Here is a 51152-nt window from a genome sequence, read left to right as displayed (position 1 = left end):
TGGGCAGCAGGAAAGCAGTCAGCAAAGATTGAGGATTATGGAGCAATAAGAGAGGGAGTAATCTGCTGGAGAAAACGGAATGAAATGGGATTATTGGTAAGAAAGGCCATGTGAGATGGGGTGGAGGAGATAGTGGAAAAATGCTATAATAATATGAGAACTGGAAGCAATCTCTTAACAAATGGCCTTATTAAGAGGGTGAGATGTGGGGGAACAAAGGAAAGTTTAAATCAATGTGTGGAGTGGGATCATCACTTGAAAAGGGAAGTGTAAAAGAACCATCTTGTCATAGCTGAAATCATGTAACAGATTTGTAGTGGGCCTAATCAACACGGTTTTGTGGTATTCTCCAGCTTTTTTTTTTCCAGCAGCATGAGGAGCAAAGGAAGTAGGGGGTAGGAGTAATCCAAGGTAGAAGCTTCACAGGGCAAGATCAACTGCAGAATAAGGGAACAAGGGACCCAAGAGGACAGTGTAGAGTTAAACGGCTTCACCAAGGGGTCAAGAGGGAATGTAGGCAATGATGTCTTGGAAGAGTGGAGGGATTAGAGCAGGGGTCCCCAAACTATGGCCCATGGGCCACATGTGGCCCCCTGAGGCCATTTATCTGGCCCCCACTGCACTTCTGGAAGGGGCACCTTTCATTGGTGGTCAGTAAGAGGAGCACTGTATATGGTGGTGCTGCAAAGCGCAGTGTTGCTCACGTACAGTACTATTTCTAGTGATATGTGACATAACCCTTTGCATGGCGCCTTGTTCTGAGAGTAACTGAATGAGAACAAGGAGCCATGCAAAGGGGCAAAGGATTATGGGGCTGCACCGTGGAAGATGTTGGTTGGCATAGTGATCCGCAATCTGGGGGAGGGGATGCTGCCCTATGTATACTGATGCCTGGTATAGTGGTGGCAGTGATGGGCCTGTGCAAGGTGTGACAGGCCCATCACAGCCAGTGCCACAGCTTCCGCTATCCCAGACAGCGGTATACAGATTTGTTCAGTTTTTTTTTTTTTAATAGTCCAGCCCTCTAATGGCCTGAGAGACAGTGAACTGGCTCCCTGTGTAAAAAGTTTGGGAACCCCTGGGTTAGAGTTTGTGGTGAAGATCAGAAACAGGGTTTGGAGGGAGGCAGCTGGGTGGCTCAGTGGATTGAAAGCCAGGTCTAGAGATGGGAGGTCCTAGGTTCAAATGTGATCTCAGATATTTCCTAGCTGACCCTTGGTAGGTCACTTAACCCCCATTGCCAAACCCTTCTGCCTTGGAACCAATCAGTTCTATGTGGGAAGGTAAGGGTTAAAAGAGAAACAAACAAAAACCAAACAGGGTTCAGGATTGTAAGGAAGAGAAAAAGGTATATTAACAGATTGACTCCCTCCTTTTCAAACCACTTTTTTTTCACTTAGTGTTTACCTTGTGTTCAGCATCATGTTTTATTCAGGGATGTTTTATTTTCCCAATTAAATGTAGTAATTTTCAATGTTTTCTGAAATTATAAGGTCTGAATTGTCTCCTTCCTTTCCTTCCCACTCCCCTTTCTGAGGTGGTAAGCAATTTGATCTGGGTTACATATGGTGTTATGCAAAACATAATTCCATATTGGTCATTGTTTTTCAAATCATTTTAATCCATCACCAAATGCTGACAAGTGAAGTTTATGGATTAGCTTTCCATTCTAATTTGAATTTGGCATTCTTTTCCTTTGAAAAATATCCCATCCACCTTTCCAGACTGGAATTATAGGTTCCACCCCCAGAGCCAAATTTAAGTTAATATACACCAATGTGAGGGTGAGAAGTGATGATGAGTGTTAGTGAAATCTATAGTGTTAATAAGGAACAAAACAGTGGAACAAATCAGCAGCTGGTTCTTTATTTAGAAAGCAAGAATGGGAAAGATGAGATGAGAAAAGACCAAAGGCTGGAGAACTGGATATAATGGCAAGTGGAGCTTTGGGGAAGGCTGTTATGCTGTAAGTCGACATGTTTGAGGGAGTAGGGTCATTCTAGAACCCCCCACCCCTTTTTTTTTTCCCTGCCCTCTCACAGCCAGACCTGAAATTTTCCAGATTTCCCCAGGGAAGTACTACAAAATGGCACTCCATAATCGTTCTCATCTAATTTTAGGGTTCCTGAAGTCATTCATTTGACACAGCCTTGACTTCCAGAGTTGGGTAACTCTCTGGTCTCAAGCATATGGCATTTGGGGTAACAGGACCCTGGAATCAGTTTCATATTCTCTAGCAACAGGACACTCCTGGAGACATCAGCCACAGTCAAAAGGCCCTTTTCCTGGTGTTACTCTGGGGGCCTTGCTAAGGTCCATGACAACAGGAAGCCTGTCCTCCTGGGGAGGGAAGGAGAGAGTATTCTTTCAGAATCCCTTTCATCCCTACCACATCCAACCCCTGGCTTTTGGGTCCCATCTCCATGGAGTGGCAGAGAGTCACCATGATCTTTCTTAAATGATTTCTGTCACCTTAGGGCTGGCAACTAGAGCAGCGGTAGTCAGCCTCTCGGGCAGCCCGGTAGCTGCAACCTGCACAGGCCACATGGAACCATGCATCACAACCATCGCACTGGACCCAGGCCACTGTCTCTTCCTGGGGTGGGGTGCAGCTGGGGGCTGCACAGGGCTCCCCTCCCCCAGCCGGAGGGGGAGCTACAGTCTGAGGCAGCAGGTACTTCCGGGGACGGCCTCGGCGCTTTCTGAAAGAGGGTTCAGTAGAAAGAAACAAAGACCTGAGTCACTGAAAATCCTGGACAAGGGAAGACAGAAGTACACTCCTATCCTTGGAAATAAGTTTAAAGTCCAATGTGAGTCAGGGTAGCAGACAATATAGAAAGTATCTGAAGGATCTCTTCTCCTCTTCTCTTCCCTGCACCCCATTTTTGAGTAGGGTATGTGTGGTATGGTAGAAAGAATGCTGAACTTAGCAGGCAAGAGGTCTGAGATGGTGGAAGCTGGGTGGCTCAATGGATAGAGCCTAGAGGGGTCAAATCTGGCCTCAGATATTTTCTAGCTATATGAGCCGGGGTGTGTCACTTAACACCCATTGCTTAGCCTTTGCTGCTCTTCTGTCTTGGAGCCAATACACAATATTGTAAGGTTAAAAAAACACCCTGGGTGAGTCACTTAACCCCCATTGCCTAGCCCTAACCACTCTTCTCTCTTGGAACCAATACACAGTATTGATTGATTCTAAAATGGAAGGTAGGGGTTTAAAAATATTCTAACTCTGATACTTATTAGCTGTATGACCAAAGGCAAATCCTAGGATAAAAGATTTTGAACTTGTAAAGGCATCAAACTCCCTCATCTTTCATAGGAGGAAAATGATGCCCAGACAGGCTGTGACTTGCCTGGGGTGATACAGCTAGCAAGTGGCAAAAGCAGAAAATTCAAACTCAGGTTCTCTGACTCCACATTCAATGCTCTTGCCGCTGAACAACACTGCCTCTTTATGAAAAAGATACAGAAAGCACAGGTTATCATTTAACTTGAGATTCAGTTTCCTCACCTGTAAAATAGGAAGAATCTGTGTTACTTCAGTCATCTACCTCAGTAAACATTTTATAAATCTTCAAGTAGTATATATACTCTTTCTTTCCCATGTTCACCATTCTTTTCTTCCTTCTCATCATTGTTCTTATTCCCTTAATATTTTTTTTTAATTTTAATTTATTTTCTTTAATAACTAATTTCCACATAAATTTTCTGAAGTTATATGATCCATATTGTCTCCTTCCCTTCTTCCCTCCCACTTTTTGTTTTTTAAAGTCACTACTTTCTGTCTCAGTATCAATTCTAAGACAGAAGAAGAACAGCAAGGGCAAGGCAATGGGGGTTAACTGACTCACCTAGTTTAACACACATAGGAAGTGTCTGAGGTCATATTTGAACCCAGGACCTCCTGTCTCCTGGCTTGGCTTTCTAGCCTCTCTGATACCTAGCTGCCCCTCACACCAATACTTTTCCTTATGGTCCCTACCAAGCTTCTGTTTCTTCCTCTTGTAGAACATAGAAATCTTAGCAATCTGCAGAATCAAATGGTGAATGTCTTATTTGGGCTGGAGTTGTCTTGTTTATGTATGTATATGTGTATAAAGGTAGGTTCCAGAGAACAGAGATGTAGGGGAAGAGGGGGTCAGCCCTAGGTTCTCTGAATCAGCAGGGAGGGTCTCCCCACTTACCCATTGGGAGTGACTGGAGTCTTCATTCCTCGAGGTTTCTTCCTGCTCTCAGCCTGAATTCTGGGAGGGCTCTCTTCAGCTCCCCCCTCATCTTCCAGCTCAGCCAGCACCTTGTGTGCTGACTTCCGGCGGTTCCGAGGGGCTGGAGGTGGGGTAGGAAGAGCAGCCCCTGCCTCCCTAAGGGCCACAGGAAGGGTCAGGCCTTGACCTCCACCCCTAACCCTGGAGAAAGTGAGGGGCTGAGGCTGGAGTTTGCTGAGGCTGCCAATAGAGCTGAGAATCAGGGTAGCCTTGGGAGCAGGGGAGAGGGTGCTGAGGGGACGCTGAGGGGCCCCAAGAGGGGGCAGCATGGGCCAAAAGCCACCTCCGCCTCCTGATTCCCCCCCAGCTCTAGGGATAGTGATAGCAGCAAAGTCCTGGGGGCGTACTCGGACACGCTGGAACATGAAGTAGAATTCGGGAGGGCTGGCTCCCACAGGCCCCTTAGGGCCAAAGGTTAGGAGGTCACCGTCACTCAGTTCCAGTTGGTGACCCCTGGGGAGCCTGATATTGTTGACCAAGGTACCTGCAAGTAGTGGAGGGAGATAGAGACAGATGGAAATAGAGAGAAGGGAGAAACAGATGAAGAGAAGAAAGGCAGAGAAAGCAAGACAAAGATAACAGTTAAAAAATCAGGCAGAATAGCCAGATTTCCTAGAAATCAAGAGGGTTAGGGAAACACATCACCCAGATTATAACCTTAAAATTTCTGAAGACAGGGACTGTTGCTTTATAAACTGTTAAAGGTAAAAGGGGCTTGTCCAGGGTTCCATAACATAGCAAGTATGAAACAAGATGGAATTTGAATCTAGATCTTGACTTTATCAAGCAATGAATTCACAGGCCTAAGGGATGCATTTCTCCCTAGTTCTCTATCCTTTTTTTTTTTAATTTAAATTTATTTTAACATTTCGCCCCCCTCAGTTTCCTATTCTGGCTGGTCCCTGATGAACTGGAGGGATTGGCTCCCCTAATCCTCTCCTGCTTACCATTCCTGGGGGGGTTTCCTAACAAAGTTGGCACTGAATGAAAAGGGTTAAGAATGCTTCTCCTGTCTTTCCTTCCAGCCCCCCAAATCCTTACTTTCTGTCCAAGAAACAACTCTTAAGACAGTAAGTCAAGGGCTGAGCAAATGAGGTTAAGTGATTTGTCCAGGGTTGCACAGCTAGGAAGTGTCTGAGGCCAGATTTGAATCTAGGACCTCCTGACTCCAGGCCTTGTCACCTTACTTCACCCTCAGTCCTTTTTAAATCATACTCTGAAAAGACTTACTCTTCACTGTCAATATGAAACCAATCTGACAAGTTAGAAGCCTAGACTTCTTGGGATAGTCTTGGTTTGGGGGGATATTTCTTTTCTCCCACCAATATGGACCTTAGGGCTTCTCCCAGACTTTTGAGGCACAGAAATACCTCCTTTGTTTCCCTTGGATCAAACATTGAAAAATCCTTTTAAGTCAAAAGAAATCTTTTGGGCTACTAGGTGGCTTAGAGGTTAGAGCACTGGGATTTAGAAGCAGGAAGATCTAAATTCAAATCCAGCCTCAGACACTTCCTAGCTGTGTGATCCTGGGTAAGTCGATTAACCTGTTTGCCTAAATACATTGGGGAAAGAAAAAGCAAATCATTCCAGTATCTCTACCAAGAAAACCCCATGGACTTCTCCATGGGGTCACATAGAGTTGGAAACCACTGAATAGCTGAACAACATGGTCTGGCCAGAGTAACAGAAAAATATGAAGGTTTTGAGAACTAATACATTACTATGTATAATTGGAGGGAGCACATCCATCTTGAAGATGTTGTCTTCAAAAGCCCCCATATTAATTTAAAAAATTAAACAACCCTTACTTTCTACCTTAGTATCAAATCTCAAACAGAAGAGCAGCAAAGGCTAGGTAATTGGGGTTAAATAACTTACCAGGATCACACAACTAGGAAATGTCTGAAACCAGATTAGAACCTAGCTCCTCCTGACTCCATATCCACAATTCTACCTAGCTGCCCCTCACTTCCCATTTTCCATTTAATTCCATTGTCCATTTCTTGAGAATGTGCTACAGCTTGCTTCTTTGCCTTTTTCTGTCTCTTCTACAACTGTTTGTTGTAGAAGATTGTTCCACAATATTATCTTTATCTTATGTCCAGTGCCTGAGGCCCGGTTTTCTGCTTTCCAAAGTGTGAATGCTAAATAATCTGCTAAAATAGAGGTGGTGTCTGTGGAATCTGAAGAGTGAGCTCTAGTTCCACTTTGACATTTACTGGCTATGTGATCCTGGGCAAAATAGTTAGTACCCAATTTCTTCCTTTATATAAGGGGGAATAACAATACCCTTACCTAGTAAGACTTCCCTGTAACAAAGATACTAATACACTATATATCAGAGGATTAAACAACTTTAAAATGACATAGAAACACAAATTGTCACTTAACCTGAATCTCAGGACTTTGCAAAAAAAAAACCTGCTTTTACTACCTCTCTTACATAATTATTGTAAAGATCAGATGACATAGGTTAAATGAAATAATTTTGTAATAACAATACTATTAATATGGAACTAATCACAACTAAACAACTAATTTGCTCTGATAATGCTTCCATCCTTATGAGATACACACACACATATATGCTCATGTGCATACAAACACATATCGGATACTTACATAACCCTAACAAAAACCAGGTACCTTTTGGAGAAAACCAAAGGCCTTTTAGTTAACCCAAAGGAAGAAGAATTTTAATGGCAATGACAAACAAAAGGGGGAGCTATTTTTGGTTAGGCCAAGGTCCTGTGGTACTTCTCCAATTATACCACACCTATTCATACCTATTCTGCCTAAAAACGGAGCCAGCCATGTCTAGGCTCACCATAGCTACTGCAGTCTTCCAGGCTGACTCTCCAGTCGTCACCTTGGCCTTCAGCATGCAGCTTGGCATGGACCGGGGAGATGAGGATAGGCTCACACTGAGGCCGAAGGGCCACATCACACAGATCAGCCCTGAGGCCCAAGTGGTAGGTACAGCCAGCCCCAGTTGGGGGGTGAAAAGTATAGAGATCTCCACCCCTCCCAACCCCCATGCGAAGCAGCTGGAAGCAGGGCAACATGGAGGGAGGGGTTTCCCTATGGACCCCCTACTAAAGGCAGGGAATTCATAGCCCTTTCTACACTTGAGCAATTAAAAATCCTAGAGATGTTTTGCTGTAAACTTGGGGTACAATTCTTGTGCAATTTAAATCTAGAGGTACATTTTCGGTGTAATCCAAATTTGGAAGGTATTCAGCCTGTGCAATGAAACCATAAGATGAATAATGTAAACTGAGGGGGACAACAACTTGGCCTTGAAAAAAAGATTAAATTGTCATCCCCTGTGCAATGCAAAACTAGGGAATGTGCATCATGCTAAATTAAGGATAGGCTCACAATCTGTTCAACTAATACCTGGAGTACACTTAGCTTGTGCAATGCAACGTAAAAGGGTAGTGAACTGAGGGGGTAATGGAGCCAGTTTCCACCACGGTTCAATATTAATTAATCATTCAGTGCAATTGGGGACCAGGTGGCCCTTCCCTTCAAGGGGTTTCTTCCAATTCTTCCAGCGCCCCCCACCCCCACCCCCGCCAACTTTCCTAGCCAAATACCTCACTCGTGTCAGGGGAATTAAGAATTTTTCAAGGTGACGTGACTGCGACCCCGAAGTTGCGGGCTATCTGAGGTTCTCTCTTTCTGGAATAAAGCGAAGCCAGGTCCCTTACCTCCCTCCCCTATGGAGTGCAAAGCAGACCTCGGGTCCTACTGCTTCCGAAGCAATGCAAACGCGGGTCCCCCCAGCCCCGGCAGCCCAATTTCGGATCGAGCACTGCCGGACAATTTCAGCGTGCCGCGCCCCACCCCCAGGCAAAGCAAACCTAGGCGGAGGCAGTGACCCCGGGTCCCTCTACGGGACCCCTACCCCACCCTACCCCCGCTCCACGTTCCGGCAGCAATTTGACAGTGCTGGCAAAAGCAAAGGGTCCCAGCAAGAACCCGGCTTGGAGTGGGGCGGGGCCTCCGAGGACAGGCGCGCGTCCAACACCTTCGCAAACTCCCTGGGCCGAATTCCGCGCGCCTCAAAGGCCCCGCCCCCTCCCAACGCCATTCCCCATTGGATCGCCTTCATTCTATTGCCATCGCTTCATTGGGTAGTGATCCGGGAAGCCACGAAAAAGACCCAATGGGACCACCTTCCTTGCTTTCCGATTGGTCATCGAATTTTCCCGGGTTTCAGGGAGAGGAGATAGGGGTTCGGTGGAGAGGCGGTACCTGTAAGGGCGCGGGGATCGTTCGAGGCCCTGGATTGGCTAACTGTATGAATGCCATGACGCTTGCGTGTCCTGCTCTACCCTTCCCTCCCCTCAACCCAGATAAGGTATATGGGTCCGAGATCCCGCCGGCTGGCCCGCTTTGCGCAGGCGCAGTCAATGCGTGGATGCAGTGGGGTGGGGGCGGGAGAGGCGGGGCTAAAGGGGGAGGGGAGGGGAGGGTCTCGCGCTGGGTGAGGGGGGCGCGAGAGTGCGTCAGTTGAGGGGTGGGAAGGGGCGGTGAGGGGTAGGGGAACGTGGGCAACCAGGGAGCTGAGGGTATAGGGGCAGGGCAAAGAAGGTGCTGGAGGTCAGGGGCCGAGGGGCGAGGGGGCCGAAGAGGGCCGAATCAGGGACTGGGACACGAAGGTCCCGGGGAAGGGGAAGCAGGAGGGAGGAGGGGTCAGGCGGTTTTACTGGGGAAGCAGGGGCGCTGAGGGGCAGAAAGGGACCAGGGGTCGAGGGAGGCAGTTTAGGAGGGAGGGCAGAGGAGCTGCAGTTGTGCTAAGATCGTAACAAAATTTATTTAGGGGAAGCAGGGAGCCAAGGACGGGAAGCAAAGTGGGTGACAGGGAGAGGCCCGAGGGGGTGAAGGGGAGAGAGGGGGAGGACGAAGGGAATGGATGGCAAGGGAACGAAGAAACAACTGTGGGAAAGTGAGAGTATCAGGGTGAGATGAAAGACCAAGTTCCAGCGAAGGGCCTAGAGATGAGCAAAAGAATAAAGATGAGCAAAGGCCTGTTAGACTTCCTGCTTACCCAGGAAGATGGTTCCGAAAGTTGCTATTCTGTTAAGGGTAACTCAGGATCTCTGCATCTTACAGACTTCGTCTGGTGCCAAGCAGTATGCGTACTCTTTGATAGGGAGGGGGAATCAGTGATGGGAATAATTGGGTGGGAAGGGAATTTCCCCAGGACCACACTCCAGTCCAGTAGAGCTATTTCCCTAGCCCTTTACCTCCATATGTGCTTATTTAACTTCAAATCACAGAACCAATTAAGAGAAACTAAAGCTCTAAAGGGAGAGAAAGGCACTGTCCAAAGTCTTAGGAATGCCACCTGGACCCCAAGTGGCATTAATCTCAGATCCTGCTTCCCTTAGTAAATTATTTTTTACCCCATAGTTTTATACTATGGATTTTCTTATAAAAGCTAGCTACTTCTCCTTTCATAGATGTCCCAGTTTGTCACACTTCCAAAAGTGATTAGATTAGAGTGGGGAGTGGGGTGGAGGAAGGGAAGAAACAATTAGGTGGACCTTATCTAAGTTATCTAAAGAATTGGATATATTATCATAGGATATTTCCCAGGGATTGATTGGAAGCTTGGGAAATGAATTGGTGTTTGAGGTATTTTCCTTGCCCCATAGGAGAGAATGGATGGTCGGAGAAGGAACCTGGAACCTCCATCAACTTTTGGAATGCTTCAGTCTTCAGGTAAAAGGGATAGGACTGAACTATGAAATTGGAGATTGCATACCCTTGATGCCTAAATCTTCAATACTGACCCATCTCTTCTTACTCAGGTCTTGGTGGGCTCATTCCTCCATCTCATTTTCAAACACGGCCCCTTCCAGGCATGTCCAGGATGACCTCAGTCCAGTCTCCACCTTTGCCCCTTATCTTGCCTTCATCCCATCATAGTAACCATAATCATAGATGGGAGAATCATAGACTACAGATTCTGAGGCAACAAGATGGAGCAGGTGATAGTGAGGAGCCCAAAAGAAGAGGCAGGTAGGAACCTTGTCATTCTAGTTTTTGCCTGTAATTGCTTCCTATTCCTTACTGTTATTCATTCTTTTAAAAAATATATGTTATAGAGGCAGCCAGGTATCTCAGTGGGTAGAGAGATGGGAGGTTCCAGTTCAAAGCTCCTCAACTTCCTAGTTGTGTGACTGGGCAAATCACTTAAACCCCTATTGTCTAGCCCTTACCACTCTTCTGCCTTAGAATATAGTATTGGTTCTAAGATGGAAGGAATAGGTTTTTTGAAAAAGTATGTTTAAATTAATTTTGTTGCTGCCTTTTTCTTTTTTTAAACCATTACCTTCTGTCTTGGAATCAATACTAAGGGCTAGGCAATGGGGGTTAAGTGACTTGCCCAGGATCACACAGCTAGGAAGTGTCTGAGGCCAGACTTGAACCTAGGACCTCCCTCTCTAGGCCTGGCTTTCAATCCACTGAGCCACCCAGCTTCCCCCCCCCCCCCATGCCTTTTTCTTCTACATATCATTTCATTATCCAAATATACCCTTCTCTCAATTCACTGAGCCACCTAGTTGCACCCAGTGCCTTTAATGTCCTAATAAAATTATTGGCTTTGGAGTAGAGTTTAAGCAAGTCATCTCGATCCTGTCTATTAGGGTTTTATTCCTGGGTTATCCAAGGACTTTGTTAGAAGACATGGATTCTAAAACAACCTTGTGATAAGATTAGGTTTCCAAAGGACTGAAACCATGTCTTTTATTTTTATCACCTTTCCTCAGAATTTTTTTGGATAGTTTATACAGTAAACCTCAGTAAATTATTATTAACTCGTCCCTATTCTCTCCACCTTAGGACAAGAGGATCTATTTCCTCCTCTGCCCCTACCTCAGGCTCTTCATTCTCTCCAGATAGAATTCAGGAAACTGAGTATCTCTTCCCTTTTCCACCTCAAGCAAAACTATTCATAATGTCCACAACTACTTGTGAACGAACCATCAGATATCCTTAATAGCCATTATCTATATTCATGAGGCATAGCATATACCATTTTCTATTCCAGCACCTTGCTGAGTACCCTGCAAATAAAAGGTGCTAAATTAATATTTGTTGGCCATGATCTCTTCAAAGCAAAGTGTAAAATGTTACTGTTTCCATCGTTTGCATCCTCTTTTGTGTCTGATTGACTTCCAATTTCTCCAAAGGCCCCCATGTCCCTTCCTTGTCCTTATAGAACAGAGTAGGCCTCATAACTACCCAGATGGGAACAGAGAGCCTCACTTATCCATCTCCTCATATAAGATCAAAGATGCCATATCTTAACCTATAATTTCACCCAAAGGTCTCTGGATCATGTGGGGCCACAGCACATGAGATCTCAGACTGAGATAATCTCTCAGCACCTGGAAGAGATGCGAAGACTGGAGATGGAGAGCCAGGCCTTGCGGGTGGCATCAGCCCATCAGAAGGCCCAATTGGCAACCCAGGCTGAGGAACTGGAAGTCTTAGGACAGGCAGAACAGGCTATGCGGGTTGAAGTAGAAGAGCTTCGTACTGCCTTGGCTGGGGCAGAGCTCATCCGTCAGAAATTGGAAGAAGCAAACAAACGAGAACTAGAAGAGACTCAGAAGCTTCACAAAGAGCAGGTGAATTGGAATAAAATAATATTAGGGGCTAATTGGGATTTGCCTTAGTTTTACATTGTATTAGTTTGAGATAAACATTTTAGCAAAGACCCTTTGCTATTAGATTAAAATACTAATCTGCTTGGTCAGGAAAATATTGAGAATCCAGTGTGAGGGAGAACCTGGAGGAATCAGGCTGGTGAAGTTTAGGACAGGGCATTTGGTATTCATCTTCCTCTCTTATTTCTCAGAATTCAGATATCCCACTTCTCTCTCAGAATTTTAATTTATTTCTTAGGACTCAAGTATTCTGCCTATTTTTCCTCTTGGAACCCAAATATATGTCAAAATAGGCCCTAAATACCATCTGTCTAGAATATTACAGTAGACTTCTAATAGGTTTTCCAACCAGCACTGACTACAATTCATCTGTCACTTCCCTATTAAGATTCCTTATGATCAAGTCACCCTTCTGCTTAAAATCCTTCAGTAGTTCCCTGTTGCCTAAAGTTAAAACTCCTTAGGCTTGCTTTCAAGATTGTCCAAAAATCTGATCCTACCTGAACTTTCTGGTTTTATTTCATATTACCACTTTCCATGCACTCTTTCATACATATATGGACCCTCTTTCATACATATATTCTTACCCACCTTTTTGTTGTTGTACATGATTGTACCATGTGCCTTTCTAGAGGGCCTCCTTGCCTATTGAATTCCTGTCCATTCTTTAAAAACTAGATAAAATGGCTTTTTTTCAAGAAACCAGCAAAACCCTATAAACCAGTGATGGTGAATCTTTTTTTTTTTAACCCTTACCTTCTGTCTTGGAGTCAATACTGTGTATTGGCTCCAAGGCAGAAGAGTGGAAAGGACTAGGTAATGGGGGTCAAGTGACTTGCCCAGGGTCACACAGCTGGGAAGTGTCTGAGGCCAGATTTGAACCTAGGACCTCCCATCTCTAGGCCTGGCTCTCAATCCACTGAGCTACCCAGCTGCCCCCGATGGTGAATCTTTTAGAGATGGAGTGCCAGACCTAATACTGTATCCCATCCCACTCCTCCAGAGACTGAGTGCTGTGCCTCTCTTCCCCCACCAAGTGCTGGGCACACCCTGCTGCCTCCTTACCCTACACAGGGGAGGGAGAAAGCTCTCCCATTGGGCTGCTGGGTAGAGGAGTTGGAGATGTGAAAAAGTGTCATCAGGCACAGTGGAAAGGGGGAAGGGAGCAACTCTGCCCAAGTCCCTCTGTCTTTCTAGTAATGAACTCTGGGAGTGGGGGGTGGGGAGGCAGGTCATGTGCCCACAGAGAGCTCTGTGTGTGCCATAAACCTGTGTCATAGGTTTGCCATCACTGTCATAAACCCATAACATTTCTGATTTCTTTCATACTATAACACTTAGTTTACACTTCCTTGATACCTTGATCAGATGTTATTTTTTTACTATAGGCATTTGCATATGTGTCATATTCCTCTCCTGGACCATAAGCCTGATGAGGTTAGGGGCATTTCCTTAATCTGAATTTTGTATCTGCCCCAATGCCTATGACAGTGCTTTAAGTTCAATAGACATTTAATGTGTGCTTGTCAGGTATTAAATTAATTGAAGTAAGACAGTGGAGGAGAGAAAAGTAAGGGCTTAGGAAGAAAAGGGAGGTAGGAAAAGAAGACAAGTAGACTAAAAAGTTTGAAGAAACGAGAACTTTTAGAAGGCAGGTAAGAAGCTTCTTCTTACTCAGACCTTACTCTGTCATTCTTTTCTCTTGAGATCTCCCACATGACAGCAGCTCACCAGGAAGTTCTTAATACTCTGGCCAACAAGGCCCATGAGTTGGAGGAGAAACTGAAGGCCATGGAATCTAAGAGGGAAGAAGATACTAAGGAGTTGACCCTTGTCCAGAGAGAGGCCACGATGTTAAGGGAGGAATTAAGGTGAAGACAAATTGATTCAATAAAAGAAGTCAGTAGCTGTGTGGGAAGAGCAAGTTTTGGGGGTCTTTCACTTATAGTTTTTACCTTCTTACTCTCATCCACCAATCTTAGTAAAGCCCATGCGGAGCTTGAGACCCAGATGGCCCTTGTTGAGCAGCTTAGGAGGTATATAGGGGATCAGTTCCCCTCAGAGAACAAGAACCTGATATGGGAACAGGAGCGGAAGCAGCTGCTAGAGACTGTGCAGGTGAGAGATAAGAGGAAGGGGAGAGAGGGATAGGGATATGAGTTGGGAGATTAGAGGTGGATACAGAGATTCTTTTGGAGGTTATGAATGTAACTTCTGAGGGAGAAAAACTTTTGGCAGAGAAAGGGACATTTTCTTGTATATGGGGAAGGAAGAGTAGGCACATTCTAGAATAAATGTAGAGATGCTACTGTAGGTGAGAATATCCTTTCTCCCTGGTCAGCATTTGCAGGAGGATCGAGACACCTTATGTGCCACTTTGGAGTTGCTACAAGTTCGAGTGCAGAGCCTCCAAGACATACTTGCCCTACAGGAAGAGGAGCTGGGTCAGAAGGTAAGCTTGGCTTCCTAGAGTTCAAATATCTTGGCTCTAAGAGTCTCTCCTGGGACTTGGGTATTCTCTACCATCCCAGCTCCTCTTGGATTCCCCTTCTCCTCACTTTTCCCAGTGTTCCTTCTTATTTTGTGAATTTTTACTCTTATTTTGATCTCTTTTTTGCTTAAGATAGAGCAGAAGTAGTAAGGAATATTTACCTTACTTCCATGGAAGCCCTGACCTTATGTTTTGTCCCTACCTTCAAGGTCCAGCCCACAGACCCCCTTCAATCTGAGGAAGCCAAGAAGGCTCAGGCCATGTTGAGCCGGTGGAGGGAAAAAGTATTTGCCTTGATGGTCCAGCTGAAAGCCCAGGAGTTGGAACATACTCAACATACCCAAAAACTGAAAGGAAAGGTAACACTTCTTTCCAAAATGCACGCGCGCGCGTGCGCACACACACACACACACACACACACACACACACACCCCACACACACACAATCACAATCATACTTTATAGGTATATAAACCATTGACCAGGGCAATGTGACATGCTTCAAAAGGAGAGGAATGAGGTGAAACAAGGAAGATAATATATTTTACACTGGAGGCAGAGTAGAAGGAAGCAGTACAGCTAAGCTGTAAAACTTCTCCAAACAGACCTAGAGAGTGTATCAGACCAAATCCTGATGGAGAAATCCAGAAAAAATCACTAGTCATTTGACTTGACCAGGCTGATGAGAGAGATAAGACTACTGCTGACACTAGGGATAGAATTGGGCTAGGAATATATTATATGTGAAGTGCTCCAAGGGGAGACTATAGACCACGCAAGAGGAAGTCTTATATCCTTACCAGGGCACAAGGACAGTTATAGTATTGCCCATTATTTAATTCTGGCTCATAAATGTAGAGTGCACTGAGAAGAAGACCTATGCCTTGTGGTGGCATTCCTAGGTATGGAAGGCTTGGGTAGAAAAGAAGTTTAAAAACAAGAAGCAAAGGTATGCCTTAGACTCTAGAAACAGCTTTTTTTTCATTTCTAGCATCTATCCTAGCCTGCAGAGGAACAATCAGGATAAGAATCTCAGATCTAAGGGGAGTCTATACTTCTGTCACTTTAAATCTTTAAATCAATAAAGCTGTCTATTTGTTTGATAGCTGAGTCTAGCGGGAAGTTACTGTTGTTCAGACCCAATGCTAAGGCAAGGACTTTAAAACTTTGGATTTGTAAGGCAGCAATTGCCCTGGATCAGATCCCTTTGGGAGTACTGAAAGCTCCAGTCTGTCTCTGAGATCTGGAATAACATAATAGTTATTCCAAGAGAGCAGGACTAGCCCATGCCTTCTCTTGAAGTATCATAGAACCCTGCTCTAACATCAAGTCTAAAGTTAGGAGGTAGCCTGGAAGAATGAGCAAACAAAAAAAGGATCCCACCATAAAGAGCTATTATTATGGTGGCAAGGAATCTTAAGACACAAATCCAGAAGAGAATAACTTCAAAAATCTATAAGTAAAGCCTTAGAGCAAAACATTGCTTTGTTACAAACTCAACTGAAATTCCTGGTTGAGATGAAGCAAGAGTTTTTTTTTTAAGTTAAAAATGTTTTTATAAGTAAAATTAGAATGCTTGAGGAAAAAAAATTGATAAGCAAGTTATGAAAGAAAGAATTGAAAAAACCCAGCTTAGTGTGAGAGGTACAAAACCTTGTCCAAACAATAATTTCCCTGAAAATTAGAATGGACCAAATAGAAGGCAATGACTCCATGAGGCAGCAAGAAATATTAAAGTCAAAAGACTGAAAAAGAAAAAAATAGAAGGTATCTCATAACAACTGGAAAACAGATTGAGGTGAAAAATTTGAGAATCTTTGGGTTTTGAATGCCATGACCAAAAAAAGAACACCAGATGTTATATTAAAAGAAATCTTTAAACTGTCCATATTGCTTTGAATCAGAGAGTAAAGAGGAAATAGAAAAAAAAATCATAGTTGCCTCCTGCAAGAAACCTCAAAATGAAAACTCTGGAACATCATAACAAAATCCAGACCTTTTGTATCAAAGAAAAAAATACTAAAAGGTGCAGAAAGAATTCAAGTGCCAGGGAGCCACAATTGGGATTACACATGGTTTAGCAGCCACCACTATAAAGAGTGCAGGACTTGGGACACCATATTCCAGAAGGCACAGGAAATGGGCTTGTAGCCTAGAATAATTTACCAGCCATCTGAGTATAATACTACAGGATGAAAAAAAATCAATCTTTAATGAAATAGAGAATTTCCAACTATTCTTGGTAAAAAGACTGGAGCTGAAGTTCAAACTTAAGAGTTAAGAGGACCAAAGAAAAGATAAAAATGAGTGAGCAATTATAAAAGACTAAACAGGGATAATGTAACATTTAAATATGGAGAGATTATAGATGTGGGCCCTCTGAATCCTGTTGTCATTAGCGGACATAGAACAGTGATTAGAAAGCCCAGCAGTGGCTCTGTTCTCTCTTGGTAACATTAAAAGAATAATGAAAAGAGGAATACACCAAGTGAGGGTAGGAAGGAAAAAGAAATGTTGGCGGGGGCAGCTGGGTAGCTCAGTGGATTGAGAGTCAAGCCTAGAGACGGGAGGTCCTAGGTTCAAATCTGGCCTCAGACACTTCCCAGCTGTGTGACCCTGGGCAAGTCACTTGACCCCCATTGCCTAGCCCTTACCTTCTGCCTTGGAGCCAATACACAGTATTGACTTCAAGAAGGAAGGTATGGGTTAGGAAAAAAAAAGAAATGTTGGGAAAAATTAGCTTACATAATCAGTATGTGTAAGTAGATAGCTCTGCAAACAGGGACATTTAAATCTCTTATCTGAACTAGTTGAAAGAAAAATACACATAGAATGTGTTCAGAAATACATTTTATCCAACATTGAAAGAAGAGGGGGAGGGAGATTAAAGAGAAAGTAGATTGAAGGATTAATTTTAATCAAAACTAATGATGTTAAAAAATATAGCTCTTTTTGAGGTGGAAAAGAATGAAAATCTGAAGGAGTGCCTAGAACCCGGACAATTATGCTATATAAATGTGATAGAAGTGTTGAGGAGAAGATAGTTTCATAGAAACCTTGTTTGAAAGTTTGTGTGAACTAAAGCAGAGTGAAATAAATAGAATCAGGAGAAAAAATGTGTATAATGGCAGTAATATGGTAAAGGCAAACAACTTTGAAAAAATTAGGACCTCTTAGCATAATAATTGACCATGATTCCAGAGGACTAATGATGAAATGTATTACTCAACTTCTGTTAGAGAGGTAGAGAACTCAAGAGTTCAGAACGAGACATTTTTTGGTCAGGACCAATGTAGAGATTTGTTTTGATTGACTAGACATTTTTATAATGGTTTTGTTTTTCTTTAGTCCTCAATTGGTGGGAGGATGATAAAGCAGTTTTTTGCTGATTAAAAAATATATTTAAACATATATGTATATATATTAAAGGAAATCAGGAGGCTTTGGAATATACCCTGACTTTTGAGAACTTCTCAGGAGGAACTTTGTTGTAGTAGATTTAGAGTCAGATGATTGAAATTTGCTTTGGCTAACGATTACTCTAGATCACTGATTCTCGAGTTTTTTGGTCTCAGGACCTCATTACATTACACATTTTTTGAGGATTCTTTCCAAAAAGCTTGGGTGGTATCTAGCATTATTTACCTTAGAAATTAAAACACCTTAGTATTATTATTAAAATAGTTTTAACCTCAAGCAACCCTTGACAGAGTTTTGAGAACCCACAGAAACCACACTTTGAAAATTGATCATTGTTACTTTTTTTAAACCCTTACCTTATGCCTTAGAATCAATCAGTTCTAAGACAGAAGAGTGGTAAGGGCTAGGTAATGGGGGTAAGTGACTCACTCAGAGTCACATAGCTAGGAAGTATTTAAGGCTAGATTTGAACCCAGGTCCTTCTGACTCCAGGCTCATGATGTCATTGTTATGAACAGTTCATGGCTATTTAGTACTTTAAGATTATTAAAGTGCTTTTTGAGATGACCTGAGGTTCCTTTTTAACTTTTTGGTTCTGTGTGTAAAGATTAAAATTAATATTCAATACTCCAAGTATTATTTTAATAGTATTTATTAAAATTGACTTAGAGCAAAGAGGAATTGAAAAAAAACTCCAGCAAGCATCCAAAATGCTCCCTCCTTACCACTGTAAGATTTAAAATAAGTTGTAGCCTTAAACTGTGGCATTTAAAAGTGTGGAGAGACAAGGAAAAACATTATGACTGCTCAAAATATGTTTTACTACAGTGTCTTGGTTTTAAATCAAATATAAGGTGGTCGCCAGGGAAATATTCCCAATTATTCAAATACCCAAGTCAACTGGGTTTTATAGAGATTTTAATTAACACAAATGTGGAATTAATGAAAAAAGAGAAAGAGAGAAAAAGGAAATAAGTATGAAGGGCCTTAAGCCAACATGGCCTAGACCTGAGTCTTAAGAGAGAGAGATCAGTCAGTCAGTCTTTTAACACTCACCACAAGGTCTGTCTAAGCAAGGGTTCTAGTGACACCAGGCCAGCTCCATCTCAGTTGACTTCACCAGAGAGCCTTCCAGCCAGAGACTGTTACAAAGGGCCTCTCTCCAGAGCCTCCAGAGGGACAGAGTCCCCTTAGAGGAGCTCCAGCGAGACCTCCTTAGAGATTGTCCTCCAAGAGCTTCCCTTCTCCAGAGCCTCTCTCAAGAGATTCTTCCTAAGCGGTCCTCATCAGAGATCCTCCAAAAGGAATTCTCCAAAAGGATATCTCCTCAAGAGATTCTGCTTTTTCTTGTATAGGGGCTTTTCTCCCATGTCACCTCCCCTAAGTCCCTACATCTACCAATCACTGTAGATGTTTTCCAAAAGACAGCCCATTTTGAATTCACAGCTGAGTAGATTAATCTCTTTAGTAAATCAGAAAAAAAATGCTGCTGTGTCACTAATTTCTTTAAGAGAAAACCTCTGAGTAAGTTTTCACTTTTTAGGTCTAAGTAGTTTACAAGTTGCCCCACCTTTATAGGCACTTAGCATCCCATTGTATCAATTCATGGCTCAGAGAACTCCTTTCCTTTATAAGTATGGTTTTCAAGTACTTTCATTGTTTAGCAAGGAGTTTTCTGCCCTAAAGCATTCTTTTTTTTTTTTTAATTTTAAATCCTTACCTTCCATCTTGGAGTCAATACTGTGTATTGGCTCCAAGGCAGAAGAGTGGTAAGGGCTAGGCAATGGGGGTCAAGTGACTTGCCCAGGGTCACACAGCTAGGAAGTGGCTGAGGCCGGATTTGAACCTAGGACCTCCCATCTCTAGGCCTGGTTCTCAATCCACTGAGCTACCCAGCTGCCCACCCTAAAGCATTCTTAAGTACGGTGGAATACAGATCCTCCCATAGCAAGGAGTTTTCACATTCAAGTAGAGTTCTCACTATCTGGTAGGGAATTATTTCAAGTAGGGAATTGGAGGATTCCTCAATGTGGAGTAAAATTTTTAACATTCATATGTCTGTGAAATTTTAAGGTTTACACCACTCAAACCAGCCAGAGACACCCTGTGGGCCCCATCCACCTAAGGAAATGCACAGACAGGAAAAGGAAAAGGGGATTGGGGGAAATGTAGTCTCTAGAGTTCAAGATTCTAAATCAATACATTTCTCCCTATGATCCTTTGGGAGACCAGTCTCCCCAGTGGATCATGAAAACATAACTAACTTATAACTTGAACTAGAGGTATATACAAATATTACAGTTTTTAAAGGAAAATGACAATAAATTGGAGATAAGAGGAAAATAAAAGGGAAAAGGAACAAAACCAATAATAGGTGCATTGACAAAAAGCCAATTTGGGGGCAGTCCCCTTTGGCATAAGAATGTACACCTTCTGAACATAAAAAAAATGTGCTAGAGCCAGGTTGGACTGGTTGGCAAGAACCTATTTTTAAATTTTTAGTGTGAACACTTTATACATCAAGATTTGATTTATTGCTTTGCTGATTGTTTCAACTTAAAGTGACAGAGAAAATGTTTATGGTAGATTAAATTTAAAGTAGATCATGCAAAAAAAAATGTATACACACACATACACCTGCATATATTTGGCCTACTTTCTGTTTCTTGGAAGAGGACACAACATATGCTTCTCTGTCTTTTCACTTACAGCCTCATATACATGGAATACACACCTTTCCCCTTCTTACCTATGCTTCTGGGTTTCCTTCAAGCCTTAGTTTATTTCTATCTTTTGCCAAAGGCCTACTCCTCATCTTCCATTCAGTGCATCCCCAATACTTAGCATAGTGCTTAGTGCTTAATAAATGTTCAGTAAATGCATACTGTGAAAGTTAAAACCATAGCTTATCTCAATTTTGTAGTTTTTCCAAGGCCTAGCACACTGTTCCGCACACAGTAGGTAGGCATTTAATTATTTATGGAAATAGTCTTTTGACATAATATAGTGTCCTAAATATGTTAAGTGCTATTCTTCAATTGAAGCCTCTTAAAAAAGGAAAAAATACATAGGTAAACATTGAGAAATAACACTTATCAATAGTATTCAGATTTTGTACAAAGCTAGCCCATAGGAGGGTGAGAATGAGGCTAGGCAGGGGAATGTGACCTATATTTGGACCATTGGGATGTATTTTCAAGTAGATAGCTCTAAGCAATATGAGATTTAAATGGATCATTTTGATTATATTAAATTAAAGGTTTTATACAAATAAAACTAGTATAGCTAAGATTCGAAGGAAAACAAAATTGGGACAGGAGGGAGAATTTTATAGACAGTTTCTTGGATAGAAGTAACATCCTAAAATATATAGGGAACTGTCATTTATAAAAATTAAGAATCATCTCAATTGACAAATGGTCAAAAGATATGAACAGACAGTTTTTTGAATAAAGAAATCAGTCATACAGAGTTATATGAAAAAATTCTCTAAATCACTACTGATTGGAGAAATGCAAATTAAAAATTGTGAGATATCTCACACCTATCAGATTGGCTAAATGATAAGACAAAAATGACAAATGTTGGAGGAGATGTGGAAAAAATGGGGAGATACTAATACACTGTTGGTGGAACTGTGAATGGATAAAGCCATTTTGGAGAAGCAAGCTGGAATTATGTAGAGAGTTATAAAACTGTATATACCCTCAGACTGAGCAAGCTGGGTCTGTTTCCCAAGAAGATTAGGGAGTAAAAGGAAAAAGAACCTAAAGTTCCAAAATATTTATAGCAGCTCTCTTTCTGGTGGCAAAGAAATAGAAATCAAAGAAATCTCCATTGACTTGAGGAATGCCTGGACAAGTTGTAGTATATGATTGTGATGGAATACTATTGCACTGTAAGAAATAATGAGCAGGTTAATTAAAAAAAAAAACTTGGAAAGAACTCCATGAAATAATGAAATGTGAAACAAGTAGAACCAAAAGAATATTATATACAGCTATAGAATTAATATTTGAGGAATAACTTGTGAATGTCTACCTCCAAAGAATGAACTGAAAAATAGAAATATAAAAGACAATTTATATATATATGTGTATATATATAGTTGTTGTTGTTGTGTAATACCCTCTATGGTATGGGGAAGGGAATGGAGCTGAGATACCTGGGAATAAATTCTATTAAAAATAAATTTAGTTTTAAAAAGGTAACCCTGAATTGGTCCCCATTTCCTTCAAGGATCTATGCATTCTCCTGCCAAGGGACCTAGAGTATCCTGTTCCTTTGTCTCTACTTGTCATTTTCCTCAGAGATCCAGGAACTAAGCACACAATTTTTTATATGCCCTAGGTAGCAGAACTTGAAGGGGAGGTAGCATCCAGGAACCAGGAGTCAGCCATCTTGCATCGATCTTTGCAGGACAAAGCTGCTGAAGCTGGGGTAGAAAAAGCAAACAGCAAGGTGAATTCATGGGAAAAGAAGAGGAGGCATGAGCCAAGGCATTGTGATCTTTGGCAGAGCCCTTCTTGTATTCCCATCCTTTCCAGATGCTGCAGGGGGAGCTGATCCGAGCTCAGGATGCCAGGCTGTGGCAGCAGCAGCAGACAAAGGTGGCTGAAGAGCATGTGAAGCTTGTGGCCCATGCTGTGAACAGGTATTCTAGATGAGGAGGGATGAGCCAGAGCTCATTTTTCTCACCCTTTTTATCTAGGAGTCTTGGGTGAGAAGCAACCAGGGGATTTTGAATTGTTCCTGGGGTAGCTGATCTTCTCTTGTCCCTTCAGCTCCCACAACTGGCTACAGAATCGGGTAGCTAAGGTGGAGGAGGCTGTATCTCAGCTTCCCAGACTCAACAACCGACTTGGCTATGCCACCCGGCAGATCCGTACTATTCAAGGTAGGAAGGCCATTACATTCAGGAGCCCTATTTTCTGCTTAATTATTTCCCACTCATGTTAATCTTTAGCATTTTAGGTTCCATAATCTCCGTTCCATGTATCCCCTCACATATCTAGCCTATGATTTCCTCTTCCCATTTTCCTATCTTCATCTTTTCCCTTTGTCTTTCCAGTAACCTAGCTCTGTTTTCTCTTCATTATTTAAGGCCTTGTGGCTCGGAAGATAGCACTTGCACAGCTGCATCAAGAACAGAGGTAAGATCAGAAGACAAAGACTCTTTGACCCTGGGAGGTGTGAACCAAGAGGAAAAAAAGTGGACCTTCAGGGACTAGATGCTTTTGTATCTGGAGTAAAAGAGTCTGTGTTTGAGGGTCAGCTACCTAGCTTCTCTCTCCTTTGTAATTTCTAGAAATGATTTCCAGAAATCTCTAGTTTCTTTGTCCACTTCCTACAGCTCCCCAGCCCCACTGTCTGAAGAAATGGGACTTGAGTTGCAGCAGCTAAAAGAAGAACGAAAGCGATTAGATGAAGAGCTACAACTGAGTGCCCGCCTCATCCAGCAAGAAGTGGGCCGGGCACGGGAACAAGGTAGCGCATGGCTCTTGAGGGAACAAGGTTGCACATGGCTCTTGAAAGCTTGTATTCCCTCTGAAGGGATAAAGAACTCTTAAGTAGGAGAGCAAGATACTTATGTCCTGGGAAGGAGAGTTGGAACTAGTGATTGTGGGGAAGGACCAAGGGTCTAGATTCTGACATTGTTGTAGAAAAGTATTGATTCTCTGATACTCAGGGGAGGCAGAGCGGATACGACTAAATGAGGAGGCCCGGCAGTTGGAGCAGGAGTTGCAAAAGACCCAGGAATCTTTGGCTGAGGTTGGGATTCAGCTGCAGGCGGCTCGAATGAGTCAGAAGGAGAGCACAGAAGAGGCTGCCTGCCTTCGGCGGGAGCTAACCCAGCAGCAAGAGGCCTATGGAAGAGGTATAGAGTATAATGGAGAATTCCAAGTGGGGTGGAGGAATTCATTCTGCAGGACCATACCTGGCTCTTGAGTCCTGATACAGAGGCTAGGGGTTTACTGGGACAAGGACCAATCTAGAAGGAAACTTGGATCTCTCCCTCTCTCCTTAGCCTTACAAGACAAGGTGGCCGAAGTAGAGACAAGGCTTCGGGAACAACTTTCAGAGATGGAGAGAAGACTGAATGAAGCCCGAAGGGAACATGCTAAAGCTGGTGAGCTTGGGAATTTGGACAATGGATGGGAAAATAGCATTGCATAGTCTTCTTGTTCCTCTGAGGTCACAGATTTATAAATGAATAGGATTTTATAAGTAGATGGAACTATAAAGATAATTTAATCCAACATTTCTCATTTATAGGAAATGAAACCTAGGTAAGTAAAGTGACTAGCTCACGGTTACATAGCTATTAGTTGGAAATCAATAATTAGAACTCAGGTCTCCCAGTTCCTTGTTCAGGATGATTGTGTTGTATTACCATCGGATCAGTCCTTACACATCTTTTTTCCATCCTCTCAGTGGTCTCCCTTCGCCAAGCCCAACGTCAAGCAGTCCGAGACAAGGAACGTAATCAGGAGCTGGGACGTCTACAGGAGGAGGCCCAGAGGGAAGAAGGAGTCCGGTTGAGGCAGAGGCTTCAAGAGTTGGAACGAGACAAGAACCTCATGTTGGTATGGATTTACCCTTGGCCATGAACTATAACTCTCTTTGGCAATCAGAGGACAAAGGGAGTTGTAATCCTATCTTAGGAAGAACTGGAGGAAAAGTAACTACTACTTGGGGTGGAGAGACACCTATCTCTTTTCTTCCCAGGCCACCCTAAAGCAAGAGGGTCTCCTTTCCCAATACAAACAACAGCGGCTATTTGCAATTCTTCCTTCCCCATCACTGGAACCCAGCCCTGGAACCTCTGGAACTCTGCTTCCCACCAGAGAACTTTTGAAAGGTAGAGTTCAGAGGAGATTTGGGATCTGACTACCCCCTAGGGACCCACAATGGTTCTTAATTTTTCTCTCCTATAGCATCCATACCATGCCCTGCCCTCTCCCTCATTTCACACTACATGTAAGAGTTTTTCTTTATGTAATTCCCCTTTTATGTATTCCTTCTCAGGATCTTCTCTTTCTGACTTGCTGGAAGATCTACAGGAAATGAGTGAGGTTATCACTCGAGAAGAAGAGGAGGGAGACAACGGGAGATGCTCGGTTGTAGGTTCCCCCTCTTACCACACAATTGAAAGCTGTAAAGGGAAACAAAACAGGAGGAGAAAGTAGCAAATATGTCCACCTGCTGGTTTTAATCCCTGAGCTACATCTATCTTGATGTCTGTGAATTTTCTTACACTGAATAAAGGAGGTTTTAGTAGGATCTGTGAGTTTAGAAATATTCTCCCTCAGGATGTAAGGATGTCTTCCTCTCTGCCCCAAATGCCCCCTTCTGCCTCTCCTATACAAAATATGAGATATTGCCTCTGTGGTGTGCTCCCAAGAAAAGAGCCTTTTCCATATTCCTCTTTCCCTATTTGTATCTGAGTGATAGTTTGAGAAACAACAATTTTTAAAAATAAATTTTAAGTTTTTTTTTTTTTAATTAAAATCAACCTATCTTCTCCTTGGGGAAAAAAAAAGAAAAACAAAATCCTTGTAACAAGTATGTAGTCAAGCAAAACAAATTCCCGAATTGTCCTTAATGAAAAATCAGTCAACATTCTCAGTCTGTCTCCTATCCATCAGGAGGTGGGTGGCATATTTCATCATGAATCCTCTGGAATTATAATTGGCTATTCCTTGCTCAGAGCTCTTAAGACCTTCTAAGTTATGGGTCTTTACAGTATTATTATTATATAAATTGTTCTTTCAGTTCTATTCCCTTGACTCTGAGTAGCAACACCTTAAAAATAATTCAGAAAAGAAAAGCCTTCACCACTGAAAGAAGCAATTGAACATGAAATCCTGAAAGGTTTCCAAAACTCAAAGGAATGACAAGCTCAGAAATAGGGGAATGAGGCCTAGGAAGAAGGATGTCTGAGGACGAGAAGTTTTGAGTGGGACTTGGGAACAGAAGCACCACAGGGGATGAGAGGAGAAAGGAGGAAGAGGATGGAGGAAGATGGCTAGAGGGGAGATTGGAAGAGGAGGAATATGGGCAAAGATGATTGCCCTTACCTTGGTGCTTTCGTGGAATAATCTTGTTGACTCTTGACTGCAAAAGGGGGAATTGGGGTTTCTTATTGTTTCCTTCCTGTTTTGAGTCAGTGCAAATTTGCCCCAGGCTCTTCCTCATGTTTCCTATATGATCCTAGCTAGGTGGTCCAGTGTTTGGATTCTGAGGGAGGGTTGGAACATGGAGGAAAGATGGTTCCTGAGAAGAGCAGGGACTATAGGGAGATGTTTATCTTTGGGGAAAAGCTGTAGGATAGTGTTGCAGGTACAGTGCCTTCCTTATTACCCTTATGATCTAGGGACATGTGCCTGGAAATCCAGGCAATCTTTGATGCTTCTGCTTCTCTGTCTCTGTAATTAGACTGCTTCCCCCAAGCAGGTTTTGCATCCTGTCTGTGATTCCTGGCTGAGGTAGGGAATCAGAGATGGACCCAGAGGATGGGCCTCAGGGTGAGTCTGGTAGGAGGAGTACAAATCCACATGGAGGCCACTTGGTTAAGAGAAGGCAGGGACTAGGAATCTAGCTGTCCATATTGTTGTTGGGGAGAGCCAGGGAAACTGAGTTCCAGGACAGATGAGCTGAAGACTGGCTTGAGACTACACTTAAAGTGAGTGGCTATTGCACAGAAGATAAAACTCCCTCTCCCCCTTCCCAACAAGTCTGTCCAGTTAAGCTCTTGCCCCTTTTCTGGCACCAGCTGAGTCATTGGGGTTTTCCCTTCTCAGTGCTTGGGCTCCTCCTCCTCTTCTCTCCTCTATAAAATCAGTTCCTAGGCACCACAGACTCAATCTGCCCCTCCTCTTGGGGCCCAGGAGAGTTGGCTTAACCATGCTGAATTGGAAGCTCCTGGGAATACTGGTTCTTTGTCTCCTTGTAGGAGGTGAGCAGAAGAAGCAAGCAGAGGGGGTGGGGGTAGGGGAGGGGAAGAATAGAATGGAGGAAGGAGAATAACTTGGTGATCTGAGGGATGGGGAAAGGAAAATGATAAGGTAGGAGATGACATAGGGATGCAGGTTGGAAATCTGAGAGTTATATAGATCAAAAAATAAAATGGACAAAAGACTTCAGGCTATTATGTTTTAGGGTATCAAATGAATTTGGAGCCAAATCATCTTTGGGATATTGTGGATTTGAGAGGTTTCTTCTGTTTGGGGATCTGGCTTGGTGTGGAGGTTAATGGATCAGAATTGTGGTGGAAATGATCATTATAGCTAGTTTTAATATTTAGGTAATTTTCTTCGCTCTATTTTGCCTGTTGAATTTCTCTGTCCTGTACAACTTCTTGTTCCTTCTCTTTTGTTTTATACCTTTCTAATACAATTCTAGTTTATTCTCCTCCTAGACTATAAGGTCTATGAGACAGTATTGAATTTGAATCTTGTATCTATTTTGTATCTTTACAATGCCCAGTAAACTATTGTGTATTCTTTAGGTATTTAATAAATATTTGAATGAATGAATGGATAAAAGGCACTTTAGAGGTTTAAGTGATTTAGTTGTTGTAGTGGTTCAGTCTTTCAACTGTGTCTGACTCTGCTTGACCCCATGGACCATGGGGTTTTCTTGGCCATGATACTGAAGAGGTTTGCCATTTCCTTCTCCAGTGAATCCCTTTGTCAGGCAATCAGAGAGATTAAGTAAATCACCCAGACTGGATTTGAACTCAGATCTTTTTGACTCCAGACCTGACTCTCTATCCACTAATCTACCTTGCTCAGGGTCACACATATAGGAAGTATCTGAGGCTGGATTTGTACTCAGGTCTTCTTGACTCCAGAACCGTGCTCCTAAACCAGTGAGCTACAACTGCCTCTGTGATTTAGCTTTGATGGTAATCATTTTAGGGGCATAGATAAGTTTAGGGGTTTGTGTCAATTTGTTTTGTTGGCCATTTGAATTTGAACTTAGTTTGCAGGTAATCAATTTAAAGTGTGTAGACTTTTAAGGATTTTAGGTCAGTGATGCAGACTGGTCAATTCAAGTCCATTAAAAATTCCAATTAATATGTATAACTCGGATCAAATTGCTTGCCATCTGGGGGAGGGGGGAAGGAAGGGAAGGAGGGAACAATTTGGATCTTATAATTTCAGAAAATGTATGATGAAAGTTGTTACATGTAATTGGCAAAATAAAATATTTTTGAATAAAAAAGTTAAAAATAAACATTCTGATAAATTTAGGATGCCTTGGCAATTCAGGAGTTTTATGTTTTCCATTTTCAGGGTTAATGTCCATTTCAGGATTCTGTCATTTCTAGCATTTGTGGGGAGGGTTTCATCTGTTCCAAAAAATTCATTCCACTCTATTTTCTCTCCTTTACAGGTATCACGGGCAACAATGACCAAGCCCTAGAGGTTCATGAAGAAGGGGGTGCGCCAACATGGCCACAGGGCCCTCCAATCCCTGGTGATCCCTGGCCAGGGGTACCCCCTATTTTTGAAGACCCTCCACCCCCAGGCTCCAGTCCCACCTGGAGAGATCTTCCCGATAGTGGAGTCTGGCCCCCTGAACCTCCTAGCACAACTACTCCCCAACCTCCATTCCCTGATGACCCATGGCCTGCTGGACCCCAACCCCCTGAGAATCCCTGGCTTCCTGGCCCTGAGATAGACGATGATGATCTACCTTGATCTACCCAGGGAAGAATACAGATAATCGGATGATCCCAATCCCCCTCTCTTACGTGCACAAAAGCCTAATTCATCTCTTTCCCTAACAATCTTTGCCCTTCTGACTTCACTCTTCTCATGGAGATTTGAGCTTTCCTTTCATCTTTACCAAATTCTTTTTGATCACCTCCAGAGCACACCCTACGTCGATATTCTGGCCTCTCCTTCCCACATCAATTCTTTTCTAACTGGAGTGGCACAGAGCTGTGTTTTCTGCCACCATTTTGTGGCCATGAGAGGCAAGTGAAGATGGACAATACCAGAGCTTTCATGAAATGGAATAAAACCACACTAATAATCCTTGTGTTTTCAGATTCTTTTATTCTTGCTGGTTCTTGGATGAGGTTGCTATGTATATTTATTCCTAGTCTCCCACTGGGAGTATGGAGAGGAAGAAAGAGGGGAAAGAAATCTTAGCCAAGCGTTTTAAAAAATACCTTGCTCCTTTCGTCCTCACAGTCCTTCTACTAACTTCATGGATTTAATGATCTGGTTTCCTAGTCCCCTTTCTCAGGAACTTGAGAAACATAACTTGGTCTTATTGGAGACTCAGAGAACTAGAGGTTTCAGAAAAAAATGTTATGGGTTAGGGTTAAGGATAAAGGAATAATCATTTTTTAAGCTGAAGAGAAATCAAAGGCTAAGTAAGCCCTTAAAACATTTCATGAGTCGGAGAAGTTAATAGGCTTTAAAATAACATGTATTATACTTTAAGTTACAATGTACTTATAACCCTGTGAGGCAGGTAGTAATAAGGGGTAATCTATCTTTTGGTCTCGGATACCTCAAGGTTTGACCTGAAATTGTCCATTTCTCTGACTTGTTGCTCTCACCTAGTTTAATCCAAGAAAGATTCCAAGAAAAAGCCTCAGGAATAGTTTGTGTCTAGTATGTCCCCAAATCCTACTTGGGCATTCAACATTTATAACATGGTTATTGATCATAATAGTCTTTTTGCCCCACAAATAAAGCACAAGATGCTAGAGACAAAGCACCCTAAAGGTCTTTCAGTCCTTTTTCCAGAAAGGAGCCAACTTTGGGCTCAACATGTAGTGGAAAGAGTGCAGAACTTAGAATACTAAATGCATGGAGCCTGAGTTCAGACCTAGACTTACTATCTGGGTAGCTTTGGCCAAATCACTTAATCTCTGGGCCTTAGTTTCTTCAGCTATAAAGTGAAGGGGTTGGATTAGGTGGCCTCTAAGATCTCTTTTCTAGACCTAAATCCAAGACCCCAAGATCCTATAGCACGTTTCTAGACTCACACAACTAGTAAATGTCAAAGGGACCTGAACTTGTTCCCTAACATAAAGATCAGTGCTTTGCCACAATAGTGCACAGCCAACAGGAAAGCAATCAGCCTGAAAGAAATGCTCTGAAATCACATTTTGAGCATGAGCACTGCCATATAGGATATAGAAACATTTGGTTCCTGTCTTCAAGATGCTGAGTCATAGCTTTCCTATTTAGTTTTTTGAATTGCTTTAGGAAAAACACCTACGTCATTTGGACTTCAGTTTCCAAATGGGTCAAATAAGGGGGTTGGACTAATGTTCTCTAATGGTTTTTTCCATTGTCTGATCCTAGCTGGAGAGGTGACATGCATCCATAAAAAGTTAAATGACAACTGGGACCAGAAATCAAGCATTCTGTGGTAAGACCCATTCACATCAGTTTACTACCACAGAAAGTCCTGAAATGTGGATTTCATTCTCAACAATATGTGATTTTCATTAACATGGAAGACAGCAAAGGCAGTATATGATTAAATTTAAGTGAGGTTGTCTAAGCAAAGATATTTTGAATCCAGTACTTGGACACTTTTTCCTGGCACATGGTAAGTGCTTTATAAATTTTTGACTTTTATAAAAATTTGACTTGACTGGTACCAAGACTATATAAAGGATATGAATAGTTTTGTGGCCCATTGGGCATGGTTCCATATTGTTCTCCAGAATGGTTGTATCTGTGAAACTGTGAACTGATACAACCATTCTGGAGAACAATATGAAACCATATCCAAAGGGTCACAAAACTATGCACACCCTTTGACCCAGCAATACCACTACTGGTTCTATATCCCAAAGAGATCAGAGATAGGGAAAAAGGAACTACTTGTACAAAAATATTCATAGTAGCCCTTTCTGTAGTGGCAAAGAATTAGAATTAGAAACCTGGGGGATGTTCATCTGTTAGGGAATGGCTGAACAAGTTGTAATATATGGTTGTAATAGAATACTATCTGGCAGAAACTAGACATGACCAATGTCTTATAACATTTACTAAGATAAGGTCAAAATGGTTACATGACCTAGGCATAAAAGGAGATATAAGCAAATTAAAAGAATGGGGAACATCTTACCCATCAGATTTATGGATAGGAGAAGAATTTATGAATAAACAAGAGATAGAAAGCCTTGTGAGATGTAAAATGGATAATTTTGAATATATTAAATTGAAAAGGTTTTGTACAAATGAAATTAATGTGGCCAACATTAGAAGGAAAGCAGTAAGTTGGGATAAAAGTAAATTTTATAAATAATTTCTTAGAGAAATATATAGAGAAATTTGTCATTGATGGTCAAAAGATTTGAACAGATAGTTTTTGGATAAAGAAATCAATGCTTTATATGAAAATGTATATGAAAAATACTCTAAATCATTATTTATTAGGGAATTACAAATCAAAACACTGCTGAGATATTACACACCTACCAGACTGACTAAAATGATAAAAGGGCAAAATGACAAGGGTTGGAGGGGATGTGGAAAAATGGGGACACTAATACATTGTTGGGGCAATTGTGAACTGATCCAACCATTTTGGAGAGCAATCTGGAATTATGCCAAGAGTTATAAAACTGTATATACCTTTTGACCTAGTAGTATCACCATTTAGTTTATTTCCTAAGGTGATCAAGGAAAACAGAAAAGAAACTATATATTCCAAAATATTTATAACAGCTCTCTTTGTGGTGGTAAAGAACTGGAATGAAGGGATGCCCATATTTAGGAAATGGCTAAATAAGATGCAAATATGATTGTGATGAACTACTACTACACTGTAAGAAATGATGCACGGGTTAATTTTGGAAAAAAAACATAGAAAGACATACATGAAATGATTGAGTGAAATGAGCAGAACATTATATACACCAACAGAAATCTTGTTTGCAGAATGACTTGTGTTATGTCCTCCTCTAGAGAAAGAACTGATAAGTAGAAATAAGACATTGTTTTATATATACAGACTTTTTTTTTCTTCCAAATGATGCCTTCTTTAATGGGGGGAGATGAGAGAGGGAGAGAGTTAACTAGGTATTTCAATATAACAAACAAATTAATTTAAAAAAAATTTTAAAGATAGAACAGGATGAATTCAGAAAACCCTGGAAATACTTATATGAACCAATGCAAAGTGAAGTGAGCAGAACCAGGAGAACGATGTATATGGTAACAGAAATATTGTATGGTGATTAACTGTGAAGGACTAAACTATTATCAGCAATGCAAGGATCCAAGAAAACCCCAAGGAACTCATGATGAAAATGCTCTCCACAGTCAAAGAAGGAACTGTTGGAGTCTGATTGCAGATCAAACAATGGCATTTTTCACTTTCTTTCCTTCATATGAGTTCTTTACTGTCTTCGTGATATGTATCTTCTTTCATGGCATGAGGAATATGGAAATATGTGTTGCATGACAGCACTAGTGTAACCTATATTAGACTATTTACCACTTCTGGGAGAGGGAATAGAATCTGAATCATGAAATGTCAAATAATAATTGTCAAAATTGTTTCTATATGTAATTTTTAAAAATTAAAATATTTTTTTTAAAAGAAGGGAAAAAGGACTGTCTAAAGATCAGGACAGCAAATGTAGATTTGGTGACGATTTTCATAGAAGTGTTAACAAACTGAAAAGATATCAGTTCCCACAAGGGAATATTTGGTCATAGCTAGTTTTTGTATAATACAAAGGTTTGCAAAGGGCCATAAAAAATATTTTCCCTGTTTGATCTTCATAACACCCTGGGAGATAGATGCTATTATTATTCCCATTTTACACTTGAGAAAGGCCTAGACTATATCCACAGTACTATCTATCTGCCTCCTAAAATGGAAATAATAAAAACCTATAATAAATTCCATGAGAAAAAGGGGGGAAAAGTTGGAAAAAGGAGATACAGACTGATTGGTCAGAAAGGTACAAGTAAAAAAACTTAGGAGACTGGTGTCCCTGCAGTCAAAGCAAATATCATCAGGGAGACAGGAATGGTAAACAGAGGCAGTAAGAGATCCAAAAGGCCAAGAATAGAGGAGAGAATATTGAATTGGGCAAAGGGGTCATCCTTAGCTAACTTAATGAAAGCCATATATTTCTAAGGAGAGAATCCAGATTCTGGGTGGTTGTAAATGATGGAAATGAGTCTGAACTCTGTATATCTGGTTTCTAGTCCCAGTTCTGCCAGTTATGTGACTTTGGGCAAATTGTTTCCTCCCTCTGGTACAACAATGAATTATACTACATATATGCAGACTTTCACCGGCTGCTTTTAGTCAACCATATGGAAATTTGGGGGATTGACATCTGGCCTGGTATATATAACCCACTGGCTTGCAATGGGAGGTAACAAGGTGTCCCAATTAGCTGCAAAGCAGGAAGAGCTGACTTTTTGGATATATATAAACCATTAGTTTGACAGTCTTCTTTTCTTCCTTTTAGGCTATGAAGTGTGTAGATTGTCTCCAGCTGCATTAAGAGTGTATTGAGAGGGAAGAGGTAATTGCTCTGTCTCCCACCCAGGAGGCCTCCAGAGGCCTCTACCTGTTTTTTGTTTGCTTTTTTTAGATCTTAGGCAAGTGAATCTTCTGGAGACATGTCCTGGATGGGTGGTGAACTTGTGAATTCTGAAAGGTCCTGGGAGATCCACATTGCAGAAATCTTTCAACACCTTCTCTCTTAAAATAATAATACTAAGTATTAGTTCCAAGGCAGAAGAGTGGCAAAAGCCTAGGCAATTGGGGTTAAGGGAGTTGCCAAGGATCACACAGTAAGTATCTAAGGATATATTTGGATTCAGATCCTCCAGGCTCCAGGCCTCACTCTCTATCCACTGAGCCATCTAGCTACTCCTCTCCACTTCTTTCAATTCAGTGAACATTTATCAAGCACCTACTGTGTGCTAGGCAAGATGCTAAAATGGTGGGGATACAAATAGGAAAAAGAAAGACAATCTCTGCCCTCAAACTGCTTACAAACCACCCTAGAGTGTCCAAAATGTACTATTTTTACAGAGCAGCATGCTCTGCTCTTCCTGGCCCTGATGTTCAGTAGCATAAACTATTCTTCTGTTGGATTCTTTGGGTTTTATTGTTATTGCAGATAAGGTTGAGGGGAAGAGAGAAATACTTTACTCTTCTCACTTACCCCGCATCCTACCTTGTAACAAGTGCAAGGGAAAGAGTAAAGAGCTACTACTACCTCTCAAGAACTGGATTCTGCCTCCATAGCTAGCTAGCTCTATTCTCTGCTTCCAGAGAAGAATCTTTTTAAAATTTTTGTTTATTTTAAAATTTAAAATTTTTCAGTTACATGTTGAAACACTTTTTGACAAGTGTTTTGTGACCTTTTAAAATTTAGATTTTCTCCCTCCCTCCCCCCTCCACCCCCACTCAGGGAATAATCTGATATAAATTATACTCATACTTTCATGTTTCCTTATTGCTTGTCATGATAGGAGATACATATTATACATTCAATAGAAATCTCATGAAGGAAATATAGTGGAAGATGGCATGCTTTTATCTGCACTCAAATTCCAAGAATTCCATCTTTGGCTATGGATAGCATTTTCATTATGAATCCCTTGTGGTTTTTTTGGAGATTTGCTTTGCTGATAATGACTTAGGTCCTCACAACTGATCATTGTATAATATCTCTGTTACTGTATACATTGTTCTCCTGGTTCTGCTCACTTCATTTTGCATCAGTTCATGAGTCCAGGTTTTTCTGGATTCATCCTATTTATCATTCTTTATGGCACAATAGTCTTCTATTACAACAACTTATTCATCTATTCCCCAAGTGATAGACAAACCCTGTTTCCAATTCTTTGCCCCTGTTAAAAATATTTTGGTTCAAGGGAGATCCTTTCCCCTTATCTCTTTTTGGGTACAGACACAGTAGTGGTATTGCTGGGTCAAAGAGTCTGCATAGTTTTATGTCCCTTTGAGCCTGATTCTATATTGCTCTCAAAATGGTTGTATCAGTTCACAGTTCCACCAACAGTGTATCAGCGCCCCAATTTTCCCACATCCCCTCCAACATTTATCATTTTCCTTTTTGGCCAAAGAGCATGGCTATTGGAACAAATTGTTCTCTTTTTGCCAGGGGAAGTATTCCTGTGTCTAGGGGTAGACACCCTCCTAATTCACTGACAGATTTGAGGCCCATCAGTTGCCTTCAACCGGGTGTAGCCCCCTTGCCCTCACAGTTTACTTGAGTGTGGCCATTGCATATGCTACAGCTTCTTGGAGCCACAGATGACAGCTGGGTGGTGGGGTGGGGGTGTGAATGTTAAAAAACTGTAAATGCCAAACTATAAAGGTTTTGGCCAAACTGTAAAGGATAATTTTTAGTGTATTTTGACTTAAAATCTAAAATAAGTGGACGCCATAGGAAATCCCCAAATATGAAATACCCAAGTCAGCTGGGATTTATGGAGATTTTAATTAATATAAATGAAGGAATTAAGGAAAGGAGAGAGAGAGACAGACAGAGAGAGAGAGACAGAGAGAGAGAGAGAGAGAGAGAGAGAGAGAGAGAGAATAGAGAGAATTAATTTAAATTGTCCTGGCTCAGCTGAGCCAAGTAGTAGAAAAAGTGCCTAGGCCAAAATGGCCTAGGCCTGAGCCTAAGGGAGAGCGAGTCAGTCTTTATCACTCACCACAAGATTCACAGAGGGTACCAAAAGAGGAAGGCAGCCCAGAAAAGGGCTGGGCCAACCCTCACTCCAGAGGCACTAGCTTCCTTAAACACTCTCCGTGTATTAAATGAGTAAAGATATGGAGAGATGCTTTATGCTCCCTTTATTCCTGCCAACCAAAAGACTGAAAGAGTCAAATATTATTAAAATGAGAAAGAGCCTCTCCCAGTTTTATAACTTTTAAAACCTCGTCATTTAGAGCATGAGTCACTCAAGAGTTTCATTCCTTTTACAGAGCAGTGAATATAATCATTCAAAGTCTGAAAGAAGCAAAAACTTTAATGCTTCATTGCCATTACACCTACTCCTTACAGTCTAAAATTTCAATCAATCAATCCCCTAATCCACTTGGAGAGGCATTAGAAGGAAAAGATGGCTTCTGGAGCAGTTAGATAGCACAGTGGATAGAGAGCCAGGCTTGGAGTTAGGAGGATGTGGGTTCAAATGTAGCTGATCCTGGGCAAGTCACTTAAATTCAACTGCCTGGCCCTTGCTGTTGTTCTGTCTTAGAATTCAGACTAAAACAGAAGAAAAGTTTTTTTAAAAAGGAAAGAAAGATAGGTGTCAGCCACTTAGATGCAGAGATGCTCAGAAATTAACACTGTCCCAGAACCTGCTTATGAACAGTGGAAGCGAAATGGAGGTCAAGCTTAGAGTCCTTGGAAATAATAATATATAATAATGCACTTTGGGGAGCTACTCAGCCAGTCTCCTTTAGTATCAAGAGAATGCAAGTTTTCTTCAGAGGAAGGCCCATATCCCCTTCTGTTCTGTTCATTCTAATTTCTTCCTGCCTTGCTCTGTCACTGCATTTGCCTTACTAAAACCCAATCTTATACCACTCCTACCATTCACAACTGTGGCTTCTATTTGTGTGCTGCTGAATAGTAAGTCAAGTCATAGAACTGTATTTGACTGTATCTGCTACAAATTTATGATATCAGATCTTGTTTGGGCTCTTAGCTGCAAGTCATCCTTTTATTTCTTCCTAACTGATTCTCTCTCCCACTCTTCACAGTGGCTTTTCTTGAGCTTGAGCTTCCTCTCCCTCTCAGCAGAAGACCTCTCTTCATGCGTCCACTGAGAAAATAGAGTTCTCTCCAATTCTCTCCTCCTCTACTCTGATGAATGATGATGGATGGCCCTTTCCTTCAACAAGAAACCTTGGTGCCTTGATCCCTTCTATCAGATTGTTCTTTTAATCATTCCCTTTCTCAATCTAATCTTCAATTTTTCCTTATCTACTACCTTATTTCCTGCTGCTTACAAATATGACTGGGGCTCCCCAACTTTGAAAAACCTTCACTTGATCTTACCATTTCCTTAAGCTATTTTCCGCTAGCTTCTCTAGAATACGTCTCTGCTTTCTTTTGTTCTCACTTCTTAACCTTTTTCAATTTGGCTTCTGACTTCACTCAGCTGAAACTGTTGTCTCTCAAGTGGCCAATGATCTTTAAATAAAAAAAAAAAATTATTTCTTTATTTTAAGCTTCACAGACACCAGATAAAAGGAGCATTTTGAAATATGTAGTAGAATAGAAAAAGAAGATTATAGATGAAAGGGCAAATCCCTATGAAATGCGGTTTGCTTTTCTTTTTAAATAGATAATAAATTCAACGTGTAACTCTAATAGGTGTCCTGCTCATCTTGGATCCTGGCCTTCCTTCTGCCTGTACTTTAAAAACTGCCTCTCTCTACTGCTAGAGAAAGAAATGATGGAGTTTGAATACAAATTGAGACATACCATTTTTTACTTTATTTTTTTCATTCTTCTTATGGGTAACATGTCTTCTTCCCCAATATGATGAATATGGAAATATGTTTTCCATGATAGCACATGTATAACCTATTTAAAATTGCTTACTGTCTCAGGGAGGGGGAAGAGTGAGGGGGAAGGAGAGAGTTTGGAACTTAAAATGTGAGAAATAAATTATTTTTACAATGTAATTGAGGAAAAAATAAAATTACTTAACTAAAATTGCTTCAATGACCTTTTCTTTCTCCCTGTATACGTGTTGTGTGACACTGAAAAAGTAAATAAATTAAGGTGGCATTGTCATTATTTTATTATATTGGCACAATCTACCCATGAACAATGATTATTTCCCCAACTATTTAAGTGTTTCTTAAATTCTTTAGAATGTTTTGTAGTTATATTCATATAGTTCTTATCTGGTAACAGACTACCAACTATTTTATATGTTCTATAGCTATTTTAAATGGAATTTCTCTTTCTGTCTTTTCCTATTGAGTTTTGTTGAAAGTATAGAGAAATGCTAATTTATGTATTTGAAAATTTGCTTAATTTATTGTTTCAATTAATATTTTAGTCGACTTAGATTCTCTAGTTAGACAATAATATCATCTTCAAAAAAAATAGAGATTTTTCCACCTTCTTTATTTAATCCTTTTACAAATATATCTGACTCTGTGACCCCATTTGGGGTTTTGGGGGCAAAATTACTGGTGTGGTTTTCCATTTCTTTTTCTAGCTCATTTGACAGATGAGAACAACAAGGTTAAGTGACTTGCCCATGGTTACATAGCTAGTAAGAGTCTGAGGTCAGATTTGAACTCAGGAATATGAGTGTTCCTGACTTCAGGCCTGGCACTCTACCCACTTTGCCACCTAGCTTTCCCTTCTTTGCCTATACTTATTCCCTATAGTGTGTGTGTGTGTGTGTGTGTGTGTGTGTGTGTGTGTGTGTGTGTGTGTGTGTGATGGCTATAGGAAGCATTACCAATTATTTCTCTATTTTAGAACCCTCGCTTTCTATCTTGGAATCAGTACTAAGTATGAGTTCCAAGGCAGAAGAGCAGTAAAGGCTAGGAAATTGGGGTTAAGTGACTTGCCTAGAGTTATACATGTAGGAAATATCTGAGGCCAGATTTGAAACCAGGTCCTCCTGACTTCAGGCCTGCCCTTCTGCCTCTCCAATAATCCCTTAATTATCAAATCTAATTATTTTTCTTAGCATCCTTTTTGACCTCTTTGCAGCATGTTGACTCCTTTCTCCTTTTAGATATTCTTTCCTCTCAGTTTTCCTGATGTTCTTGGTTCTCCCTTGGTTCTCCAAACTGTCTAGCAATAAAAATAGCACAATACAAAATGCCAGTTCAAAAAGCTGGTTAAGTGACTAAATATATTATATGCAGAACATATCTGTACATTCAATAATACTACTTGCATACCATTTAGTGCATAAGCATATAAACATAAGGTGGTGGAGGAGGAACATAGATTCCATTAGTGAATAAATAAAAATAAAGCAGCAAAAACACACCCCAGAAACCAATCATTCATAGATGATACATGAAGCAATACATAGCAAAATATGCAGTTATATCCAAGGCATTTGCCACATACACATGTGTTTTAACTTAAAGGCATATTTAACCACTTCTATTTCTCCAGCAACATTACCAGTTATCGTGGTCACTGGTTGAGTGGTTCTAGCTCTTTTATAACCTACTGGCCTTTCAAGTACTGATATTTGAACTGGCTGGTGGTCTATACTGACCATCACCATCCTCTGATCAATATACCTGTAAAACCAATATGGTAGAAGGCCAAGATTATCAGCATTCTCAGATGTTGGATTTTCTCCCCATCTTTTCCTCTCTAAAACCAATATGGTAGAAGGCCAAGATTATCAGCATTCTCAGATACTAGATTTTTTCCTTAGTTCTTCCTCTTTAAAAGCACTAGGGAGATCAGGAGCTCTCTCTAAGTTCAGTCCTCCCTCTTTCCCCTCCCTACAAAGGCGACCATTGGACAAACTCCACCCAGAATTCCTGCTAAGTGACAATCTTCTTTCATCTGAATCATTACCTTAAACTATTATCTAGCTCTCAGTTTCTCTACAACTAGTAAGCAAATGTGTCTACAACTAGGCTCTTCTCCTCAGTATCCACTTAACTAAAGCTTTATTCCATTTATTCTTTTCTTCCTAATCATGAGGGAGACCAACCAATAAACAAAAAGTGGTTGTGATAAATTGTCTTGGCAGGGTTCCTGCCAATTCTCAGGCTATTTGGTAAATTGGCAAATATTTCAAGTATTTGGCATAGAGCAGTTTTTCATTCATTTGTTATTTTGTGTGTCCCCCAGACACAAAGACTTAGTGGCAGGGCTCTTGCTCACCTCCCTGAAGTTCTTGATAATGACCTTGAGCATTAATTATGTCATCATCTATTTCTATCAGAGCTCTTTTGATTCATGGAAGTCAAGAAAGTCTTTGGAGTCTGAAGATATGGCTCTTGGGTAGGCTTTCTTTAGGTCCTCAATGTCTTTCCTGCACACATGCATTAGTAGTGCTACACAGGGACAACAATTGGGTCTTTGGTTCAGGGTTCCTCTTAGTGTCAGGAACAAGTATAAAGTCCTCTCTTTGAGCCCTTCCTCCCTTTCCAGGCTTCTTATACTCTACCCATTCTGAAATCCAGATACAGTGGTCTATTTGCTATACCTTGTACAGAATACAGTTTCTCCTGTCTCTTTGCCTTTGCAGTAGCTGTTGGTGGCGGATAAAACTCTGGACCTAGAGTCAGGAAGATCTGAGTTCAAATCAAGCCTCAGACACTAGATGTATAAACTTGGGGCAAACCACTTATGTTCTGTCTCAGTTTCTTCATTTGTAAAATGGGGATTATAATAGCATCTACCTGCCAGGATTATTATGAGGTCTACCCTGGTTTGGCCTGCACTGGACTGTCTTATAATCTCACCCTGGTACAACAGACCTTTCTTGCCAACATTCTAAGTTGTCTTGGGATGGAAAATTATTTTTCCTCTTCCTTTTGTGAATTCTGAAGTTCCAGAATGTGTACTGAGGCATTATTTTAAAGGTATTTGGAGAGGAATTTGGGAGAGCTCAGGAGAGCTTCTTTTCTCCACTATCTTGGTTAGACTTGAATCAGTTCTTTATAGAGTACTCTCTTTTTTTCTAGAATTCTATTCAGATCTTTCTTTTTTGTTTAAAAATTTTCTTTATATGTGAGGGGGTAAATTGAGGTCTTCCACTATTATGGTTTTACTGTCTATTTTTCCTTGTAATTCATTTAACTTTTCCTTTAAGAATTTAAATGCTATGTCATTTGGTGCATGTTATATTTAGTAGTGATTTTAACTCATTGTTTTTGCTATCTTTCAGCAAAATGTAGGTGTTTAATAAATATTTATTGACTGACTGACTAGTTGGCAACAAAGTTACCAGTTGTTACCTGTTCCTGCACTGTACACAGATTTAAGCTCTCTTTATGAGATCTCTGACCCATTTTTGTCCTGATCCACAGCTTCTCCCTGTGCTGACATGGTCCACATGGCAGGGGTCTTATGCCAACCCCTGTTTCTAATATCCATAGACTTTTCTGTCTGTTTAGGATCTTAAACTGGAAATAAAGCAATTCTAATAAGTAGAAAATGGAGGGAAAATGAACTAAAAATTCCACTTTGCAGCAAAACAACTTAATGAAAGGAAATAGGCTTGACTATTCAAGAATGTAACAGATTTTATTTTTCTATTTTCTTAATGGGAGGAAGAAAATCTGGAACAGGCAATAAAACAAATTGAATTTCAAAAAAAGGAAATAGTTTTCAACTCAAAAAGCTTACATAATTTTCATCTTTCTGCCACCCACTAAAAATCTTAAGGATGAACTCCTATATAAAAATCATGTGCCTACCAATGGGACACTTAAGGCTATGTCCTTGCTCCGGTATTATTCAACCTATTCTTCACCCAAGTATTATGACATGCTGTGATGGATCTAGACCTGGGCGTCTATATCAAATACCGACTGGATGGCTCACAATTCGACCTTCGCCGCCTGACTGCAAAAACAAAGACAACAGAGAGACTCATCCTAGAAGCTCTCTTCGCAGATGACTGTGCTCTCATGGCCCACCAAGAAAATCATCTCCAAACCATTGTGGACAGGTTCTCCACAGCAACAAAACTGTTTGGCCTGACTATCAGCCTCAGCAAAACAGAGGTGCTGTCCAACCTGCACCAGGGAGGCCAACTAACCAGCCGTGCATTACAATCGACGGCACGCAGTTTTCTAACATCAACACTTTCAAGTACCTGGGCAGCACCATTGCCAACGACGGGTCCCTAGACCACGAGATTAATGCCAGGATCCAAAAGGCCAGCCAGGCACTCAGGCAGCTGCGCTGCAAAGTCCTCCAACACAGAGGTGTAAGCACTGCGACGAAGCTCAAAGTGTATAACGCAGTGGTCCTCAGCTCGCTCCTGTACAGTTGTGAGACATGGACACTGTACCGGAAGCACATGAAACAGCTGGAGCAATTCCACCAACGCTCCCTCCGGTCAGTCATGAGGATCCGATGGCAGGACCGAATCACCAATCAGGAAGTCCTCGACAGAACCAACTCCATCAGCATCGAAGTCATGGTCCTCAAAACCCAGCTACGATGGTCTGGACACGTCATCCGCATGGACCCACAGCAAATACCAAGACAGGTATTCTATGGTGAACTGTCAGCTGGACTCAGGAAACAAGGCCGACCAAAGAAAAGATTCAAGGATCAGCTAAAGTCAAACTTGAAGTGGGCTGGCATGACACCAAAGCAACTAGAACTTGCTGCCTCTGTCAGAAGCAGCTGGAGAACCCACATTAACCATGCTGCCACCACCTTTGAAGATGAACGATGTCTTGCCGCTGCGCTTGAACGCCGACACCAGGCCACAACCGCACCTTCCGTAACAACTGGCGTCCCAGGCCCCATGTGCCACAAACTGTGCGCCTCAGTCTTTGGACTTCAAAGCCACATGAGGGTAGATCAATAGATGATAATGCACAAAGACAATAGTCATTCTCGGTTACCGAGAGACTACCACTATGACTAAGATGAGGGTGGAGATGGAAGAAAGGGTGAAACAGCTGTAATAAGTCTTTGGGGTGCTTTATCTAGACAAACCACCAGATGGCATTGGAAACCCTGGGCTAAGAGTCTGAGCATCTATGTATGGACAACCACTGGCTGTTCTAGGATTGAACAACTTGGTTATTAGAGTATGACCACAGCTGTCCTAAATTGCCTTTCTCTGTTTTCTATGAAAAGGTATAGCTATTTGTAGTAATAATTTATAACTTATCAAATGACTAATTTAATTTAATTTATTAATTTAATTAATTAAAAAAATAAATATTTTCTTTTTCCCAATTGCATGTAAAAACAAATTTTGACATTTATTGAAAAAAATTCTGACTTCAAAATTCTGTCCCTCCCTCTCTCCCTCCCTCCCTCTCCCATTCCCCACTCAGTCAAAAAAAAAATTATTTATTGTCCCGATCCACAGCTTCTCCCTGTGCTGACATTGTCAACATGGCAGGGGTCTTATGCCAACCCTTGGTTCCAATATCCATAGACTTTTCTGTCTGTTTAGGATCTTAAACTATTTTTTTTAAACCCTTACTTTCTATCTTAGAATCACTACTGCGTATTGGTTCCATGGCAGAAGAGTGGTAAGGGCTAGGCAAGGAGGAAGTATCTGAGGTCAGATTTTAACCCAGGACCTCCCATCTCTAGGCCTGACTCTCAATCCACTGAGCAACCCAGCTTCCCCTTCCTCCCCATCCCCCAGTTTTAAAGGACTCGAATCTCTTTCCTTTATCACATAATTCCCAAAACTCCATTTGTGTATAGATTAAATGATCCAAACTAAATATAAATATAAAAATAAGAACTACAGAAAAAAATAAGAATTAAAATATGATGGAAATCCAGGACCATTCTGGATAAGATCTGATATCACAATTGTATTCCATTTCTCTCCCCCCTTCTCTATGCTTGTTTTCCATACATATAGCCAAAGGCTTTTTTTTTTTAAACACATTTAAGTGTCCAGGTGTTAAGGATACATGAGACATTGGGAAAAATCATCTTGCAGAGCTCCAGCTCTCCTTTGTTGTCTACTTGTATGACTGGGTGAATGATCTGTACCTCCTAGTCAGCAAATTTGAATTATTTGATTCCTGTTGCATATAAGCTATTCACAAGCATGCCTTCAATGCCCTCTAACCTTCTTTCAATGATACTGTCAAGCACCATCTCTGGCTTCCTCTCTTGCATGATAACTGTCTTTCCAAATACCCCACTTGTAGGACACTAGAACAACTCCAGAGTATTTCAGAATGCTCAGAGATCATTCTAGTCCTGCCTTTCTTGATTATTCATTTTAGGAATCCAGGAGACTGAAAATGGGAAAAAAAAAATTCTGTCTGTCAAGGGAGACTTTTATCTTTATTTTATTTATAAGACTTTTTTTTTTTCAATGAACAAAGATCTTTTTTTTCCCTGGGGAAAAAAAGAAACTATTAGTAAAATCTTTATAGAGAGATAAATTTACATAGACAAATAAATTCATGCAATGGCCCTGTCCAAAATATAAATATATTTTTGCACCCCAAATCCTTCACCTTTTTAATAAGAACTCTTCATTAATAATCCTCTGGAATCATGATGGGTTTCTATGTGGATTAGAGTACTTAAATCTTTTAAAATTGTTTTTATTGCATAAAAACAAACTGTTGTTATTGTATAAATTGTTCTCTCTCTTTTTTTTTTGTTTTTAAACCCTCCCCTCTAGATTCAATAAAGGTTCCAAGGCAGAAGAGCAGTAAGGGCTAAGCAATGGGGGTAAAGTGACTTGCCCAGGGTTACATAATCATGAAGTGTCTGAGATTAGATCTGAACCCAGGACCTCCTGTGTCCAGGTCTGGCTCTCAGTCCACTGAGCCACTTAGCTGTCCCCTGTATTCCTTTTTCTACTTACTCTATTCTTCATCAGCTCATATAAATCTTCCCAATTTCATTGAAAGTGTTTTTTTCATTTCTGATTGCACAATAGTATTCTGCCACATTTATTCAGACATTTCATAATCGATGGGCACTTCTTAGATTCCATGTCTTTGCTTTCAATCTCCCTGGGCTTAGTAGTGTTATCACTGGGTCAAAAAATGTGCACAGTAAGAGCTTTTTGAGTATAATTCCAAACTGTTTCCAGAATGGCTTTGTCAATTCATAGCTCCACCAACAATGAATGCATCAATGTGCAGTTTTTCTGCCAATCTCATGGATGTGTGGTAGAGCTTCAGAGTTGCTTTAATTTCTATTTCTTTAATTATTATTGACTGAGCATTTTTTCCACATGACTATTAACAATTTGGATTTTTTCCTTTGGAAGTCCCCTTGACCATTACCCACTGAAGAATTCTTATTCTTATGTGTTTGAATAAGTTCCTTATTTATTTTAGAAATAAAACCTTTCAGACAAAAATCTGCTGCCAAGATTTCCCCAATTATCTGCTCTTCCCATTTAATCATTTCATTTTATATGAGCAAGAGGTTTTTAATTTCATGCATTCAAAATTATTCATTTTTTTCTTTCATGATACTTTCTGTCCTCAAGGGGTACTTTTAGAAAATCCCCTGATGATTCTAGTCTTTTTATTTGTTTATTTTTAACTCATTCTTTCCATATTAGAATCAATACTGTGCATTGGTGCTATGGTAGAAAAATGGTTAAGAGTTAGACAATGGGAGTTAAGAGACTTGCCCAGGGTCACACAGCTAGGAAGTGTCTGAGGCCAGATTTGAAAACAGTCTTTTGATTTTCTTAAAAGATATTATAGGAGCAGCTAGATGTCTCAGTGGTTTGAGAGTCAGGCCCAGAGACAGGAGGTCTGGGTTCAAATCTCAACATACATCAGTGTATCTTTGGTGATTTTGGTTACATATGACTTTGCTCTTACAACAGTGATCAACATGGAAGTGTGTTTTGCATGACAATAAAAAAATAAAAAAAAAAAGATTTTATAGTCAGAAAAAAACTAAGGAAGACCAGGGAGTGAATATCCTGGCAACTCTTATCCCTCATCATCATTTGCTCTAAACTAATCCATATATGACAATCTTTTGAAGGAACTGCGGATGTGTTATTTGAGGAATTAAAGACACTTTTCAAAGCTTTGAAAGACTTTCATGACAGAGATTGATTCCTTATATTTCTGAGTTTATTAAGAGGTAGAGCTGTCTAAAAATGTTTTTTTGTTGTTGTTGTTTTGTTTTGTTTTGTTTTTTTTCCTGTGAGTTACCAAGTGCCTTCTTACCAGCAATGTCCAAGCAAGGTCTGGATGTCTATTTCTCAGAAAAGGTATAGATTCCTTAAGTGAGTGGTTGGGAATGAGGATCATTAAGATCTTTTCCAGCTCCTATTCTCAACTAATGCCAAATGAACAATAAAGATAATATAGTGTTGGGAATTCAAAAGCAAGAATCATTGGGAGCTAAATTAGTAAACATTTTATAAGAAGGGACTGGAATATGGACAAGATCATGAATATTGAAAACTATATCTGAGTCCAGAACTGAATATACTTCCTGTTTCCTATATGAGAGAATATTACTGATAGTGGGATATAGACATAAATAAGTGTATTTGTTTCAAGGTAGAGGGAAGAGAGATATATCACTCAGGTCCTAGGTTTTCTCAGGCCCTAGATTCAATGAGAGCCTTTCCTAAAAGGTCTTCTTCTATTTGGTTTATTATTATCCTCACCTAGATTTTACTCTGGAAACTCTCCAAATATATTTTGTGTATAATTCACATCTGAAAAGGAAACATATATGTGTGTGTGTATATTTGTTTCCTTTTCAGGAAATTTATTTAGAATATTTTTCCATCGTTACATGATTCATGATTTTTCCCACCACTCTTCCCTCCCCACTCCCAGAGCTGACAAGAAATTCCACTGGGTTATACATGTATCATTGTTCAAAACCTATTTCTATATTATTAATATTTGCAATAGAGTGATCTTTTAATATCAAACCCCCAATCATATCCCCATTGAACCATGTGATCAATCATATGTTTTCTGCATTTCTGCTCCCATAGTTCTTTCTCTGGATGTGGATAATGTTCTTTCTCATAAATTCCTATGGATTGTCCTAGATCATTGCATTGCTACTAGTAGAGAAGTCTATTACATTCGATTGTGCCACAGTCTCTGTAATACAATGTTTTCCTGGTTCTGCTCCTCTCGCTCTGCATCACTTCCTGGAGGTTGTTCCAGTCTCCATGGAATTCCTCCACTTTATTATTCCTTTTAGCACAATAATATTCCATCACCAACATATACCACAATTTGTTCAGCCCAATTGAAGGGCATCCCCTCATTTTCCAATTTTTTGCCGCCACAAAGAGTGCGGCTATTAATATTCTTGTACAAGTCTTTTCCCTTATTATCTCTTTGGGGTACAAACCCAGCGGTGTTATGGCTATATCAAAGGGCGTGTATTCTTTTAAAATCCTTTGGGCATAATTCCAAATTGCCTTCCGACAAATATATTTTAGGTAGAGAATAGAATTTATTTTGTTGTTATGGTTCAGGAGTTTTATTCATTGTGTTTGACTCTGTGTGACCCCTTTTGGGGTTTTCTTGGCAAAGATACAGGAGTGGATTGCCATTCCCTTCTCTGGCCTATTTTACAGATAAGGAAATGGAGGCAAACAGGATTATTAAGCAATTTCCCCAAGATCATACAGCTAGTGAGTGTCTGAGGCCAGATTAAAACTCAAATCTTAGCGACCTTGGTGCTCTATCCACTGTACCAGCCAGATGCTCTTGCCTTTATTTTACCCCACAGAAAATGCAAAAGGTTCAATGGACCTATCCAAGCCCATCAAAAAATATAGAAAATACATTCCATGGAATCTTCCAAAATCCCTCTTGGTCTCATACTGCTACAGTGTTGGAATTTGGATTCCTCTGGAAAAGGAAACACCTTCTGGCTGATGTACAGGTAATCCTCTTTCAATTATATCTGCATTGTCCAAATAACTCTTGGTAATACTTGGGAGTAGAATACGTGTCTTCCCTCTTATGTCATGGCTTTAGTCTCTTCCTGATCTTCCAGCCTCACATTCATGAACTTCCTCTTTCTCCAAGAAGCTTACTCTTTCTGCACCCCAGCTTTTGGGGATTTAAACATCTATAAATAGCAAAGATCTTCGCAAAGATGTTTTCTTAGCCAAGGAGTGTCCCAAGTGAGGATATTGTGGACTAGAGTCTTGTGAATAAGCCCATTGTTCAGATCATAGATAATCTCTCAGTCTCAGTTTTCTATCTATAAAATGGAGTTAATAATAGTATCTACTTCTCAGGGTAGTTACGAGGATAAAATGAGACAATATTTGAAAAGCATTTTAACTATTAAAAGCCTATATAAATGTTAGCAGTTATTTTTATTAGGCCTCTAGGCAGCCAGTGTCAACTCTTGAGGGGACATCTCTTCCCTTGCCCTCACCTCTAGACTAATCCAAAGGGGGAAAAAAATAGGGAAAAGGTGAAAGAATCACTTGTATAGGTCCTTAGAAAAGATAGCTCATCCTGAGATCCATCTTCAGATCTGAGGCAAGCTAATCATCTTTGGGAGCAGCCCCAGTCACTGAAACTTTATCTGGCATTGTTATCTTGAGTTGTCTCAACAATGTGACATTCTATAAGAAGAAAGGTATGGCCAAGCACAGTAGCTAAACAAAGGCTCATCTTCTGGCAAACAAACCCATCAAGATGATGGGGGGGAAATCCCATGATCAATCTTTTCCGGGAGAGGGAATGGGAAGTTGGATGGAGAAGGCTTTTGGGGATTTAAATATCTATAAATAGCCAAGATCTGTGTGCAGATGTACATGTTTTCTTAACCAAGGAGTGTCCTGAATGAGATGTTGTGGACTGGAATCTTGTGAACAAGCCCATTGTTCCAGGTCATTAATTCAGTTCATACAATGTCAATTCCTGGCAGACAGCACAGGGACTGCCTGAGCTGGGATAATATCACATCTCAGAAGATGTCAGACAATAAAGAATTAGAGAAGAGAATCACAAAATAGCATCGACTTGTACATAGTAGATGTTTAAAGGACAATCAATCAATCAATCAACATTTATTAACATCTTTCTATGTGCTGGACACTATGCTAAATTCTGGGGATGCTAAAAGAGACCAAAGACAGTTCCTCTGTCCTCAAGGAGCTTACAGTCTAATGGGGGAGACAATATGCAAACAAATACATATGAAGTAAGCTATATATGGGATAAATAAATAGGAAGAAGTAATTAAGAAAGCATTAGAATTAAGAGCTGGGAAAGGTTTTCTCTAGAAGGTAGAGTTTTATGATAATCCTACTTAAATTAATTTACTTATCAGTGCCATACCTATCAAATTACCAAAAAACTATTTTAGAGAACTCGAAAAAATAACAACAAAATTCATCTAGATGAACAAAAAATCAAGAATACTAAGGGAACTAATGAAAAAAAATGTGATGGATGGTGGTCTAGCAGTACCAGATCTTATACTGTACTATAAAGTAGAAGGTAGAATTTTAAGCCAGAGAAGGCAGAAAGTCTCAGTGGAAGAGATAGAGGTTCCAGGCTGGGAGAACAGTCAGAAAAAAATGCCCTTGAGGGAGGCAAGTAGGTGGCACAGTGAGAGAGTCAGGGTTGGAGATAGGAAGTCTTTGAGTTCAAACTGAATCTCAAATTCCTCGATGTGTGACCTATGGCAAGTCACTTACCCCCATTGCCTAGCCCTTACCACTCTTCTGTCTTGGAACCAATACACGGTATTGATTCTAAGAAGAAAGGTAAGGGCATTTTTTTTTAAGAAAAGAAAGAAAGAACATGCCTTTGAGCCAAGAGATGAAGAGTTAGTAGATTAGCCAAGAGTCTAGTGTCATTGAATCAAAGAGTATGAGTTAGAGAGTAAGGTGTGAGAAGACTGGACAGGTAGGAAGGGACTGGGTGATATTTTTGCTCTTGGAGGCAATAAGATGCCTCTTATGGGTGAGTGGATGGTGTATGACATGATCAGGTTTGTGCTTTAGGGAAATCACTTTCGTGGCTGAATGGAGGATGGAATGGAGGAGGGTGAGACCTGAGGCAGATGATCCACCAGCCTCCAGGTTCCAGGTGATGAGAATCTGCACTAGATCGGTCACAGTATCAGAAGGGAGAAGGGAGTGGAGAGGAGAGGGAGTGGTACTCTAGAGATATTGCAAAAGTGAGATCAACAGGCTTTGGTCACAGATTGGAGGCTGAGAGATAGTGAGGAATTCAGGATGACGCCTAGGTTCTGAACCTGAGAGAATGGCAATGCCCTCTACAGTGAAAAGGAAGATAGGAGGAAGGGAGGGTTTAGGGGAAAAGATAATGAATTCTAATCCTAGTTTCACTGTGGTAGAAAAAACTGAAAGGACTCTTGAAAGATCATCTGATCCAGCCTTCTCCCTTCAGATAAATAAAGGTCTAAAAGGCAGATAATTGTCTATTGACCTGTAGATATTCAGGGATAAAATAAAATTCAATCCAACAAATCAGGGCAAACTTGACAGTGCAGACTTTTGCATCTGGAGTCAGGAAGACTTGAGTTCAAATCCCACTTCAGACAAACTAAGTGACCTTGGGAAAGTCACTTTACTTTCTGCCTGTTAAATTATCTATAAAAACAGGGCTAATAATAGTACTATGTTGACTTAATTATTAACCTAAATTATTTCCCATTTGTCCTGCTAGTATAGCATATAGTTGTCTGAATGTTTTTTCCCCTATTAGATTGCAAGGTCCTTGAGGGCAAGGACTGTCTTCTCCTTTCTTTTCGGCTCCAGTGCCTAGCACAGTACCTGAAACCCAGTAGTAGATTAATAAATGCTTGTTTACTGATTGCAGCTGTACACCTCCTCATTCCAGACACAAGAGGGTGCCATGAAGTATCCAAGCAGCACTTGCTGCAGAAAACCTTTCCTGAGCAGCTGCTAAAGCTCTCCCTCCCTCCCTCCTTCCTAGAAACCTAGTATTTAACTGTGTTGTGTTTATTCACTCTCTACTTATTCTATATAGATTTAAATATGCACTTGCTCTCTTGTCCATTAGAATGGAAGTTCCTCGGGAGTAGGGATTGTTTCAGTCTTTGTTTTGATGCCAGGCACACAGAGTTCTTAATAAAATGCTTGTTGATGGATTAATTGAAGTTCTCATGAGGAAACTGCCTCCTATGTAAAGAACACTTGTTCCATGAGTTTTTTTTTTTTATTTAAAGATATGTTATTTCCCCAATTATATGTAATAACAGTTTTCGACCCACATTTTCTGAAATTATAAGATCCAAATTGTCATCTTCCCTCCCTTCTGTTCCCCTCTGGGAGAAGGCAAGCAATTTGAAGTGGGTTATGTATGTTCCATGAGATTTTTAAGAGATGAGTTTCTGCTCTAGGGAAGCTAGCTGGCTAATGGATAGAACAGTGGGCCTGGAGTCAAGAAGCTCTGAGTTCCAATATAGCCTCTGACAGTGACTAGCTATGTGATTGTGGGCAAATCACTTAACCTCGTTTGCCCAGGAGGCAGGTAGGTAGTTCAAGAGTCAGAAAGACCTGAGTTTGAATTTGACTTCAGGCATGCCCTAGCTGTTCGTCCCAGGGCAAGTCACTTAACACCAACTGCCTAGCCCTTACCTCC

At 40.8% G+C, this 51152-nt stretch overlaps 2 protein-coding genes across 5 annotated transcripts; one reads left to right on the top strand and one right to left on the bottom strand.

Moving 5' to 3' along the window:
- Positions 1-1845: 1845 nt before the first annotated feature.
- TCF19 (transcription factor 19) lies at positions 1846-8338 on the bottom strand. 2 transcript variants are annotated; one of them, XM_001375852.4, is made up of 4 exons: positions 7096-8335; positions 4188-4752; positions 2473-2702; positions 1846-2340 (listed from the first exon to the last, which is right to left on the bottom strand). In XM_001375852.4, exons 1-3 carry the CDS (start codon positions 7331-7333, stop codon positions 2474-2476), a joined length of 1032 nt encoding a protein of 343 aa, XP_001375889.1. In that variant the 5' UTR covers positions 7334-8335; the 3' UTR covers positions 1846-2340; position 2473. The 2 variants fall into 2 exon arrangements, with proteins under 2 accessions (XP_001375889.1, XP_007483578.1); XM_007483516.3 differs by lacking the exons at positions 1846-2340; positions 2473-2702 and adding an exon at positions 2757-3453 and having other exon boundaries at positions 7096-8338.
- Positions 8339-8783: 445 nt separating this feature from the next.
- On the top strand, positions 8784-28915 carry CCHCR1 (coiled-coil alpha-helical rod protein 1). 3 transcript variants are annotated; one of them, XM_056817866.1, is made up of 20 exons: positions 8784-9409; positions 9935-10001; positions 10091-10301; positions 11614-11917; positions 13664-13827; positions 13939-14074; positions 14298-14408; positions 14657-14806; positions 22218-22328; positions 22415-22521; positions 22652-22764; positions 22972-23020; positions 23221-23354; positions 23557-23745; positions 23896-23997; positions 24303-24454; positions 24597-24729; positions 24897-24991; positions 28269-28297; positions 28380-28915. In XM_056817866.1, exons 1-20 carry the CDS (start codon positions 9242-9244, stop codon positions 28384-28386), a joined length of 2532 nt encoding a protein of 843 aa, XP_056673844.1. In that variant the 5' UTR covers positions 8784-9241; the 3' UTR covers positions 28387-28915. The 3 variants fall into 3 exon arrangements, with proteins under 3 accessions (XP_056673844.1, XP_007483581.2, XP_007483579.2); XM_007483519.3 differs by lacking the exons at positions 28269-28297; positions 28380-28915 and having other exon boundaries at positions 8784-9362; positions 24897-25151; XM_007483517.3 differs by lacking the exons at positions 28269-28297; positions 28380-28915 and having other exon boundaries at positions 24897-25151.
- Positions 28916-51152: the final 22237 nt, after the last annotated feature.

The sequence above is a fragment of the Monodelphis domestica genome, chromosome 2, assembly GCF_027887165.1.
Source record: "Monodelphis domestica isolate mMonDom1 chromosome 2, mMonDom1.pri, whole genome shotgun sequence".
Lineage (NCBI taxonomy): Eukaryota > Metazoa > Chordata > Mammalia > Didelphimorphia > Didelphidae > Monodelphis > Monodelphis domestica.
Note: the sequence above shows the minus strand (reverse complement) of the source record. Positions and strands in the feature narration are given on the sequence as shown.

Excerpts from the sequence above, each read along its gene's own strand:
- TCF19 (XM_001375852.4), bottom strand. The coding sequence starts at position 7,333 with ATGTTGCCCTGCTTCCAGCTGCTTCGCATGGGGGTTGGGAGGGGTGGA. Across the intron at positions 4,753-7,095 it reads GGAAGACTGCAGTAGCTATG|GTACCTTGGTCAACAATATC; the intron begins GTGAGCCTAGAC and ends CACTACTTGCAG. Across the intron at positions 2,703-4,187 it reads ACTCCAGTCACTCCCAATGG|AAAGCGCCGAGGCCGTCCCC; the intron begins GTAAGTGGGGAG and ends ACCCTCTTTCAG.
- CCHCR1 (XM_007483517.3), top strand. The coding sequence starts at position 9,242 with ATGAAAGACCAAGTTCCAGCGAAGGGCCTAGAGATGAGCAAAAGAATA. Across the intron at positions 23,021-23,220 it reads CAGCTGCATCAAGAACAGAG|CTCCCCAGCCCCACTGTCTG; the intron begins GTAAGATCAGAA and ends CACTTCCTACAG. Across the intron at positions 23,746-23,895 it reads GCAAGAGGCCTATGGAAGAG|CCTTACAAGACAAGGTGGCC; the intron begins GTATAGAGTATA and ends CTCTCTCCTTAG.